Genomic DNA, 72,089 nt, shown 5'->3' with positions numbered 1-72,089 from the left:
TTGGTAATGGATAAGGTTATTACTTTTCGTAATTATTCGGCAATGGTTAAGATTTACTTTTGGTAATGTTTGAGGTTCTTTGTTTAGCTAAGGAAACAATGTTTTTAGGTTTACAATTTAGTTGAATGTAGGGTGTTGTGAAATTAACATTATTTACAGCAATCCATAAAATTATATGTTAGGAACAGGCAATACTATAAAATTAACTGGATGGTATTCATAGAATACTTACCCTGCACAGTCAACTTGGTGTGAGCCAACTCTTCTGTTTTTGAACTTTTTTTTTTGATCCAATATGGCTGCCAAACCACGTGCGTGATGACATCATAAATTTATATTCTCTAATATAATTGTTGCATACATCATGCTCAATAAATTTCAAACTGATCAGACAAAGCGTTGTCCCTGTCTAATTATGACGTCATGATTATGGCACCAATGACGCCATCGTTAACACCTATTCCCCATATTGAGTTATTTACAATGAGCCACGTTTCAATTTCTTCCATAGAGCGGTTTTGGAGATAGAGATGCAACGTTTTTCCAAGATGGCACCTGTAACACAACCTATGACGTCATGATTATCATTCAAATATTCTAAAGGAGGAGGCCCTTCTACGGTGAAAATTTCATGTCCATCGGACCAAGAATTGCAGAGAAAAAAAAATTAAATACTGATCGAATTAAGCGTTGGACTTGTCGAATGACGTCATAATTAAGGCACCGATGACATCATCAACATATCTTATTCCCCATGGGGAGTACTTGACAATGAGCCACGTTTCTATTTTTTTCATCAAGCGGTCTGGGAGAGGTGTAACGTTTTTCCAAGATGGCGTCCATACCACATGACCTATGACGTCATAATTATGAATAAAAATTGATACAGGCGGAGGCGCTTCTATGGTAAAATTTCGTATCAATCGGACCAACGGTTGCCGAGAAAAAGAATTTTTAAAATGCAGACACGGCACACGTACGCAACAGATTGCTTAACCCCGCTTTTCGCTTCGCGAGCGCAGGGTAATAAAGTGTCAGGTGTGTGTGTATGTGTGTATATATATATATATATGTGTGTATGTATGTATATGTATGTATATGTGTGTGTGTGTGTGTGTGTGTGTGTGTGTGTGTGTGTGTGTGTGTGTGTGTGTGTGTGTGTGTGTGTGTGTGTGTGTGTGTGTGTGTGTGTGTGTGTGTATGTACCAAGTGGAAGGAATGTATGGAGACAAAAGGTCTGAAGGTGAATACAGGAAAGACGAAGGTGATGGCAAGTGGTAAAGCATGTGGTGAGGTGGAAAGAACTGGGAAGTGGCCCTGTGCTGTGTGTAGGAAGGGTGTCGGAGTGAACTCCATTCAATGTACAATGTGCGCTGAGTGGGTTCATCAAAAATGTAGTGGTCTAAGTGGGTCATTAACCAGTGTGGCAGCTACATTCAAATGCAAGGTGTGCACAGAGGGAGCTGCAGATGGAGGAAATGTTGAGTTGGATCTTGGAGACGGCATGAAGCTGGAAGGTGTGAAAACATTTTGCTACCTCGGAGACATGCTGAATGGAGAAGGTGGATCAGACTCGGCAACGGTTGCTCGAGTGAGATGTGCCTGGAAGAAGTTTCGGGAACTGAGTGGCGTGCTGATGAGGAGGAGAGTGTCGCTGAAGCTGAAGGGAAAGGTGTATGCTGCATGTGTGAGAAGTGTTATGATTTATGGGAGCGAGACATGGGTAATGAACGTAGAGCAGCAACGAAGGCTGGAAAGGGTGGAAATGCGAATGGTTCGGTGGATGTGCGGAGTATCGTTGAGAGAGCGGAAGACAAATAATGAATTGCGAAAGATGATGGGAATAGAGCCTGTGATGGATGCTGTGAAGAGGAACAGGTTGAGATGGTTTGGTCATGTGTTGAGGAAGGATGAAAGTGACTGGTTGAGAAGAGTGATGGAAATGAATGTAGAAGGAAGTAGAGGACGGGGAAGACCGAGAAAGACTTGGCTAAAGATGGTGGAAGAAGAAATGCGGGCAAGGGGGTTAACAAGGAGAGATGCAGAAAATAGGGCAAAATGGAGAAGATTGTCATGGGGACCGCAAGGCTCACCCCCGCTCTAGCAGGGAAAATGGCCTTAAAATGCATGTTGTTGTTGTGTTGTTGTATATGTGTGTATGTATATATATATGTGTGTGTGTGTGTGTGTGTGTGTGTGTGTGTGTGTGTGTGTGTGTGTGTGTGTGTGTGTGTGTGTGTGTGTGTGTGTGTGTGTGTGTGTATATCTCCATTTATGGGTTTCAGGAGGTGGAATTGAGTCCTCCCGGGAATCAAAGTATCCATCCCCGCTTCAGTAAGGGATTCATGAACCAGGCTGTTGAGTTTTTGTTTTTCTCAGAGTATTGTTCCTATACTCCATAGTTATCTTGTACACGTACTATCTATGTTCATCTAATGTACCAAACTCTGCCGCCCCCCTCCTTCTCTCCAAACAACCCCAGGAGGAGGTTTCCAGAAGAAACAGTGTCCCAATTCCCCCGATGTACATAAATCATAATGTGCATCGTTTGGCACCGGTCCCGGTATATAATTGGGGTATTACAATCATAATAATAGTACTGTATAATGTAATATTACCCCAATTGTAGGGGAATTAACCCGCCCGTAATGAAATAATCCACGGACGGGTTCTTCGCTGAACGCTATAAACGAAAGAGCAGAAAGAACAGGATCCTCACAGGTGAAGGTGAGGTAAATCCTCACAAGATGATTAAACCTGATCGCACAATCATTATATTAATTATTTAATATTATCCCTAATCACATACACGGCACAGTGTATTCATTATCAATGATCAAATCACGAGTTGCTCGCTCACCTTGATCTCAGAACAAACTTCAGGTTTCCTTTCACTTTTCCGTTTATTCTTTGGTTTTGTCATCTCAGGTTTTCCCTCCTTCCGCATTCGATCCTTAATTCTGTCGATTCTTCCAGTTCCACTTACCTCAGGTATATACTTCCTCCTCTTCTTTTTTTTTACTTCTCTCGTAACAAACTTGTTCTAAGCTATTTCTCTTTAATTGTATTCCTCGTTTTATATTTATTCCCCCGACAAATATTTAACGGCGCTAAATGGAGCACACCAGCGGGTTGGAGGGTTATACACCGCCTAACATTCGTTATCGTGTTATGAGCCATCGGACGTTTATTAACTTTATCGGAATCGATTACCAGTATCCCTTAACTTAACTGTCGGACGAGGTGGTGCTGAGGAAGTGAGTTTGCCAAAAGTGGGTTTGATTCCGACTCGACTATAAACTACCGGTACCACCCTGGTCTTAACACAGACCAATCAATGTTTGGAAGTCATTTGAATGAGTCACAGATCTATTTGAAATCATTCGCTGGAAGATATTAAAAACAATGGGCGGGACCTCTTCCCAAAATTCCCCACCCCGGTGAGAAGGCAATGGCAAACCACCCCATGCGCTTATGTTTTGTAGGAAGGTGCCCCGGGGGATAGTCGATACTATTAACAAACACGTGACGTGCACGTCGAGGGGATCTCAAGGTGACGAGCTTGACAAAGCGACGAGGAGCAGCTCAAGGAGATGGAGCTTTACATGTTAGAAATGAGGAGATATGATGGAGATGTTTAAAATAATGAAGGATATACATCTATCTATAATTCCAGTAATCTCTGTCTGTACGTTTGTACGTTTGTACGTTTGTCTGTGACCGCTGTTTCTCGACAACCACGGGTCCGATATACTTTTAACTTGCCAGGTATATTGCTGGGGACCCGAGGATGTGCCTTTTCAAGGTTTCATATTAATCGGACAATTACTTACCGAGCTATGTCCAAAAAACGATTCAACCAATCAGAGAGCAGCGAACGATCGCGTGTGCCGAACGTGGCGGGCACACTCTGCCTCGGATGGCACATTTGAGAGCGTATTCATTTATTTCACGTTTGCAAACTATGTTGGCGTTAAACTATGTTTTACAACTAATAAAAACGAATTTGCGATTCATTCGCTTTCCTGCGCGTTTGTGCACGCGATGGCGATTTCTTTACCAAACTCCGGAAGCCGTTCGCTTTGGACCAAACCATTGCATGTAAATAGAGGGGGGGGATTGTCACCACTCGCAAGCCGTTCGCTTTGGACCAAACCATTTCATGTAAATAGAGGGGGGGGATATAATTTTAGATATAGATATAGTACGGGCATGCCCTAGTAAATTAAAATACCGACAGAAGAATGATTCATCACAGTGGACAATGAATACTGATAGCCTGGGAGTAAAGAAGAGGAGACAGTTAGCAAGGTAGTCAGACAGGTGTACAGGTCTCACTCAGTAGTTGATGCGCATAGAATGGTCTCCTGGGAAGTTATCTTGTTCGGCCAAGTCGTGTCCGACTTCTGGCGACTATCAGAGTCCTCCAGGTATCATCGCACCACAAACTGCCAAAGTTTTCGGGCCTCATCAACTTTTACCACCATTTATTCCAAACGCAGCCACAACATTGCAGACTTTACGAGTTACTCGGCTGGTAAGCACCCTGAAGGGCTCCGATGGGGGAGCTCACCTGGTAAGCACCCTGAAGTGCTCCGATGGGGGAGCTCACCTGGTAAGCACCCTGAAGTGCTCTGATGAGGGAGCTCACCTGGTAAGCACCCTGAAGTGCTCCGATGAGGGAGCTCACCTGGTAAGCACCCTGAAGTGCTCCGATGAGGGAGCTTACCTGGTAAGCACCCTGAAGTGCTCCGATGAGGGAGCTCACCTGGTAAGCACCCTGAAGTGCTCCGATGGGGGAGCTCACCTGGTAAGCACCCTGAAGTGCTCCGATGGGGGAGCCCACCTGGTAAGCACCCTGAAGTGCTCCGATGGGGAAGTTCACCTGGTAAGCACCCTGAAGTGCACCGATGGAGAAGCTCCCCTGGTAAGCACCCTGAAGTGCTCCGATGGGGGAGCTCACCTGGTAAGCACCCTGAAGTGCTCCGATGGGGGAGCTCACCTGGTAAGCACCCTGAAGTGCTCCGATGGGGGAGCTCACCTGGTAAGCACCCTGAAGTGCTCCGATGGAGAAGCTCACCTGGTAAGCACCCTGAAGTGCTCCGATGGAGAAGCTCACCTGGTAAGCACCCTGAAGTGCTCCGATGGGGAAGTTCACCTGGTAAGCACCCTGAAGTGCTCCGATGGAGAAGCTCCCCTGGTAAGCACCCTGAAGTGCTCCGATGGGGGAGCTCACCTGGTAAGCACCCTGAAGTGCTCCGATGGGGGAACTCACCTGGTAAGCACCCTGAAGTGCTCCGATGGGGCAGCTCACCTGGTAAGCACCCTGAAGTGCTCCGATGGGGCAGCTCACCTGGTAAGCACCCTGAAGTGCTCCGATGGGGAAGTTCACCTGGTAAGCACCCTGAAGTGCTCCGATGGGGCAGCTCACCTGGTAAGCACCCTGAAGTGCTCCGATGGGGGAGCCCACCTGGTAAGCACCCTGAAGGTACTTCCTTTGTGGTTGGTGCTGTGATCATCGGGCGATCAAATCGGCTGTAAAAATGATAAAGTTTGTCGGGCAACGTGTGGTCATCATTCATTGGAGATTTCAAACTCGACCTGTAAACTTCGTATTCCCTGTACTGTATTATTGTCAGGTGAGCGAACGGGCCCTGAGATAAGAACTGTGAAGAAATCTGCGTCGCTTGTGGTCACATTGTGGGTAATTTGGGGGAATATTCTTGTTTATTGATGATTTGCTGTGCTTTTTACCCGAACAACATTCCATGAACTGTTACTCCTGGCTGGATACCATTATTGCTGTGCTTTTTATCCTAACAACATTCCATGATCCGTTACTCCTGCCTGGATACCATTATTGCTGTGCTTTTTATCCTAACAACATTCCATGATCCGTTACTCCTGCCTGGATACCATTATTGCTGTGGTTTTTATCCTAACAACATTCCATGATCCGTTAATCCTGCCTGGATACCATTATTGCTGTGGTTTTTATCCTAACAACATTCCATGATCCGTTACTCCTGCCTGCATTCCATTATTGCTGTGCTTTTTATCCCAACAACATTCCATGATCCGTTACTCCTGCCTGCATTCCATTATTGCTGTGGTTTTTATCCTAACAACATTCCATGATCCGTTACTCCTGCCTGGATACCGTTATAGCTGTGGTTTTTATCCTAACAACATTCCATGAACTGTTACTCCTGCCTGGATACCATTATTGCTGTGGTTTTTATCCTAACAACATTCCATGATCCGTTACTCCTGCCTGGATACCATTATTGCTGTGGTATTTATCCTAACAACATTCCATGATCCGTTACTCCTGCCTGGATACCGTTATAGCTGTGGTTGTTATCCTAACAACATTCCATGATCCGTTACTCCTGCCTGGATACCGTTATAGCTGTGGTTTTTATCCTAACAACATTCCATGATCCGTTACTCCTGCCGAGATACCATTATTGCTGTGGTTTTTATCCTAACAACATTCCATGATCCGTTACTCCTGCCTGGATACCATTATTGCTGTAGTTTTTATCCTAACAACATTCCATGATCCGTTACTCCTGCCTGGATACCATTATTGCTGTGGTTTTTATCCTAACAACATTCCATGATCTGTTACTCCTGTCTGGATACCATTATTGCTGTGGTTTTTCTCCTAAACATTCCATAATCCGTTACTCCTGCCTGGATACCATTAATATTGCTGTGGTTTTTATCCTAACAACATTCCATGATCCGTCACTCCTGCCTGGATACCATTATTGCTGTGGTTTTTATCCTAACAACATTCCATGAACCGTTACTCCTGCCTGGATACCATTAATATTGCTGTGGTTTTTATCCGAACAACATTCCATGAACCGTTACTCCTGCCTGGATACCATTAATATTGCTGTGGTTTTTATCCTAACAACATTCCATGAACCGTTACTCCTGCCTGGATACCATTAATATTGCTGTGGTTTTTATCCTAACAACATTCCATGAACCGTTACTCCTGCCTGCATTCCATTATAGCTGTGGTTTTTACCCTAACAACATTCCATGATCCGTCACTCCTGCCTGCATTCCATTATTGCTGTGGTTTTTATCCTAACAACATTCCATGATCCGTTACTCCTGCCTGGATACCGTTATAGCTGTGGTTTTTATCCTAACAACATTCCATGATCCGTTACTCCTGCCTGCATTCCATTATTGCTGTGGTTTTTATCCTAACAACATTCCATGATCCGTTACTCCTGCCTGGATACCATTATTGCTGTGGTTTTTACCCTAACAACATTCCATGATCCGTTACTCCTGCCTGGATACCATTAATATTGCTGTGGTTTTTACCCTAACAACATTCCATGATCCGTTACGCCTGCCTGGATACCATTATTGCTGTGGTTTTTACCCTAACAACATTCCATGATCCGTTACTCCTGTCTGCATTCCATTATTGCTGTGGTTTTTATCCTAACAACATTCCATGATCCGTTACTCCTGTCTGCATTCCATTATTACTGTGGTTTTTACCCTAACAACATTCCATGATCCGTTACTCCTGCCTGGATACCATTATTGCTGTGGTTTTTATCCTAACAACATTCCATGAACCGTTACTCCTGCCTGCATTCCATTATTGCTGTGGTTTTTACCCTAACAACATTCCATGAACCGTTACTCCTGCCTGCATTCCATTATTGCTGTGGTTTTTACCCTAACAACATTCCATGATCCGTTACTCCTGCCTGGATACCATTATTGCTGTGGTTTTTATCCTAACAACATTCCATGAACCGTTACTCCTGCCTGCATTCCATTATTGCTGTGGTTTTTACCCTAACAACATTCCATGAACCGTTACTCCTGCCTGCATTCCATTATTGCTGTGGTTTTTATCCTAACAACATTCCATGAACCGTTACTCCTGCCTGCATTCCATTATTGCTGTGGTTTTTACCCTAACAACATTCCATGATCCGTTACTCCTGCCTGCATTCCATTATTGCTGTGGTTTTTACCCTAACAACATTCCATGATCCGTTACTCCTGCCTGCATTCCATTATTGCTGTGGTTTTTATCCTAACAACATTCCATGAACCGTTACTCCTGCCTGCATTCCATTATTGCTGTGGTTTTTACCCTAACAACATTCCATGATCCGTTACTCCTGCCTGCATTCCATTATTGCTGTGGTTTTTACCCTAACAACATTCCATGAACCGTTACTCCTGCCTGCATTCCATTATTGCTGTGGTTTTTATCCTAACAACATTCCATGAACCGTTACTCCTGCCTGCATTCCATTATTGCTGTGGTTTTTACCCTAACAACATTCCATGATCCGTTACTCCTGCCTGGATACCATTATTGCTGTGGTTTTTACCCTAACAACATTCCATGATCCGTTACTCCTGCCTGGATAGCATTATTGCTGTGGTTTTTACCCTAACAACATTCCATGATCCGTTACTCCTGCCTGGATACCATTATTGCTGTGGTTTTTACCCTAACAACATTCCATGATCCGTTACTCCTGTCTGGATACCATTATTGCTGTGGTTTTTATCCGAATAATATTCCATGATCCGTTACTCCTGCCTGGATACCATTATTGCTGTGGTTTTTACCCTAACAACATTCCATGATCCGTTACTCCTGTCTGGATACCATTATTGCTGTGGTTTTTATCCAAACAACATTCCATGATCCGTTACTCCTGCCTGGATACCATTATTGCTGTGGTTTTTATCCGAATAATATTCCATGATCCGTTACTCCTGCCTGGATACCATTATTGCTGTGGTTTTTATCCGAACAACATTCCATGATCCGTTACTCCTGCCTGGATACCATTATTGCTGTGGGAGTGCTTGAATTTTCACCATCGGCACACTTTAAGTACATAATTGGGTAAAAATGATTTGTGCTTAGTAAAGTAACGTCCCGTGCATTATAAGCAGCCGCTCGGGTATACATCTGACCGGTTATACATCTGACGGTTACACATCTGACAGGTTATACATCTGACGGTTACACGTCTGACGGTTTCACATCTGACGGTTATACATCTGACCGGTTATACATCTGACGGTTACACATCTGACCGGTTATACATCTGACGGTTACACATCTGACAGGTTACACATCTGACCGGTTATACATCTGACGGTTACACATCTGACCGGTTATACATCTGACGGTTACACATCTGACAGGTTATACATCTGACCGGTTATACATCTGACCGGTTATACATCTGACAGGTTATACATCTGACTGTTACACATCTGACCAGCTATACATCTGACCGGTTATACATCTGACAGGTTATACATCTGACAGGTTATACATCTGACGGCTATACATCTGACCGGCTATACATCTGACCGGTTATACATCTGACCGGTTATACATCTGACCGGTTATACATCTGACCGGTTATACATCTGACGGTTACACATCTGACCGGCTATACATCTGACCGGCTATACATCTGACCGGTTATACATCTGACCGGTTATACATCTGACCGGTTATACATCTGACCGGTTATACATCTGACCGGTTACACATCTGACCGGCTATACATCTGACAGGTTATACATCTGACGGTTACACATCTGACTGGCTATACATCTGACCGGTTATACATCTGACAGGTTATACATCTGACAGGTTATACATCTGACCGGTTACACATCTGACCGGCTACACATCTGACCGGCTATACATCTGACCGGCTATACATCTGACCGGTTATACATCTGACCGGTTATACATCCGACAGGTTATACATCTGATGGTTACACATCTGACCGGCTATACATCTGACCGGCTATACATCCGACAGGTTATACATCTGACGGTTACACATCTGACCGGCTATACATCTGACCGGCTGTACATCTGACAGGTTATACATCTGACCGGTTATACATCTGACCGGCTATACATCTGACCGGTTATACATCTGACCGGTTATACATCTGACGGTTACACATCTGACCGGGTATACATCTGACCGGTTATACATCTGACCGGTTATACATCTGACCGGTTATACATCTGACCGGTTATACATCTGACCGGTTATACATCTGACAGGTTATACATCTGACCGGTTATACACCGTTCAGCACGTAACCCTCGGTCGGCTTCGTGCTCTTTGATGAGGTATCGGGACTTAAGGCAGGTAACCCTGGTCGGGCCGCTGGGGCCGGTTGATGGCCCATGTGATTCGGTCATTCTCAGACTGGTCGCATGGCTATAATAATGTTTTGAGTATTGCTGATTACTAAGTAATTGTAGTAATTTGTTAATTGCTAAGTAATCATCGTAATGATAGCAATATTTAAAACATATCCATACTTATACATATCCTCGATCAATACTGCACATAAGAAAAAAAAAAGGTGTGCCGGTGCAGCCTCATTCTGCTCGCTATAGGTCACGTGACCCAAGACAATGGAGCAGCCACTGGAACTGGTTGCTAGGCAATGGTAACATGTGCTTCTTATTACCTCCGCCACCAAAGGTGGATGGAGAGGTTGTTTTCACCCCTGTCTGTTTGTCTCTCTGTTTGTGAACAAGGTTTCTCAAAAAGTTGTGGACGGATTCGGACGAAATTTGGCAGAGATGTAGCGTATGTCACAAGGACAACATGGTTAGATTTTGGTGAAGATCCAGATCCGGCTACTAAAATTTTAAAAAGTGATTCTTCACCATTGGGAGATAGGGCCAAAAACAATACATAGCAGGATATCTCAAAAAGTTATGGATGGATTTGGACGAAACTTGGTGGACCGGTTGGGTGTGTGACAAGAAAGAATCGACTCAATTTTGGTGAAGATGTGAATGTGGATTCCGATATGAGAATTTTTTTTTTAAAGTGATTCTTCACCATTGAGTGATATGGCCAACCCGGTGGAGGTATGCTCTCAATTGAGTGCCGTTCTAGTTTCCCACCTGTTGCCGTATTCACTTTAAAAATCACTAGGTGTAAACTTTTACATAAACAGCTCATTTTAATCACCAATTGTTGATTTACTCGGGTTATTTAGCTGTTTGCAGAATGCAAGCACAATGCGCTTTATACATTAAAAAGGAAGTAATTACAAGGTATTGATATGTTTTCTATGTCTCCGAAGTAATTACAATTCCTATATCTCCGATCTCTGATGTGCTTAAGTATTGATATGTTTTTAATATTGCTAATTACTAAGTAATTGTAGTGGTGTATTGATAGCACACTTCAAATATTACATATGTAATTATATTGCATTTTTGGTCACATGACTTTCCATTGTTTTTTTCCCCCAATAGAAATGCAAAGGTTAAGTAACAAAGGCACAATATTTATATTATACTGATGTAAAAACCCATTACAAACCCAGATGGCATCATCCCTGTTGGGTGGTAGTTGATCATGGTGCAGACCTTTTGATGAAACAATTGAGGGACAAATGGTGTTCCTGTGAACTTGCGCAATCCATGTGATCATGGCACGGTCCATGTTGGGTGCTTGTTCATGCTCAGATTCTATAGAGATATTTCCCTCATCACACCATTCCTTAAGATAAACGAGCTTTTAACTGAGGAGACAAAAAGGCGACATGTATGCCAGTGTTAAGAGGGATTGTTCGGTGGAAGGTGGAAACACGGAGAGACAAATAAAACATTTGCCGGATAAAGCTTCCTCCTCGTTATACTCGTGGCATTTCCACTCTCTTCCCTTCCCATTGACTTACGAACAAAGCCAACAAAGATCCGTCTGACCTCAAGACGCCATTGTGGCCGAGAATAGCCGAGGACGCGTCGTCGAGCTCCATCGCCAATCCGCAACCGCAAACCCTTCACGACGTATTGTTCTCCGAGCCACATCTCCTAGCTCTCTACATCACTGGCCTTTCATGCTCGTCTCCTTCACCTCCCTGCAAATTCTCTCCTTTGACTCCCAAACATACCCGGGCGACTGCATGACGACAGCACGTAGTCTGTGACGTCACAAGCCAAATTGGGTGAGCGAATAGGCTAAAGGTGGCATAACCCCCCTCGGTGCAAACCGAATCCTCTTTACTCTCCCACACCTTGTTCAAATACATCTCTGGAGTGTCTTTTATACCATTTGAATATTTTAATCTCATTAGGTATTTTAAAGCTTGATCTCAGACTTGGGCTGCAGGATGGCCTGGAGGTCTACCGGCATTAGTCGTTGGATGTTGAAGATCCCACGGTGTCCTTCACAAAGAGCAAATTACTAATTTCTCCCCTGACCACTTAGCCGAGCATCAGGCCTGGCCAGCCAGTTCGTGAAAGACTTGGCCAAAAACTTCCCCCGGCCAACCCCACAAGAATGTGGGAATAATTGTGGCCGTTAAATAATAATAAGGGCTTGATCTCAGACTTACAATTAGGGACTTTTGCTCGTTAACCGTTAACCACCCCACCACTCACCCCCTCTTCGCCACTCAAAAGACACTTAACGGCATCAGCGCCCCACCTCGCCACACCATTACAGAAAGGCGATTTGGTAGAGACCATAAAAGCAAGTGAATGAGAGGAGAGTGTGAGAGAGGGGATATGAGCGAGAGCGATGAACATGTACCTGGCTACGCTGTATGCTGTTGCGCTCCTGCTGGAATCTTCGGTTGGGCAGGTAAGAGTTGTTCTCATCCTTAAACTCATTTTCACTCGTGCGTCTTCACTGGATATTTTGGGTGTCGGTGCCAACACCCAAGATCCACTAAACTCGATTACAGAAAAATTAATGCACTGTTCTTCGAGAAAATAATGAATTAAGGGCTCTTCCAGTCTTTTCCTGGGAAATGGGGCACCTCCGGCAAGTCCAAAGTCGATATTCCTAATGCACGCAAATATTACACTTTCCCTGGACCCTTGCAATGTTATCTCATCCCAATGAAGGACTTAAAGTGTCCCTCCATCTCATGGACCATGTAATTCACAGAAAGTGCCATGTCCTTACTCCTGCCATGTTCCGACAAGACCACCAGAAAAAGCGACAAGTTTGAATTCTGTGGCAAACTTTGAACAAAGGTCCAGACGAATCTCCTCGATGTCACCAAGCTTCATCACCCCTACCATACTTTATCTCCAGGTTGTCTTTCGAGATCACACTTCAGTTATACCACCTTCATCGCCAGGTCATTGGGCTAGCGTACAATCTGGTAGAATACAAGGCTTTCATCCACAGAGTTATGGAATACACCACCCCTACCCTCCTCCATCTGCGAGGTCGGCCTCAGTGTCTCACTGTCTCACCTTCCCTTCTGGATGCCGGAGAGTGCAGAGACAAACGTAGGTGTATCATTGTCATCTTCTGCCCGTAAGTTGATTGAGAGTCTGTTGGTTGACTAACGGAGGCAATTCGATTAGATGACCTATTGGTCTTTCACCACTTCCTTTTGGATCATACTTCACCATGAACTGGGAATGGCAATGGCACACGACCGCTGTTCTTACACCCGCGCCAAAGCCGTCTTCATACCCCCCACTTGCTGAACTATCTTGGCACTCCGACATGTCCATCATTTCCATTTTCCTCTCTTTGACATGTTCACCAGTAGTTTCCCCAAACATTACACAATCCACATCTCCTCATCTCTCCATGAACCCTGATGTGTTGGCATTCACCATGTGGATCCCTTCACTTTCTCTGTGAGTGTTGAATATGATAAATCACTGTTAGCCACTTTTTCTCAGATTACATGGATTATATGGAGATCAGCATTCCAATGTGTGGCACAGTGTCTAACACGCACTCCGTTTGCACCAGGATAAACGCCGCCATGACGGCAACAACCGCGATCCCAGTGGCATGATCCAACGGAGGCTTCAAGCTTCGTCAAACGTCTGGCTGCACCTGCTATCGACCATGCTGGCCAACAGGAACGCACGGCATTCGCACTGGAAGAGCGCCCGAAGCTGTTTTGGAGGGAAGTTGGATCGGATCGGAGCACTGAGCGGCCTTGGTTGCTAATACAAGGAATCGACTTTGTCAACGAGGCGCTGCTTTCGCTCCTTCGACTGTAATTCCCACTTGTGTTAGTTAACGAGGGAGGCAAATATGATCAGGTATGACAAAAGAAGGGGTTGTGTTAACGATGACCTTTGTCTTGCACAGCATAGCTGCATCCTTGCCATGGATCGGTGCGACGGGTAAGCGGCCTTGCCAAACCGAGCTGTGCAGGTGTGATGTTTATGAATATGTAGAATTGTGAACAATGCCGAGTGATAGGTAAGCTCTGGGTACTGTCAAATATGTGAGCAATGACGCCATACTTTGCAAGCCAATAGTCTTTCAACCTCAAACTTACAAGTTTGTAACAAAATAAATAGATATATTAATAATATAACAAGCTGACCACATCAAGACACCTACCTGTAAGGCAGCGACTTGATGAGGTTCAAAAGGAGGGTATTTTTAAAACCCTGGCCGAGTAGTTAGAAACTAACCGTAGGCCACAGGTTGCTGATGTAGATCCAATGTGAGGCTTCAGCCATAGTTTACAGGCTTCATATGGAAATATTGCTGTCTGTCAATAAAGTCGTTTACATTGCACACGCCTTTGGCTTGGTTCCTGCTGTAAACAACTGAGGCAATATTCTGCTGTTTGCATCATTAATGTGGAGAGGCCAGTGGTGAAACGTGCACCGCAAACTTCTTGGTTCCTCCATGTCTGTCTGTCCGTGCGGCTCGGCTCCTCTGAGGAATCCACACAATTACAATCACAGGAAAATCATTTTTTATTGACAAGTAAGCATGATTATATACCATAGAAAATAAAAAGGGAGAGGGGAGGGTAATTGATGGTAAAAAATCAATGGGAGGCTGTAATAAAGATCCTTAAGATCCACATTATGATGTGCTTTCGTAAGATCTCTCACTGCTGTAATGGAAGCACTGGTTACGAGGGGGGAGGGTGGAGGTGGAGGTGCGGGAGGGGTTGGGCTGAAAGAACGTGAGATGTACACTATTTAAACAATAAAAGCTTTAAGCTTTGAAATACTGTATATCGTGATGAAAAAAAAAATGTTCAAGGTGAGCGTTAATTGAGTTTGACGCAAAGCAACGCGTTTCTATACCCCAGGGAAGGGAGTTCCAGATGGTTTCCTCCTGTGCTCCCTCACGACCCTGTCACTCTCACCTGAGTCTGGAAAGAAACAAATCACAACATTCAAGTTTCCCTGGTAACCATGTACCAAAGCCAGACGTGTCAATAAGGAGCCAGAAAGATACATTTAAAAACGTACGATATAAAAACTTCAAACAATTAAACACATGCACATAAATAATAAAAAAAAAAGGGAAATTGAAAATCGTTTTTAAAACTCGAAAGCATCCCAAAATGCAAAGCTCGTACTTTGTACTAGAACCAAACTTGACGAAAATAACAGCTTAAAATATATATATATATATATTATTTTCTCCAGAGTCTCATCATAAAGGTTTGTTGTGAATTTAATGACAAAACCTCAATTGGTAAAGACGTTGTGGCCTGGACGGACAAACACCTTCCAGACAGACAGAAGTGATTGCAAAACCCAGTCTCCTGCTATGCTACGCAAGTGGACGGTTGGAGGGATCAATTTTCCGACCTCGGAAGGATGACAGGCTGAGTCAACCCCCTTGGCGTTGATTCAGCGACCGACCGGGATTCAAACCCAGGATTCTAGGATCCCAAGCCGGCACCCCAACTACTAAGCCAATGTCCCCGCGGGTGGACGGTCGGATAATCCTTTCTCCAAAAGACCGCTGAGACGGAGCCCTAAACGGCTTTGGGATGTTATTGTAATGGCAAAAGAATTACTCCATAATCGGGTAAAGTGGAAATGCGGCAATCGATGCACGTCTGACACGTGACCACAAGGCTGCTTAAACATACGTGTGTACGAAACAAGCAAAATACCAAGTCACCAGTTAGGTTTACCTTCTACGCTCGACCCCCGGACGGTACGCGATCGAACACGAATGACCCACCGGAGCGCCGTGGCTCATCCTCTTCATCACTGCTGAAGTTGAGAACAACACCCCGAGAGACGCCTCTCCTCGCCATCCGCCGCCCCCTCCCTCTGCCCGTGCCTCGCAATCTCCCTCTTGCTGTGCTTTTGCTCCGTACTTGAAGCGGAGCAGTGGAACGAGGAGTCTCTGATGGGGGTGCAGAGGCGAAAGAGATGGAAGGAAATGTGATTGAAACTCTAAAGCAATCGATAGATAACCGGCACATTAACCTTATTCGGCACACGGCGACAAACCGATGCCAAACTCATTACATTTACTCTTTGTCCAACAAGCCTCTGGTCCTTCTGATGAGCATTCTTGGCACAAGGAACTCAAACAAGGGCCTCCTGTACATCTCGTGAACATTTTATCACGGCCATGCGGGGGATTGCCATTGGTAAAATACACGAGAGCGTTTCTCCACTCGATGAACAAAATGTCCTTGAAACACATCGTTACATCCACCCGACACGTTCCAATTGCACAGTTCAAATCCGGTGAGACATGTCAAAACGACCGCAGAGGGCAGTTGTGTGACAGATATCCTTCTAGTTCACATTCAGGTTAATTAATAATGTTTATACCGTAGGTTAGTGTTTCCCATATATGAACCATTACCATGGTATTGTACGTGATACATAAGGATGTGGGAATTTATTGGATGACTTATTAGCCTCGCACATTCATAAAGGAACAATAAAGCTATTATAAAGGTGCACGGTGTCAATCAGTGAATGAGCGAGTGAGTGAGCTCACACTAGTTCTCAGATCTACTGTAATCTGTATACCCTGGCAAGGCTCTGCATTGGTAAATTGTCTTGTTAATACAATTCGATTAAAAACTCACGCAGGTATGGTATTTGGCTGCAAGAGCTCACGTCCTGCTCCATTTCTCTGACCCTGTCGGTTGCTTCAGCGCTTCCTTTGCTACCTCCTCCTCTTTTGTGGTGAGCATTCAGGAGTTTGGTCTCAAACTCCTCTATCTGGGCCTGTGAAAACGGGTCAGCAATGAGGAAGATAAATGGAGAAAAAAAAAACGAATCAAACGTTTCCAGCTCTTCGACTCGGTCACCTTGGCCTCCAAGCGAGCATTACGACGTGCTCGCACCACCAGTGCCATCAGCGGCTCGTAAACTCCTGGCTCAGAAAGCTTGTCGGCGAAGCAGGGCAGCATCTGATGCAGGCGAGAGATGCATTTCTCCCCAGGGGGAAGAAAGGAGATACAGAGTGCGAAGTCGCACCACTCGCTTTCTTTACTGTGTGCATATGGAAAGCGCACAAGGGAGATGTAAACAAAACAATATCACTTTCAAGGTTTTGGAGAATCAATGACAGACTTTATGGTCGATTTAAATAAACTTATTTTAATGACGCTCACAAATCAGGGGGCTGAGGGACTCGCATGCACACACACACAGATGTAAACACACATACACAGACACAAACACACACACACACACATGTAAACACACACACACACACACAAACACACACACAAACACACACACACACACACACACACACACACACACACACACACACACACACACACACACACACACACACACACACACACACACAGAGTTTAAAGCAAACCCAGAGTAAACAAGCATTCTGAGTATTGCACTGCAATACATGTCCCCTACCGGCAGTCTATCGTCCGGAAAACTGTTGGGGAAATTACCAAGGGCTATTTACCCACAGGTTCTGAATCGTTGCCAATCGCTAATTACCTCAGGACGGGCTCACCTGTGATTCGCACTCGGGACTTCGATTTATACACCTTGCAGACAGGTCAGAAGAAGCACGAGAAAATAAGTTGTTGATAAAGAACCTTTCGAGTCGCTAAATATCAGTAATGTATTATATTTTCCGGTTCACGATCATTGATCGATGTGTATATATATGTTGCTCGGCGTGGCTCCGCCCCTCCGGAAAGCGCGCGCTGTGTCGCGCTGTTGACGTTCGTGAGACGAGGCTGAGGGCATGCGGTGCGGCTTGAGGAGAACTCTAGAATAAACAAGAGATATCCATTAAAAAAAAAATATTTTCGTCTAATTAACGATATCTGCCAAACCACGTGCCCTATCGCAAATTCCAAAATGACATTTTAGTAGACTGACATGCTGAACAGATCTGTGAAGTTTCCCCTCGATTGCATCAAAAATGAGGCAGGAGCTCGGTTTTAAAGGTTCATGCTTAAAAACATCATAACTCTGAAACCATGTGACGCATGACGTCATGCTCACTGACTTTTTTTGTTTGTCATGGGTATGCGATTCTGCCTGCAAAGTTTGGCCTCGATCTGTTCAGCCGTTGCAGAGAAAAAGGGGTTTTCGTGTTTTCACGAAAAACAATATGGTGACCGAACCACGTGACCTGTGACATCATAATTACCATTAAAATATTCTACAGACTGAGTCCCTCATATGGTGAAAATTTGATCTCAATCGGTCCTATTATTGCAGAGAAAATCTTTATTTAAAGGAAATTAAAACAAAATGGCACTGAGTTAAGGATCATCAGAATTATCAGAATTCCCAAAGTTCAAAGTGCCATAACTTTGTTAAAAATTATCGAAACGTCGTGAAGCTCGAACTTGATCTGCAACTTATCATGAGGAAACCATGTGCCAAGTTTGAAATCATTAGCATTAAGAGTTTAGAAAAGAAGTCCGGAAAACTGTTCTTTGCGTGACGGACTGACAGACTGACAGACGGACAGACGGAGGGAGGGACGGCGTGCAAACCTATAGTCCCCTCCAGTGTACACCGGTAGGGGACTAATAACTCATTGGAATTGAGCAAGGAAACGCCATTGCATGAATAAAGAAAAGGAAAACAAATCCGCGCAAGTACAAAAGTAAATCCGTCCTAAGATTATCTCCCATAAATCGAACTTACATTGAGGCTCGAAATCGAAGGCAGAGCTTTTCAACGAGGCTTTCCACCTGGCGCTCTTTTTTGATGTATTGGAGAAGGTGTCTGGAGGGAAGCATAATTGGGGGAAATGGGAGGGACGAGGGGGTGCCAAGTGCACAGGGGTTTGTAAAGAGGAAACAACAACAAAAACATGAGAGGTAAACAAGAGCTTGAAAGTCAAAATTTGTTTGAGGCATTACTTCAGGACAACAAGGTAGAAACATAATTTGTATTACGAATACCAAATGTTAATACTGCAGCAAAGCCATACCTCATAATGTACGCATACTTGTCAGGAGCCAGTCCCCCATCAGAACCGGAAAGACGGCTGATGATGTCAGGGAGGATGTTGTACAAATCGTTATCCTGTAGAGAACCTTGGGTTAGCTCAATATTAACCAATTAACCATAGTGTGACCACAAGCTACCAATTTGACCAGGAAGTGGTAGAACAAGGGTGCAGGCTTCTTTCGTACCTTCTTGGACAAGTCATCAAAGAATTGACGCGCGTAATTGGCTATCTCCTCATCGGGATCGGCCAATCGAGCGGCAAGCTCGCTGATATGACCCCTAACCCGTAACATGTCATTTCGTATCAGGTGAGCGAGAACACGCACAGCTGTGGACCGGACAACAACGCTGCCGTCTCTTAGCCTGTGAATTAAAAAATAAAACGAGTTACCTTACAAGGAAGTTCAATGCATGAGGAGACCATTAGGTCCATCAAGGCTGCACAATGGATGTAAACATATGGATCTATGGTCTTGACTTGGCTATGGATCTTATGACTTGGCCGGCGTTTGAACCGCCAACCTGCCAGACTCAGACCAGACAATCTAACCATTGCAACACGTTTAGTGAATTATAATCCAGTCGGACCCCAACATTTGTGGGGGACATGTTCCTTAAAAATGCCGTGAATATTGAATCCGCGAATGTGGGGGCATGGTTTGAATGGGGGGTAAAGAAAATTATTACGACATGGTCTAGGCTCATGGAAGAGCTATGACAGAAAAAAATCAAGATACAACATAACAAAGGGAACAGCAAGAAAAAGGGGGAAACACCAACAGCAGGATGGAGGGAGAAAATAGATGGAGATGGATAAACAATGGATGCAGGTAACGATGAGGGATAAGGGAGAACACAAGGGGGGGACAAGATGGATACATAAGCATAAACTTTGGGAGGGTTCGGGGGCAGCGAGGGGGGAGGTGTGGTTTAACAGGTGTAGAAAAGATAATGGTTTTGGATGGGGATGACATGAGATGGCGGTGAACAGCTGTCTTCAAGACCTGGAGCGAAGAATGAGATTGAAGAAAGTATGGAAGGTGGTTCGACAGTCAGGAAAAAAGAGGAATACATGAGTGGAGGTGAGCAGTGGTTCTGGATTTTGGCCGTTTCACTAGGAGGGGATTGCTGGTGGACCAGTGTGCGTCCTGCAGATACCTGAGGGGGACAAAGCACGAAGAGGGTAGCGGGTGCATGTCTTGACAAAGCGTCACCTTGACAAGGCGCCACCAGGTTTTAGAGGAGGGAGACAAGTTTGAAAGTTCATTCTTGAGATTGGACAGATGTTGTTTTCTGGCTCTCCAGAGAGTACACACTCTTGTTGTGAGCTTTGTGGAATGATCTGAAGTCGATAAGGAACAGCCTCACCACATGGTTGGCAACCAAGAGCAGGAGGATGGGTAAGATAACTAAAGACGAGATGGGGTGAATCTGTGCATAAGAAACAGCAGGTTTCTGTAGAAGAATTCCCAGGCTGAATTAATACCAGCAGCAGTGGATATACGAGACCAGTCCTGATGTGTAAAAAAAATAATTAAATATATGTATATTTTTACCGTTAATACACAAGGCGCTAATGTAGAAGGAATTCACATGTTATGAACCACGAATATGCGGAACCAGCGAATGTTGAGGTCCGACTACAGATACAATTATAATTCACCAGATAAAAAATATATTCAGTGACATCTTAAAAACATGAAATTTGAATTGGATTAGTTACCGAAACCCAGCGTTCCCCAACGTGCGGCAAACCCGGTTACCTGGCATAAAGATGAGGAGTCCAAGGTTCAAGTGCATTTGGAAAACGAAGAGCGAGGTCTCCAAGTGCAGCCACAATATTATTGCGGACAATGGGACTCGAGGCACACTCAGCACACGTGATCAGGAGGCGAAGATTTTTCTCGCAACACTCAGCACTGCATTCCCACAACAACGCAACGCCAACCTATCTTTACGTTGTTTTCGGTGCGTATCACCATGTAAACACAATGGCTGATAATAGGTTGAATGTCCTGGTGACGGCGCGACGAAGAAGTATTTCACCGACGGGAATAACAATGTTTGTGCAATTGATAAAAATAAACGCGTGTACAAAATCTCTGCGTGGTCTGATTCCTCGCATCGAGAGTACTCCTTCAAATTTGGGCTTTGTTTCCTCGGCAAATCCGCGATGGCTAATCTATGGGGAAAGACCAAAAGAAGGATTCCTGGAGATCCTGCCCTCCGTATGGGATAACCAGTATCACAAGTTGGTGTTTGTATTTTTTCTTTGTTACATCACAAACTTTCCTTGAAGTTCCCTGAATCCACCGTCATTGGTTTCATTGAAATCCGTCAATCCGTTCACAAGTTATAACATGACAAACGAACCGACAGACACGGCTCCTTCTATAATGTAGATTACTAACGGCAAAGTGAGTCGAGGCCATACCTTAAGGTCATGAGGCTGGCGAGGGTGAGTGAGGCGTTTCCTATCACGTGCTGGTCATATTGCTCAGGCCTGGAGCAGATGTGCTGAACCAGAGGAAGGAACGAGGCCAACATGCTGTCCTCTTCGGGGTAAGATCGTAAACAAAATCGGATATGTTAACCACATTCAAACGGCTATAAGGATAACTATGACAACTCCAAAATCAATACAATGGACCAGTCACATAATAAGCTAACAAACCTATCAATGTACATTGCACAACCACGAATGGTAAAAGTGGTGGACACCAAAACCAGGTGAACTAGAACGGCACTATTTGACTTCAGCTGTTCTTGGGTATCACATTTTTACCTGACATGACCTCTGACCTTTGACCCCAAAATCTAATCAGTTAGTCTTTGCATCATCATGCATACCTGTACCAAGTTTAACTTGGATCTATTCAGCCGTTCGTAAATTATCGCGGTAATGAAACCCATCACGGATGGACGGACGGACGGACAACCTGAAAACATAATGCCTCCGGTGACTTCGTCGGCAGTGGCATAAAAATGGCTTTGGTTAAGAGATTACTGAATGACAGGTTATTTGTGAACACGCATCATGCGGACTTTGGAAACACATGTATGATGGACCAAATGACACGGTCTTGCCTCTGCTGACCACCTGGCTGTCCGTTTCTTTGTGGGATAATATGCTAAAACGTGCGGTTAACTTGTACGCAGATGACCAGATGTTGTTCCCTCATTTAATTTTTTTATTATTTTTATACAGTATTCATGACCAAGGGGAACACACACATAAACAACAACAACACCTGTGAAGAAACAACAACATTTTGGAATGAAAGAGACGGTGATGGAGAGAGATCAGGCTGCGTTTCTTTGTGACTTCCTCTCGTCAGCCACGTTCTGTTTCCAGCGCTGCCTTACATCTTATTCTGACATCCACAGCGAAGAGGTGATCGGCAGGTGTTTTTTTTATGCAAACCTGTGAAGGTTTAATGACTCACCGGTGTCCCTTTGCCACGATGACTCAAGTCTACCCCGCTTCGCACTGATCCATGGAGGTGATACAGCTGGTCTTATTATATCGACTTGTTTAATTGGAAGGATAGTAGACTTTTCGTCCCCCATCGCACCACGGAGCGAAAGGGGGACAATGGTTTTCCCCTCTGTCCGTGTGTCCGTCCGTCCGTGCGTAAGCGAAGGACCGCATTCGAATTTGGTGTGTGGGTGCAACCCACGTCAAAATCCAAGATGGCCGCCGCCATGTATGTCTGATGCCATGTATGTCTGAACCTTGTGAGCGGAATATCTTGAAAAATAAGCGAAGTACCAACTTCTAATCTGGTGTGGGTGTATCTAGGCACAAGGAAGAAAGCTATTGAAAATTGGGTCGCCACGTCAAAATACAAGATGGCCGCCACCATATGTGTCTTCTTTTTTTTTTTTGTATACAAGATCGAGGCTCGTGAAAGAGCTAACATTAATCACACAAAAAGACAAACCGACACACAAAACACAAAAAAACAAGGGGAGCGGCAGACAAGATGGGGAGAGAGGGGGAAGGACACAAACACAACATTTGAGAGCAGGGACATCGGGAGGACTTGGGGGGAGATGGGAGAGGAATAAAACATATGAACACTGCAAGGACTCTGGGGTGAATTACCGGGGGTAGAAAAGATCAAGGTGTAGCGGGGTTACCGCTGGATGCACACAATCGCCTTGCACCGGCCAGAACACAGCCAGACGCGCCTCTCCCGGGCATGCCCGGACTCACTGTTCCCGGGCACGCCCGAACCTCCCGGGCACGCCCGGTCTCGTCTTTCCCGGGCATGCCCGCTCTCGCCTTTCCAGGGCTCGCCCAGAGCGTCCGGGCATGCCCGCTATCGCCTTTTCAGGGCTCGCCCAGAGCGTCCGGGCATGCCCGCTATCGCCTTTCCAGGGCTCGCCCAGAGCGTCCGGGCATGCCCGCTATCGCCTTTCCAGGGCTCGCCCAGAGCGTCCGGGCATGCCCGCTCTCGCTTTTCCAGTGCTCGTCCAGAGCGCCCGGGCACGCCCAGCCTCGACTTGCCAGGCCGCAGCCAAACACGCCCGGGCAGGTCCAGACTCGCCTTTCCAAGGCTCGCCCTTGACACCCGGGCATGCCCGGTATAGCTTTTGCCGGGCAAACATCCCGACATAAATGTGTATATATATTGCTGCCCGATAAACGGGCTTGTGAGAATACCTGAGCTGTTTTGTTTCAATAAAGCAACTCGGACGAATTCCATCTTTGGTCGCGTCAATTCTTTCGACTCGCGTTGGAGCGCAGTTCCTTCATTGGTGACCTACCGACATGGATACGGCAGTGACGCTTAAACTGCCTACCTTCTGGGAGGCTCACGCGGCTGTTTGGTTCGCTCAGGCGGACTCTGTTCGCCCTGCGAGGCATCACCGCAGACGACACCCGCTTCCACCATGTTGTGGCGGCGCTCGGTTCCGCCACCGCGGCCCGCGCCTTGAGCCTCCTCGAGCACCCGCCGGCTGCTGACAAATACGACGCGCTGAAGACACTCCTCCTCGACGCTTTCGCCCTCACCGGCAGCACGCGCACGGCGCCTGCTCGCTCTGCCCGAGCTCGGCGACACGCGCCCGTCCGAGCGCATGGACTATATGCTCTCGTTGCTCGGTGAGCACTCCGGATTTTCTGTTCCGCGAGCTGTTCCTTCGCCAGCTGCCTCACCCGGTACGCCTCGCCCTGGCTGGCACGTTGATCACGGATTCCCGCGCCCTCGCCAGGGAAGCCGATAAGATCTCCTCGGCGGGCCAGCACATCGGCGCGGTTACCTGGAGCCCGCCGCCGTCCGAGGCGACGCCCACGACACCCGAGCGCCCTGCGCGGTTGGAGGCCGAACTTCCCGGTGCAACTGGCGGCCGCCACGCCGCACCGCCCGCTTCCGACACGACGGCCGGGGCCTCCACCTGACCGGGCGTGGTGTTATTACCACGCCAGGTTCGGACACAAGGCTCGGACGTGCCGGCCCCCGTGCACTTTCGGCAGGTCGGGAAACGGCCGGGCCGGCGTTCATTCCCAGCCATGAGCGCCGGCCACTCGGGCAACTTGCTGTTTATTCGGGACAAAGCGTCTGGGCGGCGTTTCCTGTGTGACACCGGTGCCCAACTGAGCGTCATACCCGCCTCCGAGCAGGACAGGCGGGACGCCGTTTGCGGCCCCCTCTTTGGTCGCTGCTAATGGCTCGGCCATACGCACTTTCGGCCCACGCGTCGTCACCCTCTGCTTTGGCAGCCAGCGTTTTCAATGGACTTTTGTGACCGCCTGCGTCCCCATGGCTTTGCTGGGCGCTGACTTCCTCTGCGCGCACGGGCTGCTGGTCGACGTCAAACGTCGTCGCCTCGTCAACGCCGAGACCTTCAGCTCCCTGGCGTGCACGATGAGCAGCTCCGCGCCGATCGAACTGGCGTGCGCCCTCCCGGCAGCGAACGAGTTCGCTCGCCTGCTCGTGGAATTCCCGGCCCTCACGCGGCCGACGTTTTCGGCCGTCGCGGTGCGGCATGGGATCGAGCACCACATACCCACTACGGGCCCGCCGGTCTACGCCAGGGCCCGCCGCCTCGACCCAGCCAAGCTCGCCGTGGCGAAGGCCGAGTTCGACGCGTTGGAGCACCTCGGCATCGTGCGGCGCTCCGATAGCGCGTGGGCCTCGCCACTGCACATCGTGCCAAAGCCGGGGGGTGGATGGCACCCGTGTGGCGACTACCGCCGTCTCAACGACGCTACCACCCCCGACAGGTACCCGATCCCGCATATTCAGGACTTTTCCGCCCGTTTGGCGGGACGGGTCATCTTTTCGAAAATTGACCTGATACGGGGCTACCACCAGGTACCTGTCCGGGCGGCCGACGTCCCGAAGACGGCCGTCATCACGCCGTTCGGCCTGTTCGAATTTTTGCGGATGCCGTTTGGCCTCAAGAACGCGGCCCAGGTGTTCCAGCGCTTGATGGACGGCGTGCTGCGCGACCTGCCGTTTCTTTTCGTCTATCTGGACGATATCCTCGTCGCCAGCACGTCCCGCGCCGAGCACCTCCTCCACCTCCGAACACTGTTCGGTCGCCTCAGCGAGCACGGCTTAATTGTCAACCCGGTCAAATGCCACTTCGGCGCGACGACCGTTGACTTTTTGGGCCACCGCATCACCAAGGCCGGGGCCGTGCTGCTGCCGACCAAGGTCGAGGCCATCACCACGTTCCCGCGTCCCCGTTCCATCAAGGCCCTCCAAGAGTTCCTCGGCATGGTGAATTTTTATCACCGATTCGTGCCCCGCGCTGCTCAGCTCATGCGGCCCCTTTACGAGGCCCTCCGGGGCAAGCCGGCCAAGCATGACATTGTTTGGTCCGCGGCCATGGACGCGGCCTTCGCCAGCGCCAAACGGGCCCTCGCCGACGCAACGCTGCTGGCTCACCCGGTGCTCAACGCGCCCATCGCCCTCACTACGGTCGCCTCCAACTACACGGTGGGCGCCGTCCATGAGCAATGGGTGGACGGGGTTTGGCAGCCACTCGCTTTTTTCAGCCGGCAACTCCGGCCGAACGAGTTAAACTACAGCACGTTCGACCGCGAGCTGCTCGGGCTATTCCTGGCCGTTCGCCATTTCCGACACCTCCTGGAGGGCCGCCCGTTCACGGCTTTCGTCGACCACAAGCCGTTGGTCTACGCAATGGCTAAGGTCACGGAGCCGTGGTCGGCCCGCCAGCAGCGCCACCTCTCCGCCGTGTCGGAGTTCACCACGGACATCTGGCACGTCGCCGGCAAAGACAACGCCGTGGCCGACTGTCTTTCTCGGGCCAGCGCGAACGCGGTCCACCTCGGCGTGGACTTCGCGCTCATGGCGGCCGACCAGACCACCGACGCCTCGGTGCAGGCACTCCGTGCGGCGGACACGGGCCTCCGCCTGGCCGACATTCCCTTCGCGGGCACCGTCCTGCTCTGCGACGTCTCCCAGGGCCAGCCTCGCCCCATCGTGCCCGTTTCCTGGCAGCGCCGCATCTTCGCCTCCATCCATGGCCTTTCTCACCCGGGCCGGAAAGCTTCTCAGAAGCTGGTGTCGGCGCGTTTCGTCTGGCACGGCCTTCGACGAAACATCCGCGACTGGGCCAACGCCTGCACAGCCTGCCAGCGGGTCAAGGTCCACCGCCACACCCAGGCCCCGCTGGCACCTTTCGCCGTGCCTGAACGGCGTTTCGACCACGTCCACGTGGACCTGGTGGGTCCCCTGCCCCCCTCGCGGGGGTTCACCCACCTGCTCACCATGGTGGACAGGACCACCAGGTGGCCGGAGGCCGTGCCCCTCGCCTCCACCACCACCGCCGACGTGGCGCAGGCGTTCATCGCCACCTGGGTCACGCGCTTCGGCGCACCAGCGGACATCTCGTCCGACCGCGGCCCACAGTTCACGTCTGAGCTTTGGGGCGCGGTCACCCGTTCGTTGGGGGTCACGCTGCACCGCACCACGGCCTACCACCCCCAAGCCAACGGGTTGTGCGAGCGGTTTCACCGCTCCATGAAGGCCGCACTCATGGCCGGCCTTCAGGACGACGGTTGGGCCGACCGGCTGCCGTGGGTCCTTTTGGGCCTTCGCACGGCCCCCAAGGAAGACCTCCAGGCGTCCGCCGCCGAGCTCGTCTACGGCCAGCCGCTCCGCGTCCCGGGCGAATTCGTGCCCGACGCTACCAGTCCCTGGTCCGCCGCTCGGACCTCCAGGAGGCCGCCTGACGATTTGCCCCCGTGCCGACGTCCCGCCACGGTGGCCCCCAGTCCTACGTCCCCCCGGCGCTTCGCACAGCGGAGTAAGTCTTTGTGCGTCATGACGCGCACCAGGGGGCCACTCCGGCCGCCGTACGACGGGCCCTTCCGGGTCCTGCGACGGGGCGACAAGTCTTTCATCGTCGACTTCGGCGGCCGGCCGGACCGGATTTCTGTGGACCGCCTCAAACCGGCGCACATGGACGTCGACCGACCACCACGGTTGGCCCTTCCTCCGCGGCGAGGCCGCCCCCCGTCCACAGTTCCCCCCGCTCGACCACGTCGGACCCCTCCCCACGACCCTCCAGGGGTCGCTTCGGCCGGGTCATCCGGACCCCCCTTAAATTGACCATGCCGGTGCAGGTCGATTCTGGAGGGGCGTGTGTAGCGGTTACCGCTGGATGCACACAATCGCCTTGCACCGGCCAGAACACGGCCAGACGCGCCTCTCCCGGGCATGCCCGGACTCACTGCTCCCGGGCACGCCCGAACCTCCCGGGCACGCCCGGTCTCGTCTTTCCCGGGCATGCCCGCTCTCGCCTTTCCAGGGCTCGCCCGCTCTCGCCTTTCCAGGGCTCGCCCAGAGCGTCCGGGCATGCCCGCTATCGCCTTTTCAGGGCTCGCCCAGAGCGTCCGGGCATGCCCGCTATCGCCTTTCCAGGGCTCGCCCAGAGCGTCCGGGCATGCCCGCTATCACCTTTCCAGGGCTCGCCCAGAGCGTCCGGGCATGCCCGCTCTCGCTTTTCCAGTGCTCGTCCAGAGCGCCCGGGCACGCCCAGCCTCGACTTGCCAGGCCGCAGCCAAACACGCCCGGGCAGGTCCAGACTCACCTTTCCAAGGCTCGCCCTTGACACCCGGGCATGCCCGGTATAGCTTTTGCCGGGCAAACTTCCCGACATAAATGTGTATATATATTGCTGCCCGATAAACGGGCTTGTGAGAATACCTGAGCTGTTTTGTTTCAATAAAGCAACTCGGACGAATTCCGTCTTTGGTCGCGTCAATTCTTTCGACTCGCGTTGGAGCGCAGTTCCTTCAAAGGTTTTCAATGGGGGAAGATAAGAGATGGTGGTGAACAGCTGTTTTAAAGACCTGGAGGGAGGAGTGGGATTGAAGGGAGTGGGGGAGTTTGTTCCAGAGGCGGGAGAAAAGGGGAATGAAAGAGTGAAGGTGAGCAGAGAGCCTAGACTTTGGCAGTTTAACCATAAGAGGGTTGCAGGCAGATCTTGTGCGACCTGAAGGAATATTGGGGGGACAGAGCACAGAGAGAGCTGGGGGAGCAAGGCCGGAGATGAGTCGGTAGAAGACAGAAAGACCACCAACCTGCCTGCGGTGAGTGAGTGAAAGGCCCTCGGAGTTGACTACATCGCAGGAGATTCCAATGATTCTGAAAGCTTTGGCCTCAACAGCGTGAAGCCGAGCAAGGTGTGAGGCAGGAGCACCAGCCCAGAGGGGGGAACAGTATTCCATTGAGCTGCGGATGAAAGCCTTGTATGTGGTGAGGAGCTCAGGTGTGCCAAGGAAGGACTTCGCACGACGGAGGATGCCCAGTCGACGACTGGCTTTGGAGGCCAGCTTGGAAATGTGGTTTTCCCAAGAAAGATCATGGCAGATAGTGAGACCCAAAAGCTTGAGCGACAGAACTTCTTGGAGAGGATTGTTGAGAAAGTAGATGGGAGGGTTGTCCAGTCAGTCCTTTCGGAGAGACATTGTAAGAGTGTGAGATTTGTCAGGATTGAAAGACATGTTCCACTCGTTTGATCAGTCTGTGATTTTGTCCAGGTCTGCAGAGAGTGAGGAGGCTGCAGACTGCCGATCTGAGGGATGAGGAATGGAGCGGCAGATAGTGGAGTCATCAGCAAAGAGATAGAGAGGATTTTCCAGAGAGTCGGAGAGATCATTGATGAAGACCAGAAATAGCACAGGGCCCAGAACACTACCTTGGGGAACTCCAGCCAGAACAGGAAGGGAAGATGAGAGAAATCCATTCAGGGCCACACGTTGCCTACGACCAGAGAGGAAATCCGCAAGCCATGAGTGGAGATTTCCCTGAATACCATAGGAGGTGAGTTTGGTGAGCAGAGCTGGGTGCCAGACCGTATCGAAGGCACGTGATATGTCAAGTGAGACAGCTCTGATTTCCTGTTTGGCATTGAGGACCTCCATCCATTGTTGAGACAGCAGAAGCAACATGTCCAGAGTAGAATGACCTGGTCTGAATCCAAATTGATGATCAGAGATCAAGCCATTGGAGAAGAGGAAGGATTTGATATCCGAAGCAATGATGGATTCCATGACTTTGCTGATAATTGGGAGCAGGCTGATTGGTCTGTAGTTGCAAGGATCTGTTTTTGCACCTTTTTGTGTAAAGCGGTAATGTTTGCTGATTTCCAAGATGCTGGCAGATGACCTTGAGCAAAAGAGGGTGAAAAGAACAGAGAGAGGGTGAGATAGAGCGGCAGAGCAGGATTTTAGGACCCGAGGGCTGATGCCATCTGGTCCAGTTGCAGAATCAGAGTCGAGGTTTGATAAAAACTTCTCCACCTTGTCAGGAGAGAAGGACACAGAGTCCAGGAGCAGTTGGGTTCGACTGGGAAAGGTGGGAACAGAGAGAGATGGGTTTGGGACACAAGATTTTGAGGCAAACACAGAGTTGAGGCATTCGGCTTTGTCACGTGCGGTGTCAACTGTGTAGCCACTTGAGGTAAGGGAGGGATGGAGGGGGAACAAACACCAGAAACGGATTTGACCAGACGCCACCAGGATTTGGAGGAAGGAGACAGGTTTGAGAGTTCAATCTTGAGTGTGGAGAGATAGTGCTTCCTGGCACTCCTGAGGGTAGAAACACACTTGTTTCGAGCTTGGTGGAACCTTGTGAGCGAAATTTCGCTTGTGAGCGAAAGTCTGAACCTTGTGAGCGAAATATCTTGAAAAATAAGCGAAGTACCAACTTCTAATCTGGTGTGTGGGTGTATCTAGGCATAAGAAAGAACCCTATTGAAAATTGGGTCGCCACGTCAAAATCCAAGATGGCCGCCGCCATGTATGTCTGAACCTTTTGAGCGGAATATCTTGAAAAATAAGCGAAGTACCAACTTCTAATCTGGTGTGTGCGTGTATCTAGGCATAAGGAAGAAAGCTATTGAAAATTGGGTCGCCACGTCAAAATCGAAGATGGCCGCCACCATATATATGTCTGAACCTTGAGCGAAATATCTTGAAAAATAAAACGAACTACTAACTTTTAATCTGGTGTGTGGGTGTATCTATGCATAAGGAAGAACGCTATTGAAAATTGGGTCGCCACGTCAAAATCCAAGATGGCCGCCTCCATGTATATCTGAACCTTGTGAGCGAAATATCATATCATAGCATGTTTTCTGTGTCTTCCACTTTGTCAACTCACATCACTTCCCCAACGGGGGACCTAGGCATAACGCTTGTTCAAGGCTGCGGATGATCTGCATCGGCTGACAATTCAAACGACAGGATTTTATCAACTAAAGGTTGACAAAGAAGCATTTCATCGGAGAAAGAGGGAAAGTGGTTAATACCTGAAACTTCAGCGTCACCTTGCTTCCCACAGTGGTTAGCCTACGAGTGTTTGTGGTTAATGTCTGAAACTTCAGCGTTACCTTGCTTCCCACAGCGGTTAGCCGATGAGTGTTTGTGGTTGATGTCAAACTTCAGCGTCACCTTGCTTCCCACAGCGGTTAGCCTATGAGGCTTTGTGGTTAATGTCTGAAACTTCAGCATCACCTTGCTTCCCACAGCGCTTAGCCTATGAGGGTTTGTGGTTAATGGCTGAAAGTTCAGCGTCACCTTGCTTCCCACAGCGGTTAGCCTATGAGGGTTTGTGGTTAATGTCTGAAACTTCAGCGTCACCTTGCTTCCCACAGCGGTTAGCTTATGGGGGGGGGTTTTTTTTTTTTTTTGTATACAGAATCGAGGCTCGTGAAAGAGCTGACATCTATCACACAAGCAAATCAAACAGACAAAAAAGTTTATAAAAAGGGGAGCGGTAGACAAGATGGGGAGAGAAGGGGAAGCACACAAACACAACATTTGAGAGCAGGGACATCGGGAGATGTGTGGGAGGGAGAGGGCTTGGGGGGCGTGAGACGGGGGGGGGGGGGGGGGGGAGAAGTGTAAAACACAGACACCACAAGGACTTCCAGGAAAGAAGTTGGTGTATCAAAAAAGTGGATTTGGGGTGAAATTAGTGGGGGTAGAAAAGATCAAGGTTTTGGATGGGGGAAGATAAGAGATGGTGGTGAACAGCTGTTTTAAAGACCTGGAGGGAGGAGTGGGATTGAAGAGAGTGAGGGAGTTTGTTCCAGAGGCGGGAGAAAAGGGTAATGGAAGAGTGAAGGTGAGCAGAGAGCCTAGATTTTAGCAGTTTAACCATAAGAGGGTTGCAGGCAGATCTTGTGAAACCTGTAGGAATATTTGGGGGACAGAGCACAGAGAGAGCTGGGGGAGCAAGGCCGGAGAGGAGTCGGTAATATCAGTTTGTGGTTAATACCTGAAACTTCAGCGTCACCTTACTTCCCACAGCGGTTAGCCTATGAGGGTTTGTGGTTAATGGCTGAAAGTTCAGCATCACCTTGCTTCCCACAGCGGTTAGCCTATGAGGGTTTGTGGTTAATGGCTGAAAGTTCAGCGTCACCTTGTTTCCCACAGCGGTTAGCCTATAAGGGTTTGTGATTAATGGCTGAAAGTTCAGTGTCACCTTGCTTCCCACAGCGGTTAGCTTATCTTGGTCAACCACCAGTTTTTTTTTTTTTTTTTTTTTTTTTTTTTTAATACAAGGTCGAGGCTCGTGAAAGAGCGAACATTAATCACACAGAAAGACAAACCGACACAAAAAACATATAACATAGGGAGCGGTAGACAAGATGGGGAGAGAGGGGGAAGGACACAAACACAACATTTGAGAGCAGGGACCGAGAGACATGGAGACATCGAGAGATCTGAGAGAGGGCGAGGGCTTTGGGGGGGGGGGGGGCGTGGGAAGGGGGCGGTGGGAGAGGTATAAAACATATGGACACTGCCAGGACTTCCAGGAAAGAAGTTGGAATTTCAAACAAGGTGGATCTGGGGTGAATTAGCGGGGGTAGAAAAGATCAAGGTTTTGGATGGGGGAAGATAAGAGATGGTGGTGAACAGCTGTTTTAAAGACCTGGAGGGAGGAGTGGGATTGAAGGGAGTGAGGGAGTTTGTTCCAGAGGCGGGAGAAAAGAGGAATGAAAGAGTGAAGGTGAGCAGAGAGCCGAGATTTCGGCAGTTTAACCATCAGAGGGTTGCTGGCAGATCTTGTGCGACCTGTAGGAATATTTGGGGGACAGAGCACAGAGAGAGCTGGGGGTGCAAGGCCGGAGAGGAGTCGGTAGAAGACAGAAAGACCACCTACCTGCCTGCGGTGAGTGAGTGAAAGGCCCTCAGAGATAGCTTCATCGCGGGAGATTCCAATAATTCTGAAAGCTTTGGTTTCAACAGCGTGAAGCCGAGCTAGGTGTGAGGCAGGAGCACCGGCCCATAGGGGAGAACAGTATTCCATTGAGCTGCGGATGAAAGCCTTGTATGTGGTGAGGAGCTCAGGTGTGCCGAGGAAGGACTTCGCACGACGGAGGATGCCCAGTCGGCGACTGGCTTTGGAGGCCAGCTTGGAAATGTGGTTTTCCCAAGAAAGATCATGGCAGATAGTGAGACCCAAAATCTTGAGCGACAGAACTTCTTGGAGAGGATTGTTGAGAAAGTAGATGGGAGGGTTGTCCAGTCGATCTTTTCGGAGAGACATAGTAAGAGTGTGAGATTTGTCAGGATTGAAAGACATGTTCCACTTGTTTGACCAGTCTGTGATTTTGTCCAGGTCTTCAGAGAGTGAGGAGGCAGCAGACTGCCGAGTTGACAAAACCAATGATGCATATTGTGCAAGTTAACCGCTAGGTCATGTCAAGTAACCGCTGTCATGCGGTTACCGCTTGTTAAAGGTCATGTCTAGTAATGCACACATAAGAGTTAATTTTGGAACACACTCGGACTAGACCAAATGAAGTTTGTATTTGAATTTATTTACTGCACAAGGTCAGTTGCTCTATTTTATCGGCCTACCAAGAACACCTTTCTCATCACACAGTTCCATTGAGAATTGCTCGTCACTTTGGGTTGGGGACTCGAGCATTGCACCTCACTCACCAACAAGGAGGAGGAGGAGGAAAAAGCTCTGTCTAGGAATAAATAACCTCTCATCGCAGACACAACATGTCTTTTGTCCAAGCACACCAAAAACAGAAATTACCCGCAAGCAGTTCTTCTTCACATACTTGTCGAATCAGGTCCTGCTCCGTATCCTCCGCAGAGGCGCCGGCCAACCCAAGTTCATCCTCTGCATCATCCTATTAAATGAATAACAAAGAATAAATTTAACAACTTCTAAAGTTAGTTGTAAACCACATAGTTTTGACCTACTTGAGGAGCAGATCAAGGAGGAATTCATAACTAATCATGAAATCGGAAGCTACAGCCTCCAAGGATCACCTGTATAGGTGGTTGTCTCGTACGCAAACAGATACCTTGGATAGTTATACCTTGGATTCACCAGTCTCTATTCCTGGTTAGTCTTTCTACCACTTTGACACACCCAATAAATATCTCGGGGAAATGCCCCCATTGATAATTATTGATGAAGAGAAAATTGGAAAACAACTTCAAAAAACGCCAAAGTTCAAAAGTCCAGTCCCAGATGGAAGTCCAAATTTCTGGCTAAAACAACTTGATGCTTCACAACTTGATGCTGGCTACGCCAGGACATTTAACGAATTAATCCAAGAGGAAAAGGCATTGTATGAGTGGCTCATAGAAGGGAACACCTTTCTCATCCCAAAATCTGAATCTTCCCCACAAATACAGGCCGATAACATGCGTACCATCCACATACAAACTGCTGACAAGCATCACAGAAATGATGTACTATCATCTAACACAGCAAGGAGGTTTAGAGGCAGAACAAATGGGATACAAGAGAGGGTGTTATGGAACAATTGACCACCTACTACTGAACAAGGCCGTACTTGAAAATTGCAAAATGTGAAGAACTAAATGGTCAACCACCTGGATAGACTATAAGAAAGCTTTTGACAATGTCCCACATTCGTGGATGATAAAATGCATGCAAATATACAAAATCAATCCCCAAATAATCAAACTGATTGAGAAAGCAATGGAGCTTTGGAATACCACATTGATATTACAGCACTCAGGAGGGAATATCGAAATACCAAATGTGAAGATACGGCATGGGATCTTCCAGGAAGACTTCCCTTCTGTTTTGTCTGGCTCTGGACCCACTAAGTAATCTCATCAATGAACAAGGACACAGATACACCCTAACAACCAATAGACGAACATCCAAAGAAATAGGAAAAGTGACACATCTACCACACATGAATGATTTAAAGATCTTCTCGCCAAATGACAAAAAATTGACAGAACAACTAAAACGAGTAAAACATTTTTGCGAGGACATTCAAATGGAAATTCGACTAGACAAGTGTGCCAGGTGCACATTTGTACAAGATAAACCAACAAAAACAGACAACATAAAAATTGACCTTGAAACGACAGCACAGCAGTTAGAAAACGAAGCATCCGACAAATACCTCAGAGTAGAAGGTCTAGTCTAGCTCCTTCTACCCTCTTACCTATCCACCAGGGGCGTATCTACGGAAAATAGCGCCTATGGCAAGCACTGAAATTGTGCCCATGTCCAAACATCTGACACCCATATTTTAGGTAACTTTACCATAAAATCAGCTCAAAAATACAAGTCAAGCTCGTTAATCTTTTAATAAACAAATTATGGCACTACATGAAAATTACAACTGCACCTTCCTTGCTTTCACTGATGCAAATTGGTCTATGATGTGCTCAAAGTCAGTTTTTTCAGTTTCTTCTCTTTCTACACTCAGCAGAGCAAGATTAGAGTCTGCCTTGACCCATGGAGGCTCTCAAATACAAAAGTATTCGTTTTAACTTGCTGAATGATCTCTCACAGCTGGCAATGGAAACTGCGATGGTTAGCATTATCTGAATAGCAATGCGAAGATTGGGGAAGACACTCTCATCTCCATACTGAACAATTAATTCGAGAAGCTCTTCAAGTCTTGATATTTTCATGTTGGCCCGACTTGATAGCAACATTCTGCAATCCAAAATTTCTTCATATAGCTGCTGTCCATCAACATCAGAGCTGTACAATTCGCCCAAATTTTCACACTTCTTCTTTAGGTCGTTACTGTCGGCGCCGTAACACAGTCCCTCGACATCGAGAAGGAACCCAAACTTGGCGTCAGTGTCGTGCAAACGAGCGAACCTTTCATCCATTTCTCTGTGAAGACGGTCGAATGTTCCCTTCATGACTTTCCATTTCCTCCTTGGCTGTTAACCCAGCGTCTCTCGAGTTCTCATCAGCCATTCGTTTCTTTCGTCTCTGACGTCTTTCAACTTCAATATTCCATTCTTGACAGAGACCGAGTCCTTCTTCGAGTGACTCACTGACCAACACTTCTCTTTAATCATCAAAATGATCTCTGAGGGCTTTCAAATCCAGGGCAGCATCGTGGAAGTTCATGCTAGGATCCTGCAGCCTCTTTTGAATATGGTCAATGCGAATGAGTACTTTGTTCCAAAATCCTAGCAAAGTCAGAAAATCGTAACTCAACATGCGGTTATACAGCTGCCTTGCGGCACTTCTTGTTTCACTGGTCTCGTTTTCATTGTCTATCATGTCCTGGAGAACTTGAAGTATCTCCTCAAGGTACTTGTTGATGGGCTTCACTGCTTCTGTCCTTGCACTCCACCTGGTTTCGGACTCCGAGTTAACAACCACAGGCACGGCGTTTTTGAGTTTTTCCCAGCGCTGTGTTGAACGAGAGAAGAACACGTAGAGAGCTTCGATGGTTCCAAAAAACGTGACCATCATTGTATCCTGCTTGGCTGCATGTACACCCACCAAGTTGAGTGAGTGAGTCGCAATTCACAAACACTGCCAGGTTGTTTTTCTCACTTATTCTTTGATGAACACCACTTCTGTGTCCAGCCATCACAGCAGCGTTGTCATAGCACTGTGACCGACAATCTTTAGCTCCATTTCGTCCTTCTCTAGCTGTTTCAGGATGTCTTCAACTAAGCTCTCAGCATCCTTCTGGCTTATCTGGATAAAACCAAGGAAGGACTCTCTAACACCGACTGTTTTCCTCTCAAAATCAACTTCCACGTACCTCACTACTTCTGACATCTGCTCACGGTGTGCCTGATCAGGAGTCGAGTCGAACATGAGACCATAGTACTTGGCTTTACGAATGCTTCTCAGTAAACTCTGGCGAACAGTGGATGCCATCATGTGGATGAATTCGTTCTGGACACCCGGTGAAAGATAAGACGTGGATCCAGGATGACTTTCCACACGAGTGAGGTGTTCTTTCATGACAGGGTCAAAGATGGTCAGTAGTTTCAGTAAGCCAAGGAAATTCCCCACATTGGAGTCATCGTCCAGCTGAAGTGACTCCCTGTGTCCTCACAAAGCCAGGTTCTGAGTCGCAAGGAATTTTATGCAGTGAAGGATTCTCGTCAATATATCACGCCACTTCTGCTTTTCCTTCTCAATCTGTGACTGAAGTTCCGCGTCAATAACTCCTCTGTTTTCAGCTAAATTTCTTTCCATTTCTTTCCACTGTGTGAAGCACTCCTGATGATTCTTAGCATTTTCATGAACACGAATCCTTTCAGGTGCTTTCCACTGGTTGAATCCACTTTCCTGCTCCAATGAGGATTGATAGTCTGACCGGGAATAGAGAAGACAACAGATACAAAATGCAGACTTTTTAGAAGGGGAATAGACCAGCCATGAGCGAGTCACTTCCTCACCACGACCATTTCCCAATTTCCTCTTGAACCAAGTTTTGTTCATTGAGTGGTTATTTGTTGGTAGGAAAGGCCCCTCACGCTCACTGTTCTGGAAATACTTCGAACCCAGCTTTATTATTTCTGTTCTCAAAGCGTCAGGCAGAATTGCTTTTCCAGTATCCTCGTCGAACTTCAGAAGTCCAATGTCATGCTGTTCAATCACTTCTGGTATGACAGTACTAGGCTCTTCGACACCATCCAGTTCACTAGGTTCAGTGTCATCAGGTTCAATCTCGTCAGGTAAAATCTCGTCAATAAACTCAACATCACCACCACCATCATCATCGTCTTCCCCTCCTGTCATGTCCACGTTCTCTCTGGCAGCCTCACTTTTAATCTCGTCATACTCGGATTTATCTGACTTGACTTCCTCCTCGGCTCGTGACGCATTTGTACTTGATCCACCTTCGGATTCTAACAAACTTGTAGCAGGTGCAGGTGACTCCATGGAACGTGTCGAACAACTTGTTCCGGGCTTTTCAAAGAAGGGCATGAAGAACTTGCTCGACTTCTTGACTTCCTCAGTCTCCAACTTTCGTCTCTTCTGTCCTCCAGCTCCACTTTCCTTCTTGTTCGTGAAGAAACTTTTCATGGTCGTCTTACACAATGCTCTGAAATAAGGAAATGGCACGTTTAATAAGAACATTAAATTTCACAGATTTTGCACAAAATTCTAGACTACCTCCCTAGTTTACACAGAATGGTCTTACTGCCAGTTGGCACTGAGCAGTGGTACTGTGAGGTATGTGGTCATGTAGCTCCCAGCACTGTATTTTTACCTAATAATTTTTATAAGTGGTTTAACAATCTAGCCATCCTAGTGCTTCTCACCCTTGATAATCAAAGACGGATCATACATCTGAAAAAATTCTTTTTTCACTATCCAAGGATGGCTTGTCTGACTTTAATAGAAACTGCTCAGTGGCGCCCCCCTTCAAGAGGCGCCCAGGGCACGTGCCATACCTGGCCATACCTTTGGTATGCCACTGCTATCCACATACCCTTCCACCCTCCTCTCCCCCATTCTCCCGACACTCCCCACTCCCAGTCATAGTTTTCAAACAGAAACCCTCCACCCTTGTTACCCTCCTGAAGTTCAAAGTCAACACTTATACCTCTGAGCTTTACTACACCCACTGAAACCTGTCCCTTTTTCACTTGGAACTCTTCATCCTATGATGCATCCATGCATTCTGTTGTTCTCTTCTACCATCCAAGAGCCACAATAACTTCTTTTTATTTATTTAAAGAAGCAAATTTTGGCAAAACCCTTCTCAAGTTAACAAATTCCTCACAATGCTCGGGCCTTGAGTCCAACCTCAGTTGCAACTCCAACCTTGATGATAATAAACCATGAACAAACCGTGCCCCAAAACTCACCAGCATCTGTGTCACTTGCTCTTGTGCCTTTCTCTGCTTGCGACCAAGCTCACGGCACACCGGCCCATCCAGAAACACCAGCAGAGAGTTGGCCACCGACGCCACCAGCCAAAGAACGTTTGTCAACACTGCCACAGGTGCTTGCTTCCCACCTGCAACATAAAATCACCAAAAGCATCTTCTGCACCCATCCCAGTGTCCTACTTCTTCACCCAAACTGTCCCCACCGATCGAGCCTTGCTCAATCAGACTGCTTCACCTTTATACCCTTACCACCATTTTCTTTTGAGACTCGGAACCCTACTACTTCCTATCCTCCCCACCTGGCCCCTCGCCCATTTCTCAGCCATACCGGCAATGGTATCCCCGAGACATTGGTGGCTGCGTATTAGGAGAACAGAAGCCAGCCCAATTGGTCGATCAGCCAAGGAGTACAAAAGAGAGACGCTGTGGCTGGTGAAGCATGCCCAATATGAACACGTGCTTGTAATACCTGGAATTTGGTGAAGAAATACGAAATGAAAATAGAGACAGAGCAAAAGAATCAACACAATAATATGACATCAGAATTATTGGCGATTCCAGCACAACCTTTCCACCACCAACATCAGGCACTTTGCTAACATTTTGCCAAAACAATAAACTTTGTGTTGAGAAGAGCAGTAGATGAAGCACAAAACGAAGTTTGACGACAAACCTTCCAAAATCATGTCGATAAGAACCTCAAACACCTCGTGGTTTGCAGAGAGTCGGGATCGAGAAATTGAGCCTTCGGTAGCCTTAAATTCTTTCAAACTGTCCTGTTTTAAGAAAGAAGAAATACCCACTGGTGATAGGTCATTTGTGAGTAACAGGAAATCATGGCGTGAGGGGTGCTGGGGAGAAAAACTAGAAAATTAAAAAAAACAAACACAAAATTTACCCAATAAGATAATTACAAAAACCGAAATGAAATGCAAAGAAACTTGACGTAGGAGGAGGCCATTCGACCTATCATGCCTGCACTACACCAACAACATTAAATAAACACGTCAAAGCTAACGAGGTAAATTAATTTGGGGTGGAGGGGATGGGAAAAGGAATAGCAATGAGTAAAAATTGTAGTAGGCTCGGGATGGGGATGGGAGCATCACCAGGGTGTTAAAAACAAAACAAAAACAAGAAATATGTCGTGCATAGAACGATACTTATGAAATCCCTAAAATAAGTTGTTGGCTTATGTTGACCTCAAATATGTTGACCCTATGTTGATGGTTGAATTCAGTGTCCAGATATGCAAATCCTCTTCAAATTTCAAGTTAATTGGATGAAAATTGAGGATTTTAGAAATTTGGCCTGTGTTGACCTTTTGGCCCAGAATGACTTCAAAAATAATTGATGGTTGAATTCAGTGACCATATATGCAAATCCTCTTCAAATTTCAAGTCAATCGGATGAATATTGAGCATTTTAGAAATTTGACAAAGTTGGTGACCTTTGGCTGATGTTGATCTATTGACCTTTTGACCCCAATTCTTGCTTATGACCAACTCTACCATTTGGTGAAATTTCATGAAGATCGGTTGAAAATTGTGACCTGTAGGCGACTGACATACACACAAACAGACAAACAGACAGAATAACGAACAAGACCAACCAATATATTGCACTTGAAAAATCTTCGATTTTTGCAAGTAACAAAAAAAACGTGCGAGTTTCATTTCATGTAGTTGTTGTTTAGGGGGTGGAGGGGTTAAGACCGTCTGTGGTGAGAAACGTTTTGTGATACTGATGTGTTGAAACATGCATAGCATGGGGACCGAGAGGTGAAGGTTTCAAAACAGGAAGGTCGTGAGGAGCGTCGGTGGACGGTTACCCTTGTGGTGGAAGGGGCGAGACAGCTCAGAGCCGAGCAAATATCTGCAGCGAGCCCATAATCACAGCTCCCTTTTCCTTGTGCAGCGTCGCCTTCTTCAATGATACCTCCACTGAGTACGGCAACCAAGGTGTTGAGGTTGCTTTCAACAATTGCTGGTTCATTCCTGAGTGGGTTTGGTTGATGACAATAATTTACAAGTTGAGCTGAGACATTGGCTCTTGTCTACTGCCAACTTGTCCACCACGGAAAAAATCGGTCTGACAAGTGCATACCGAACCCACCGAGCCAACATTGAAATGATCACTGCTGCGGAACGCCTGTGGGCTAGAGGTACCGGGCCTTTCCCGGCCAGTTGCCCCAACAATTGGTGCAGGATACCAGATGGGAAGAATCCGCTAGACCAGAACTCGCACACCTTCAGGACAGATAGAAAAAGCGGTGAAGAACTTAGACAAACGAATGTTTAAACAGTTTTGTCATCCTGTACTCTGATTACCTGCATTATTTACACTATTACTTTGCGCTTCGTACGCAACTGCCCCATAAACAAACCCTGCTTATTTTATCGACCTGTTTCGCGCGATGTCAAAAATTGTGCATTGCTCGGAATCACACTTGGAACCCAATAAATTAAGCACCAGATCCAGGCCATTGCAATATCGACTTAACATGTTTCTCATTCTAACTCAATCACATTGCAAACCAATCGGTCCTGGCTTTGTCACAACCTCCAGTTTTCAGCCCGATGACAGCAATGTTTACATCATTATGGTAAAGCCTGTACAGTCGGACCCTACTATTCGCGGAATCCGCGTATTCGTGGTTGATAAAATGCGACATGTTTCTCTATTCGAGGAAAAATGTCCAGCAAATTCGCGGGGTTCATTTTCTTTTCGTGGACGTGTTCCGCAAAATCGCGGTTTTTCCCCCTTATTTGCGGCCATGTTCAGGGAATTCGCGGTTTTTCAGGAGTGCAAAAAAAAATTTCACGAGCCGCTGGCTTGACATTTATAAAACCCATCTTTTACCAGCCATGCATAAAGCAGCTGGACATACGCAAAAAAACATTATACAAGCCGTGAGCATGACCTACTTATACAGTACAGTACAGTACCATACATTCACTACTGTGTGCTTTGCACTTTCATGGCTTTCGCGGGCACGAATTTTAGCCACACTATAAGTGAGCTTTGCGGGATATCCCACCAGATGTGTAAACAAGGTATCCTCCACAAATTATAGAATGTAAACGCTTCATTAATTATATTACAGTTTGCAATTTATGGTAAAGCATCATCAGAGATGTAACACAATGAAAACGCTTTGGGGGTGTTCCATCAGCGACTAAAACAAGTCATGCTCCGTGAGTTTATTGAATGCAAATGCTTCATTAAATTTAATATTGAAATTAGCAGATATGCTGATATGGCATCATCCGATAACATCCCCCCACAAACAATGGGTTCCCGCAGATACCCACAATGCTCGCAATCGTACATATATACAGATTTGGTCCTTGATCTCGATCATTGTTCTCGTCCCATTGCTTCGACCTGTGGTTTTGATCGTTCAATAATGGCTCCCAAGCGCAAGACCAGTGTCGGAGATGCGTCGACTACCAAGAGGCAGAAGAAAGTCATGAGCCTTAGCCAGAAAGTGGAGCTGCTCGATCGGCTTTCGAGAGGACGGAGTGCGGCTTCTGTTGGCAGGCATTATGGCGTTAACGAATCCACCGTTCGCTCCATACGGAAAAAGGAGAAGGCGATTCGTGAGAAAGTTTTAGCGAGCGCTGTATCGAGTACGAAGGTGGTCACTCATGTCCGGAATGTTCACATGGAAAGGATGGAGAAGACTCTCAGAATATGGATCGAGGACAACATGCAGACAAGGGACTTCATGCTCTAAACCATGATGTTGAACCGTTCCCTAAACCCCCTTATAGAGGACGAGTTGGACGCCATTCCAAAGGTTTCCAAGGAGGAGGAGGCGGGCAGTAATTAGGAAGAGGTGCCGAGGTCCAACCTCACAGTCCAGTTCCTGGGCGAGTTGCTGCATGACATGCAGGCGATTGCCGACAGGGTGCAAAATGCTGAGCCAGTCATGGAGAGGTACCTCAAGTTCAAGAGGGCCTTGGATGATGTGCTGCTCCCGTACAAAGAGCTGCATCGAAATGTTGGGCAATGGGTCAGGCAACTCTCAATAACCCATTTCTTCAGCCCTGCTCCCTCCACCTCAAGATCACCAGCACCCTCTCCAGCGTTGCTCTCAGCGTCCTCACCTTTAGTGTACGATTTTGCTGCACCATCATTTGGGTCGCCTTCAAGTTCGAGCAATTCATGGGATTTGAATTCATCACCATGATCATCATTTGAAAGTTGCATTTGTTTGTAAAATAAGTCAGGAGGCAACGATGGTTCACGAGCGAGCGGCATTCAATGACAAAGGACGGACTACAACCGAAACAGGCCCGGACAGGCCGGGCCCGGAAATGTCAAAACGAAGGTTACTGACCTTGAAATGAGATAGAAAATAATGTATAATCAATTATGAGGTTAGCTAGCTACACAATACCGAAAATTCGGTTCGATTCCGACAACTTTGAAAATTTGACCTTTGTGACCTTCAAAGGTCAAAGGTCGAAGATTCTGAAATTTGTTGGAAAACTTGTATTTCATGATGTATGTGATAATATAAGATCATGTACGACATTTCACCCTATCAGGAAGCGAACAATGTAATAAAACCATCAAAAATTGACTTTTCTTAATTTTGTGACCTTGTGACCTTGACGCGAAAATGAAAAATCGAGCTCCGTGGGGCTAGACACATGACATTGGCCTAACCAAATACCGAAACCCCTGTCAGATTCCACCAAACCCCTCGGAGAAGATGTAGCCTGAACTCGATTACCCCCTAAAAAGACATCTTTTTCGGGCGTGGCTCCGCCCACAATGGGCGCAATATGCCCACTCTAGGCAGGACACAACTAGATCATGATATCAACCTCCCACCCAGGTTTCATCAACACCGGATGATATCATCGGGTAGTTATGCTATCGGGTAGTTACACACCCATGACGAATATAGTGGTCACTGTTTGATAAATCGAAGCAAAAAATTTAAACGGTACATGATGGTGTTAATGGTTTTTACTTTCACGGTACGGTATGGTTAAGCACTTTTAATAAATTGTAAGCGCATTCCGTCAGTAAATTGGAAATGGTACCTGGTGTAGTGTTTTAATTTTTTTTTGGAAGAATTTTTTGTGAAATTTTAATCATGTGCATTTGTGGTCAAAAACATTTTAAACTTTAAAAATTTTCCTTGATGAATCAGGAACCGCCGGGAACCGATAATGTATCCCCCTTTTCACCATCAAAACAATGCCGCGGCATACATTCACGGGATTTTCATCGACCTTCGCGGATTTGTCCACCTTCGTGGATTTTCGGCGACCTTCGCGGATTTTCGGCGACCTTCGCGGATTTTCGGCGACCTTCGCGGATTTTCAGCGACCTTCGCGGATTTTCGGCGACCTTCGCGGATTTTCGGCGACCTTCGCAGATTTTCGGCGACCTTCGCGGATTTTCGTCGACCTTCGCGGATTTTCGTCGACCTTCGTGGATTTTCCTCGACCTTCCAGGATTATCGTCGACATTCTCGGGATTTGCTTCACCATTCGCGGATTTTGCCTCGCCGTTCACGGTTTGTTCCTCTATATTCGTGGATTTTCACGACTCGGGAACCTATCCCCCCTTTTTCCATTGAAACAATGTCCCACTATTCGTGGGTTTCGCTATTCGCGGATTTTCCAGGAATGTAGCCCCAGGAATGTAGTTTTTCCAGGAATGTAGTTTTCCAGGAATTTTCCAGGAATCTGTACAATAGCGGGGTCCGACTGTATAATATAATACAGCACCAGTACTAGGCTAATGTAGCATGATTCACTCAAATAAATCACAATCCAATGCTAGGGAATATCACAGTCTAAAACAAGGACAAGCAAGAGGTCTAGATTTATCTATCAGGCCCGAACAGAATGCTGCACAATTAATTATACAGCCAGAATGCTGCACAATTAATTATACAGCCAGAATGATGCACAATTCATTATACAGCCAGAATGATGCACAATTCATTATACAGCCAGAATGATGCACAATTCATTATACAGCCACTATGCGGCACAATTAATTATATAGCCAGAATGATGCACAATTCATTATACAGCCAGAATGATGCACAATTCATTATACAGCCATTATGCTGCACAATTCATTATACAGCCACTATGCGGCACAATTCATTATACAGCCAGAATGCTGCACATTTCATAACACATCCAGAATACTGCACATTTCATTATACAACCAGAATGTTGCACCATTCACCATACAGCCAGAATGCTGCACAATTCGTTATACAGCCAGAATGTTGCACAATTCATCATACAGCCAGAATGCTGCACAATTCATCATGCAGACAGAATGCGGCACAATTCCCTATACAACCAGAACACTGCACAATTCGTGATACAGCCAGAATGCTGCACAATTCATCATACAACCAGAACACTGCACAATTCGTTATACAACCAGAATGCTGCACATTTCGTCATACAGCCAGAATGCTGCACATTTAATTATACAACCAGAATGTTGCACAATTAATTATACAGCAAGAATACTGCACAATTAATTATACAGACAGAATGCTGCAAAATTCATTATACAGCCAGAATGCTGCACCATTAAAACAGAGAAGCAACAGAGCGATAAACGCATACAAAGGTCAAGTTTAGACCTCTCTGTCAACTCCGACACTTAAATAACTGATTTTTACTACAATGTACAAGTCTGTGCCATCGTAACAATGGGTGGGGGTAGAGGTGTTGATGGGGGTGAAGTGATGGTGGAGGTGGCAGCGGTGCCTGCCCTCACTCCACAATACGTCACTCTTAAAGATGCAAGTGACATATTTACTCTTCCTCAAAACAAATACAATTGGTGTCGAGTCGCAGTAAGGGTTTCAATTTAGTATCTCGTTAAGAACCATCTTTAGTCTATGAGCGACAACGATTAAGATTGCCCATAGTTTACTATTTATTTATCCTGTAGTTTCTGCATGGTAACGCAAGGACAAGAGGCAATAAAGACAAAAGAAATGCTAAAATCTCAACATCTCACGACAAGTTACACAGACAAGCTGCGTTCACGTCTGAGTATTTCAATGCCCCAGATGAGCGCAAAGTGCACCAACCTCCAATGAAAATGGTCTGAGCACACAGATTACAAACAAAAAGGTCACAAAAACTCTAAACAGAGACTATTTCTGGGACTGCCAGGTTGGTGACAGGCTGTGCAAACCTGGGACGGCCCAGCTTGGTAACAGGCTGTGCAAACCTGGGACGGCCCAGCTTGGTAACAGGCTGTGCAAACCTGGGACGGCCCAGCTTGGTAACAGGCTGTGCAAACCTGGGACGGCCCAGCTTGGTAACAGGCTGTGCAAACCTGGGACGGCCCAGCTTGGTAACAGGCTGTGCAAACCTGGGACGGCCCAGCTTGGTAACAGGCTGTGCAAACCTGGGGCGGCCCAGCTTGGTAACAGGCTGTGCAAACCTGGGGCGGCCCAGCTTGGTAACAGGCTGTGCAAACCTGGGACGGCCCAGCTTGGTAACAGGCTGTGCAAACCTGGGGCGGCCCAGCTTGGTAACAGGCTGTGCAAACCTGGGACGGCCCAGCTTGGTAACAGGCTGTGCAAACCTGGGACGGCCCAGCTTGGTAACAGGCTGTGCAAACCTGGGACGGCCCAGCTTGGTAACAGGCTGTGCAAACCTGGGACGGCCCAGCTTGGTAACAGGCTGTGCAAACCTGGGACGGCCCAGCTTGGTAACAGGCTGTGCAAACCTGGGACGGCCCAGCTTGGTAACAGGCTGTGCAAACCTGGGACGGCCCAGCTTGGTAACAGGCTGTGCAAACCTGGGACGGCCCAGCTTGGTAACAGGCTGTGCAAACCTGGGACGGCCCAGCTTGGTAACAGGCTGTGCAAACCTGGGACGGCCCAGCTTGGTAACAGGCTGTGCAAACCTGGGACGGCCCAGCTTGGTAACAGGCTGTGCAAACCTGGGACGGCCCAGCTGGGTAACATGTTGTGCAAACCTGGGACGGCCGAGTTGTTTAGACCTCAAAACCTCTAAACATTAGTGTTGTTTAGACCTTAGAAATCCGCGAATGTCGACGAAAATCCGCGAATGTCGAAGAAAATCCGCGAATGTCGACGAAAATCCGCGAATGTCGACGAAAATCCGCGAAGGTGGACAAATCCGCAAAGGTCGATGAAAATCCCGTGAATGTATGCCGCGGCATTGTTTTGATGGGGAAACGGCATGCTGTGGATCCCCTGTACTCACCAAGAACTCCAGTGCCTTTAGCTGCTCCTTGGTGGAATTAAATATTAATCTGGAAAGCCGTTTCACCGTATTGCACACGTGTCCCCTGTGTGTAAACAATTCACATGATCAAAGTACTATAATAACATGCGTGCATAAACAGAAAACACATTTTGCATTTCATGCATGAAAGACCCCTCCCACCCCTCTCAACCTTCCCGTCTCATACCCCACCACCCTCCTGTTTTGTTCATCAACGGTAGAATATCAGGCCTCTCACCTTTGCCCTTTGCTTGAAGACAAAGGGTTAAAGATCTGTTTGAAAGCATCGACCACAGCACCTCTCACGCGAGGTTCACGGGACCACACCAGGGGTAAAAGGGCCTTAATGAGCTCATGACCAGTGCTGTCATTCGGTATTACTGACTGCAGTTGATCATCGTCACATTGCCGAGCGCCCTCGTCTCGTTGCTCCGGCTCATCATCATGCCGTTCTTCCTTATCGTCCTGTCTGGACTCGCCATGATCCACGAGACCAAACTCACTCGCCCGCAGTATATACCCCACTGCTTCCACAGCAACTTTGGGAAACATATTTATAAAATAAATAAATAAGAACAATTACACATCACATCACAACAAGGACTATAATACAAGTGTGAGCAGGTGAGTTCATAAAGGAATGTGCAGCAGTACCAAATGCAGACTGAGAGTAGAGCAGGCAACGGGCAATGGGCAGTACGAGGTCCATCTGACGAATGAAGCAGAGCGCCGACTGAAGGTAGCCAACCCGCACCCGTCGCGCTCTCTCCCATGAAGAGAGAGAGAGCTCTCCTTCCTCCTCACACTCATCAGAGCTCACACAATCCTCCTCTTTGCCAAACCACTCCCTTTCCATCACCTTCCCTTTTCGCATTCCTTTGCCCAGCAAGACACCATCACCCTCGCTCGCCTCCTCCTCCTCCTCCTCCTCATCTTCTTCTTCTTCTTCTTCTATGGATTTACAGTGCTTGGTAGTTTTCTCTAGTTCTTCTAAGTTTTCCTTGCAATCTCCCTGCCCTGTTTTCCCGTCCTCCCTAGCTCTCTCTTCTTTCTCCAGAGCGACAAGTAGTTCAGCCTGCGACAGCTGAAGACATTTGAGAGAACTAATCACAAAGGAATCAAACAGCCAACATTGTACCATGCAATCTTGAAAACTTAACCAATAAAAACATTTGTGTATATAATCGACATATGCATGCATGTTTATAATGGGATGGCCAGACCTACGCACTGTTCCCCTTGGTACATACAAGAAGGACCATGTTGTTTGCTGTCGAGGGTAGCTCGGGTGCTTATCGAAAACAAAGTGGACGAAACTGCACACAATTTAAGGAAAGGCCTTCTATGTATATAATGGCAGAAGTGGCTTCATAGCCCAAGCTGGAAAGAGGTTATTTGCTCATATCCCATAAATTTGTAATGCTATTTAGGGCTGGTAGGATGGCCTAGGCCCTAGAGGTATGCACATTAGCCTGCAACCATCGAGCCTGGATTTGAATCCCAGCCCGGCAATAAACTGTCATCTTAAAGCGCGGCGTTACGCGCGCTGCTTGTGAGCAAGGAGGAAGCGGACAAGCGGTAACATATAAACGTCTTTATTGTAAGACTACACTGTAACACTCAACTCCTCCGGGCTGGTCGCCCGGTGTATATCATGAGGCCACGCCTACCCCTCGGGCGTGGCCACCGCCCACTTGGTGCGTGGAATGATGTCACCACGCCAGTGGGCTTTTGTGTCCGCCACACGCGCCCCCCCAGAATTCCCGCGCACCTGGAGGGCCAGTTTGTGGGGCAGTCGAATGACCCGGCCGAAGCGCCCCCTGGCAATCGGCGGCGTCCGGGGTGCAGGGATACCAGGTGGGATGCCCCTGGCTTCCCCTGGGATGGGTGCAGGACCGGGGGGCGCCGTGGCGGCGGGGCTGGGCGGTGCCGGGGGTCTGCCCGCAGGAGGGCGGCCCCGACGTGGGGGTCGGGCCACTGGCGGTGGATGGTCCACATCGAGGTGGGCCGGCTTGAGGCGGTCTACCGAAACGCGGTCAGGAGTACCGCCGATGTCCAGGGTGAAGTGCTTCGCCCCGGTCTCCAGCACGCGGAAAGGCCCGTCGTACGGGGGCCGCAGTGGTGTCCGATGGGCATCGTGGCGGACGAAGACGTACTCCGCCGTGCGAAGCTCCGGGGCGACGTGCGTCGGTGGGTGCCCGTGGCATGCCGTTGGCACCGGGGCGAACCTCTGGGCGGTCTCTTGCAGAGCGGAGCGCTGCTGTGCCGCGGACCATGGTGCCGTGGAGTCGGGGAGGAACTCGCCCGGCACCCGCAGCGGTTGCCCGAAGACCAACTCCGCCGCGGATGCGCGCAGGTCCTCCTTGGGCGCCGTCCGGAGGCCCAGCAGGACCCAGGGGAGCCTGTCGACCCAGCCGCCGTCGCGGAGGGTGGCCCGGAGCGCGGCCTTCAATGAGCGGTGAAATCGCTCACACAGGCCGTTAGCCTGGGGGTGGTAGGCCGTGGTTCGGTGCAGCCGGACCCCGAGCCCCTGCGCAACCGCCCCCCAGAGCTCCGAGGTGAACTGGGGGCCGCGGTCGGATGAGATGTCTGAGGGGGCGCCGAACCGGGCGACCCAGGTGGCGATGAAAGCCTGCGCGACTTCGGCCGCCGTTGTCGACGCCAAGGGCACGGCCTCCGGCCACCGGGTGGTGCGGTCCACCATGGTGAGGACGTGGGTGAAACCCCGCGAGGGGGGCAGAGGTCCCACCAGGTCCACGTGGACGTGGTCAAACCGGCGTTCCGGCACCGTGAACGGGGCCAACGGGGCCTGGGTGTGCCGGTGCACCTTGGCGCGCTGGCACGCGAGGCATGTCCTGGCCCAGCCGCGGACGGCCTTCCGGAGGCCATGCCAGACGAACTTGTCGGCGATCAGCCTTTGGGAGGCCCTCGCGCCCGGGTGGGACAGGCCGTGGATGGCGTCAAACACCTGGCGCTGCCAGCCCGCGGGCACAATGGGGCGAGGACGCCCGAGGGAGACGTCGCACAAGAGGGCCGCGCCCGCGCCGTCGAACGGCACCTCGGTGACGCGGAGGCCCGTGACGGCGGTCCGCAAGGCCTGGACGTCGGGGTCAGCGGCCTGGTCCGCTGCCATCCGGGCATAGTCGATGCCGAGGTGGACTGCGTGGGCGACGGCCCGGGAAAGGCAATCCGCAACCGGGTTGTCCTTCCCCGCGACGTGCTGGATGTCCGTCGTGTACTCGGACACGGCCGAGAGGTGACGCTGCTGCCGGGCCGACCACGGCTCGGTGACCTTGCCCATCGCGAAGATCAGCGGCTTGTGGTCGACGAAGGCAGTGAACGCCCGGCCCTCGAGCAGATGGCGGAAGTGCCTGACCGCCAAGTGAAGTCCGAGCAACTCGCGGTCGAAGGTACTGTAACGGCGTTCGGGCGGGCGAAGCTGCCGGCTAAAGAACGCCAGCGGTTGCCAAGCTCCACGCACCCATTGCTCGTGCACCGCGCCCACCGCGTAGTCCGAGGCATCAGTGGTGAGGGCGATCGGTGCATCGGGCGCCGGGTGCGCGAGCATGGTGGCGTTAGCCAAGGCGAGCTTCGCGCCCGTGAACGCCGTGTCCATCTGCTCGGTCCAGGTAACGTCGCCTTTGCCCGGCTTACCTCGGAGAGCTTCGTGCAGGGGGCGCAGGAGCTGGGCGATACGGGGCAGGAACCGATGGTAAAAGTTCACCATGCCCAGGAACTCCTGCAGCCCTCTGATCGTGCGGGGGCGCGGAAACCCCTTCACCGCCTCCACCTTGGCCGGCAGGGGGACGGCTCCGTGCCTGGTGACACGGTGCCCCAGAAAATCGATTGTGGCGGCGCCGAACCGGCACTTTGCGGGGTTCACAATCAGGCCATGCTGGCCCAGGCGTTCGAAGAGCGTGCGGAGGTGGCGTAGGTGCTCTTCGCGGGACGCGCTGGCGACGAGGATATCGTCCAGGTAGACGTAGACAAAATCCAAGTCGCGCAGGACGCTGTCCATCAGTCGCTGGAACGCCTGAGCCGCATTCTTCAGACCGAAGGGCATGCGCAGGAACTCGAAGAGTCCGAATGGCGTGATGACCGCCGTCTTCGGGACGTCCTCCGGCCTGACGGGGACCTGATGGTAGCCGCGTATGAGGTCCACCTTCGAGAAGAAGGACCTGCCCGCCAAACGGGCGGAAAAGTCCTGAATGTGGGGGACGGGGTAGCGGTCGGGAGTCGTGGCGTCATTGAGACGGCGATAGTCCCCGCACGGTCGCCATCCCCCGCCGGGCTTCGGCACGATGTGCAGCGGCGACGCCCAAGCGCTCTCTGAGCGCCGAACGATGCCGAGTCGCTCCAGGGTAGCGAACTCCGCTTTTGCCACCGCCAGCTTCGTCGGCTCGAGGCGGCGTGCCCGGGCGTAGACCGGTGGCCCGACGGTGGGGATGTGATGGGCCACCCCGTGCTTGACGGCCCCCGCCGAGAAGGTGGGCCGCGTGAGGGCCGGGAAGCCGGCGAGGAGGCGGGTGAATGCGTCCGCTGCCGGAAGCGTACAGACCAACGTGGCCGGAACCGAATCGTTCGGCAAGCCGCTTGGCAAGCCGCTCGTTGAGCTGGGCAACGCACATGCGAGCGAGCTGAACGTCTCGGCCTGGACAAGCCGTCTGCGCTTGACGTCGACCAGGAGCCCATTAGCGCACAGGAAGTCCGCGCCAAGCAGTGCCATGGGCACGTCGGCGGTGACGAACGTCCATCGGAAAACCTGCCCTCCAAACCGCAGAGAGAGGCAGCGTTTTCCGTACGTACGGATGGGCGTCCCGTTCGCGGCAAGCAGCGCGGGGCCCCCACCCGCGGCGTGCTTGTCTGACGTGCCGGCGGGAATGACACTCACCTGTGCTCCCGTGTCGCACAGGTAACGGCGCCCGGAGAAGGTGTCCGTTATGAACAGCAGGCTGCTCGAACGGCCGGCGCTCATCGCCACAATTGAGCGCCGGCCCGGGCGTTTCCCGACCCGTTGAAGGAGCACGGCGGATGACTGACACCGCCGAGCTTCGTGGCCGAACTTGGCGTGGAACCAGCACCAGGTGGTGGAGCTGGAGGAGCGCGGCTGGCTCCGCCAGGCCGGTGGAGTCGACGGGTTTCCCCGCGGTGGCGGTTTTCGCCGCGGCGGTGGGCGGGGCGTGGCGGCGTTCACGAGGTGCGTATCAGCATGCTGCTGAACCACAGCGTGCTGTAGAAGATGATGCTGTGGAACATCAGCGTGCTGTAGAAGATGATGCTGTGGAACATCAGCGTGCTGTAGAAGATGATGCTGTGGAACATCAGCGTGCTGTAGAAGATGATGCTGTGGAACATCAGCGTCGAAGGCCGTGACGGCCACGCCAACGCTCGCCCGCGTGTCCGAAGCGGCGAAGTACTTGTCCGCCTCGGCCGCCAATGCTCGGGGTTCCGTTAGCCCGGTCCCGGCCAACGCGAGGCGAACCTGCGCTGGAAGTTGGCGACGGAAAAGCGCCCGGAATAGCGAACCGGGGGCTTCGTCGCCCAACAGTGACAGCATATGGTCCATTCGGACCGACGGGCGCGTCTCACCGAGCTCGGGGAGATCCAGGAGGCGATCGGCCCGTGCGTCGTCCGTGAGGCCGAACGTGGCTAGGAGTAGCCGCTTGAGTGCCTCGTACTTGTGGCCGTCCGGTGGGTGGCGAAGGACGGACACAACTCGAGCGGCCGTGCCGGGCCCGAGGGAGGCGACGACATGGCAGTAGCGCAGGTCGTCGTTGGTGAGGCGCCGAAGCTGAAATTGGGCTTCGGCTTGAACGAACCAGACTTCGGCCTGGGCCTCCCAAAATTCGGGAAGTTTAATCGCCATTGCCTTGTCGTTGGCCATTGCAATGGCGTCGTGTTCGGAAGGATGGCTACGGCAGATCCAACGTCGAGGGTCACCAGTAAAGCGCGGCGTTACGCGCGCTGCTTGTGAGCAAGGAGGAAGCGGACAAGCGGTAACATATAAACGTCTTTATTGTAAGACTACACTGTAACACTCAACTCCTCCGGGCTGGTCGCCCGGTGTATATCATGAGGCCACGCCTACCCCTCGGGCGTGGCCACCGCCCACTTGGTGCGTGGAATGATGTCACCACGCCAGTGGGCTTTTGTGTCCGCCACAATCTCGGAGTTTCACAGGCAGGGTGACTGACTCGTCAATGTGTGTGCTGTCCCTTGGATGGAAGGTAAACTTGCATCCCCCACCATTTGTTGGTGGACATTAAAGATCCCACAGTGTTCTCCATAAATAATAGCCAAGCTAAAGCCGGCACCCTGAACAAATTCCAAATTCCTGCCCCGATTTCCTAAGTAGGGATGGCAACATGACCATGATTGTAACCTCACGAATGTTCTGTATTGGGCATGATGATGATGAATACTATTTTAACTAAAGCGGCATTCAGGAGAGAGCAAACCTCCACCGGGCTGAACGGTTTTAGTTTTGTATCCCACCAACAGGCCAGATCTAGATCCGGAAGTGAACCAAAGATCTGGATCCAGACGTGAACCAAAAATCTGGATCCGGACGTGAACCAAAGATCTGGATCCGGACGTGAACCAAAGATCTGGATCCGGACGTGAACCAAAGATCTGGATCCGGACGTGAACCAAAGATCTGGATCCGGACGTGAACCAAAGATCTGGATCCGGACGTGAACCAAAGATCTGGATCCGGACGTGAACCAAAGATCTGGATCCGGACGTGAACCAAAGATCTGGATCCGGACGTGAACCAAAGATCTGGATCCGGACGTGAACCAAAGATCTGGATCCGGACGTGAACCAAAGATCTGGATCCGGACGTGAACCAAAGATCTGGATCCGGACGTGAACCAAAGATCTGGATCCGGACGTGAACCAAAGATCTGGATCCGGACGTGAACCAAAGATCTGGATCCGGACGTGAACCAAAGATCTGGATCCGGACGTGAACCAAAGATCTGGATGCGGACGTGAACTAAAGATCTGGATCCGGGCGTGAACCAAAGATCTGGATCTGGACCTGAACCAAAATCGAATTGGCTTCTTCTTTTTTTGCACCTACCCAACTCATGCACCTAGTTTTCTCACAACTCATCCACAACTTTTTGAAACATCAGGCTATGTATAGTTTTTGGCCCTATCCTATCAATGGAGAAAAATCATTTGTATAAAAAAAAAATTCTCGGATCTGGATTTGGATCTTCACCAAAATCGAACAGATTCGTCATGGTCACACACACCCAACCCGTCCACCAGGTTTCGTCTGAATATGTCCATAACTTTTTGAGATATCATGCTATGTATCGGTTTTAACTCCATTACTCAATGTTGGTGGACTGGGGAGTCATGGATTCACTGGACCATGGGGTGTGACACTGTCGGTACCTTTGCAGGAGGACATAAGTCCAAGTCTTTAAGTCCTTTGTGCTTCCAGTCTTGCTCTACGGATGTGAGACTTAGATTCTGACCAAGGATCTGAGACAAAGACTTAACTCCTTTGGTACCAGGTCTCTTCAGAGAATCCTTGGCTATCACTGCACTGGGCAAACTTTGTGTCCAACGAGCATTTGCTAAGAGACACACAAATGAGATTTGTTACCTGCACAGTCCGTGAGCATCAGCTGCAGCTGTGTGGACATGTGGCTTGCCTTCCTGACACTGATCCTGCTAACCAGATTTTCTCAGCGAGGGGGCCTTGTGAATGGAGGAGGCCCATGGGAAAACCACGTGGCTCGTGCTTGCAGCAGGTTGATCGGCATTTCAAGGGACGGGGACGGGCCAGGCATCTCCCCCTGAGTTCCGGAGGAAGATGGAGGCCCCTGGAGTACCGGCGGAAAGTAAATATGGCAAGGTGCTGCTCCGGCGCATGCTCCCATACCTGACCCTGACCTACTTTATCTTGTTAAGACTTCACGGAAGATTAGGACATGAAATACATTATATGGGAATATAGGAATATAGGAATATAGGAAGTGTAAGAAAAAACAAAAACGTGGACTGACACAGAAATCCAGAGGACATTATTGATTCATTCATTTCATATACAGCCTGTCGCTGTTGGTTGCATCATTGGTGGGAGCATGGCTGTGCCACTAATACAGTGCCCCCTGTCGGTAAGAGCAGGAATATTGAATTTGTTCAAGGAGCCAGCGATAGCTCGCCAACACTTCGTGAAGAACACCGTGGGATGTTTAACGTCCACTGCCGGCAGACGGACCGCTCACACACCCGCTCACACACCGATCCCTCGGCCTGCATGCAAAACACCAGGATGGGGGTTTATAGCTAGGACAAGATTCAAACCCAGGCTAGACAGCTCAGAGTCGAGTGTGCGTGCATCTAGGTCCAGACTCTCGGCTATCCTGCCTGGTCCTAAAATTGTTGATGTAAAAGCCCAAAGAAAGCAAAAGATTAAGAGAGTAACAGTCCTGCCCTTCCCTGTTCTCGGAAAATAACACGCCATCACAATTTCAACATTTAATTACTGTGTTTGGAAACTTTTCCTGTCTCCCCAACTCCCACTTTCCCATCCTGTTCATCCTGAATAAAACCACCGTTTAGAGGCCATTTTCGGTTTTTTTTTGTTTTTTTTGACCATCCTGAATATCCCCATTTATTATGCCATCTGTCCAATTGTCACTCTTCTAATTTCCAGTCCCACAGATATTTGTCCTTCTCTGCTCCAGGGACAGGACGTTACCTTCTCACCCACGTCATTCAGCTCTTCCACGAACCTCGAGTCCTGTACAAGATAAATAAATAAATAAACAAGAAGACGTCATGCGGAGCACGATACTTGCAAAATCCGCCCACCCTCCCCCCCCCCCAAGAAAACAAATTCCATTGTTACAGCAAAATGTCCATTTCATCAAGATTAAAATTGACAATCATGATCAAAGCTCAGGTCAATAAGAAGAAAAGTGATGACTTTTCAGATGAAAAATGATGATTTTGGAAGGTTGACCTTGAATTTATCTTTGACCTTTTGACCTCAAAAATAGTTAGTTTCCCTATTTAGTGACAATGTGCAAATGATACTGTCCAATTTTCAAGTCAATCAGATTAAAATTGAGGATTTTTGAAACTTGGCCTATGTTGACCTTTTGTGGGTCAAATGTTGACCTCAAATGTTGACCATTGAGGTATGTTGACCTCAAAAATACTTGGTGGTTGAATTGAGTGACCAGATATGTAAGTCCTCTTCTAATTTCAAGTCAATTGGATGAAAATTGAGGATTTCAGAAATTTGGCCTATGTTGACCTTTTGGCCTATGTTGACCTCAAATATACTGGGTGGTTGAATTCAGTGACCAGATATGCTAGTCCTCTTCAAATTTCAAGTCAATCGGATTAAAATTGAAGATTTTAGAATTTTGGCAAAGTTGGTGACCTATGTTGACCTTTTGACCTCAAAAATAGTTGGTTTCCTAATTCAGTGAGGCAATATGCAAATGCTGTTCAATTTCCAAGTCAATCGGATGAAAATTGACAGTTTTTCAGATGAAAAAGTGATATTGGAAGTTTGACCTTGAGTTGACCTTTGACCGATTGACCTCAAAAATAGTACGTTTCCCAATTTAGTGCCTCGATATGCAAATGTTCAATTTTCAAGTCAATCGGTTGAGAATTGACGGCTTTTTAGATGAAAATTGATGACTTTTAAAATTTGACCTCGAGTTGACCTTTGACCTTTTGACCTCAAATAGTTCATTTCCCAATTTATTGACTCAATATACAAATGTTATTCAATTTTCAAGTCAATCGGATAAAAAATGGTGATTTTAGAAATTCGACCTCCAGATGACCTTTGACCTCAAAATCAATAGGCTTCTCAATTGGGACGACCTAGACAACTTGAAGTTTTGTGACGATCGGTTTAGAATTGTGACCTGTAGGCCGGTGACAAACAGACAAACAAATGAAAAAAAAAATCGGTCAGGGACCGAGGACTTGCCTGAATGTACTTTTTTATCGGCCATTTTGGACAAATATGGCGGCCGAACCACGTGACCGATGACGTTATCATTATTTGTTTTCTAAACTAATTTATTCCTAGATTATGCTCAGGAAGCCTGGTGTTGGCTTAGCGGCTAGGGTGCCGGCTTGGGATCCTAGGATCCTGGGTTTGAATCCCGGTCGATCGCTGAATTAACGCCAGGGGGGTTGACTCAGCCTGTCATCCTTCCGAGGTCGGCTAATTGAGTACCAGTTCACTGGTAATTCCCTGTGTGTCGTAAAAGGCGACAAACAGGGTTGGCGGCAGGAAGGGCATCCGGCCGTAAAACATTGCTTCAAAAAGGGGACCAACAAAAACAACAACCACCCGAAAGATCTGCTGAAGGCCAACCCCCGCTTTGCGGGGAAAAATGGCCTCTAAAGGTGGTTTTTTAAATTTTATTATGCTCAGGAAATTTCATCTTGATCCGATGAAGTTTTATACTTGTCGAATTATGATGTCATCATTAACACATTTTATTCCCCATGGAGAGTTCTTTAGAATGAGCCATGTCTCAATTATTTATATTCAGCACTTTCGGAGATATAGAGGTGCAAAGTTTTTCGGTTTTTCCAAGATGGCGGCCAAACTACGTGACTGATGACGTCATCAATTGGGCACAGTCTATTCCAGGGCAAGACAAATATGTGTGTTAAGTTTGGCGATTCTATGTGCAATGATCTATGTGCAATGATCCCACACGTAGTGCTGCGCACAGACAGACAGACAAACCAACCAATCAACATACTTGCCGGAATCCTTTCCGGCAAGTAACAAACAGACAGACAGAACCACAAACGCAACCGTCCAATATACTTGAAAAATCTTCGATTTTGCAAGTAATAACAACGAATGAGAGACCTTGCCGGCAAATGGATTGTGGCCGAGCAGAGAAGAGAGCAAGGATAATGCCGCCCGGCACACCCCCATGGCACGGTCATGCAAACGGCCAAACGCCAGTTTTGCAATTCCTCCAAACCACTGATGAGGCAAGGCCTGAAACAAAAATCATAAAAACCATTGTGCACCTTCAAAGCCTCTTTTAAATATGCAAGATTCACGCCACACCTCCACTTTACCCCAGCATCGACGAGCTGACCGAGACACTGCAGCACTCGACTCCGCACAAGACCATTGGTGTCAATAACGTGGGCGCTCAAGGCCTCCAGAAAGCTATCCCGTGCAGTGCGTTCTCCCTGCTGCAATCCCTCGCCTCGTAATCGATGCAGAACGAGTTCCATCATAACAGACAGCGCTGCATTGCGCATAACGTAACTCTACGAAGAAAGGCAAAATGGTGGCGTAGAAGTCACATGCACTTACCTCAGCTTTAAGAACGAAAGAACTCTGCCACATGCACATCGCGATGTCGACCGATATGGCACCGCTCGTATTATTACATCATTATACATACTTGTACCAAATTTGATTTAAATCCCTACAGCTGTCCTCAAGTATCACATTTTTACCTGACATGACCTGTGACCTTTGACACCAAAATCTAATCAGTTCATCTTTGCATCATAATATGTATTTGTACCAAGTTTGGTCAAAATCCCATCACTGGTTCACAAGTTAGCTCGGTAACAGACTTATTACCTAATGGGACCTTTGACCTTGTGACCCCAAAATCTAATCAGTTCACCTTTACACCATTATACATACTCATACCAAGCTTGACTTGGATCCCTTCAGCAGATCTTAAGTTATCGAGGTAACAAAAGCCCATCACGCACGGATGCACAGACAATCCGAAAACATCATGCTTCTGGCGACTTTGTCGTCTCACAATGAGTTTTCCACACCTTTCCCTCAAGAAGTCTCACAATGAGTCCCATTTGTGGAAGGACACAGTCCGGCTGTCTCTCAGCCAAGTCGACGAGGAAAGAGGCGCTAGCACGTGCTGCTGCAGCATCTAAGTGAACATCCGAGAAGGAGCACGACACCAACTCTCTGGGGAAAGGAAATAGGGAAGCAAAATGCATGCGGTGTAGATGGTGATAGAGGGTTGTGAGAGGGGAGAAAGGATGAAGAGACTTGTGGGATACGGGGTAAAAGGAGGGGGGGGGGGGGGGGGATTCTATCGGAGATTCTACCTGATGACCTCAGGTACCGCATTGGGGCAGTGATAGTCCGAAACCCACAACACCACGGCTTGCACGAGCGCAGGGGCCAAGTTCTCCTTTTGGTGCAAAAGCTGGACTACTCTAATACTCGCTCCTGGAAGGATTTAACAAAAGGAAGAAATAAAAAGAGAAACCAGGTGGATGTTCATCAAACATTCCTCATGTTTATTACAGAAACACAAACATGCTTACATCCTGATTAAGGATTCGCTTCGGTTCCACATTGCGAGTGCAGGATGGTGGCGAGTGCCTCGTGCTCACCCACTGCGTGGTTGTAGCGGCTAACCAGCTGGGCCAGAACGTGGCTAGCCGAGTCCCTTGTGCCCCGATGCTTGACCAAATTGATATCACCGTTCTCCAGCATCTTGAAGCAGCATCGTGATATGGTGCTGAAAACAAGTATGATCGCACAGTAACGTTCACCGAAACGGTTGGGCAGCGAATAATCACTTCATCCGTTAAAACAAATACAATAATGATGGAATATGGTGGAGAAGATCCCACATGTTAAGGTCAGGTCGGAAAGATGGACACCAAGCAGGCCACTTATCAATGGTCACGGCGTTCAAATCGTATGAGCACAGCACGGCATTCCCACCTCACGAAGTTCTCTTCCGGAGTCGGAGGACTCCATAGAAGACGAAGGTCAAGCTGCAGTAACTTAGAGATAGTTTGCAGACAGCGAGGCCGGAGTTCGTCCCATGCTGCCCAAGCACCTCGATTTTTCTTGCACTGCAAACACGTGTGCAGCACTGACTTTGGTCTGCATCATTTCCTCCGCCAGAAGCCCATCAAACTCTGTGCAATTGGTCTGGCCCACAATTCCAAACTCTCAACATCCCGATGTGAACCGATGGCTCGACACTCACAGCCCAGGTTCTTATCCATAAACTAGATGTATTACGAGTATCCTTGAAATTCATAGGAAGGTACTGAAGAAATACCAATGCCTTGTCTCCGCCATCTACCAATGTCTTTGTCCTGCATGCGATTTGTGTACAAGATGTACCATGAGCCTTACGTCGATGTTAAAAAAGAAAACTACAAACCTTATCGTGAGGCAAGTCCGTTTCTGCCTCACATCTCTCCGCTACACGGCACAAAAGGTAGCAGGTCATCTTCAAGGTGGCCAAAAGGACAGGGCGCTTGGCTTCGGCACCGATGTGCTCAGGCACCTCGTTGGTGAAACGGCACATCGCTGGAGTGGAGGATGCATGGGTTTTACATCAGGTGGTATGGTTATATCCACCTTCACATGCACTGTATAGTCGAACGTCAGGTTGCCAACATCAACATCGTGATTGTGCAACACAAAGTGGTTTTTTTTTTTTTTTTTTTTTTTTTTTTTGTATACAAGGTCGAGGCTCGTGAAAGAGCGAACATTAATCACACAGAAAGACAAACCGACACATAAAACATATAACATAGGGAGCGGTAGACAAGATGGGGAGAGAGGGGGAAGGACACAAACACAACATTTGAGAGCAGGGACCGAGAGACATGGAGACATCGAGAGATCTGAGAGAGGGCGAGGGCTTTGGGGGGGGGGGGGGGCGTGGGAAGGGGGCGGTGGGAGAGGTATAAAACATATGGACACTGCCAGGACTTCCAGGAAAGAAGTTGGAATTCCAAACAAGGTGGATCTGGGGTGAATTAGCGGTTGTAATTTGGTTGTAATTAAAGATCCAAATTGTACTTTATGTGTTTTGTGTTGGGATGTGGGATGTGACATGGGTATCGTGGGCCAAATGACCAACACCAATCTGAACTTACCATCAATCAAGAGCTCCAAGCATTCTTCCTTCGCATCTACATGCAACTTCGGGAAATGTCTGTTGGTGTGCACAAACACACGCATAAACACACCTCAAACCATGAGTGAACCAACCGGTCGATAACCAATAAGACGATAACCGACCAATAAAGCAAGCTTTCACCGCAGGTGTTGAACTCACTGCAGCACGCTGTAGAATGTGTCAAAATGGTTGTGGATGGAGTTTGGACCACGAAGCTGCAATTCCCGTGTAAAATCTGTGCACAAAATACATGCAGTGGACATTACGGTAAAACCCGCCGTTTGGAAAAACATGTGAGACGTCCGAGTGGTCCGCCCACGCGCGCATCCGAGTGGTCCGTCCACGCGCGCATCCGAGTGGTCCGCCCATGCGCGCATCCGAGTGGTCCGCCCATGCGCGCATCCGAGTGGTCTGCCCATGCACGCATCCGAGTGATCCGCACACGCGTGTATCCGAGTGGTCCGCCCACGCGCGCATGCGAGTGGTCCGCGCACGCGCGCATCCGAGTGGTCCGCGCACGCGCGCATCCGAGTGGTCCGCGCACGCGCGCATCCGAGTGGTCCGCGCACGCGTGCATCCGAGTGGTCCGCGCACGCGCGCATCCGAGTGGTCCGCGCACGCGCGCATCCGAGTGGTCCGCCCACGCGCGCATCCGAGTGGTCCGCCCACGCGCGCATCCGAGTGGTCCGACCACGCGCGCATCCGAGTGGTCCGCCCACGCGCACATCCGAGTGGTCTGCCTTTGTGATACGACTGCATGCATTTGGGGAAAGGGGTGGCTGTTGTATCATCTGAGCAGTTCAGAGGAAGGAAAGTGAAGAGGAGGGGTAAGGGCGGGTGGGATGAGGAAGAAGGGGGGAGGTGTTCGACTCTGCGGGTAAGGCAGCGTACATAGATTAAAATTACCACTATATGATGACCCCTTATTGCTGAATTATGAGCACTCCAATGTGGATGTGTACAAATATAAACTACTGCTGGGTCATCGCCTCTCTCCATGTTCTGCAGTGCGGTCATGAAAGGCACCACGTCACCCTTTGTCTGTACTGGTTGAAAATGCAACCTCGTACCGTTTAGCAAGCGAGGTAGAGCCGTGACCTCATGAACGTTTTGCACCACATACTGCCCCGGGCCTCCACACCTCAGGTCATCAGGTCCAAGTGGGATTACAAAATCCAGCACTGTCGATTCGTTCTCTGGTGGATAAAAGGGAATGGGAACGGACTGAATGGTGAGGAACGTAGAATGAATAAAATTAAAACAATAAGAGGTAGAATTGCTTTTCAATACATGTCTCCTTCTGATCTGATATTTTCAAAGTCCAAAAAGGGCATAATCCTGAAAAATTGACTAAATGCCCTGAAACCTGAACGTGTTCCATAGCTTATCATAATAAAGTCGTGTACCAAGTTTCAGTTGAATATGTTAAAGGGTAAGGGGGAAACTTATGGAAAACCACAGGTGGGATGGACGGACGGAAAATCTATAGACGCTCGGGTGAAACCGGTAGAGGACTAACAATGGGGCAAGACACTCATCGTGTTACACTCACCATGTCCAAATCAGAAACCCATGATCATGTACCAGTTATGTGATCAGGGAACTGTTGTAGTATCAGTGGCATCCATGGGATGAACTCCAAGATTAAACATTCAAGTGGACTTCAAAATGACATCAATTAACTTTTAAGGGTATTGATGGAAGTTAAATGTCCTCTCTGAAACACCAAGGAAAGAAACAAATTATGGCTCCTGACTTGACCAAACAGCTAAGAGTGCGAATCAAGCTTGGCGCGTAATGTGAGCTCAAATCCCAAAGGATTCTGGGCATATGTAAATCGCAAGCTCAAAACTAAACCTGGAGTGACCAATGTTGTGGACCCCTCTACAAAGTTATCTCAAACAGATCGTGAGAAAGCAGGCATATTGAACGGCTTCTTCAGCGGTGTATTCACAGATGAGGACCTGCGGAATGTACCTATAATGGAGCAGAACGTCCAAGACCACGGGTTGGGTGGCATCCCAATCACCACAAAGGCCGTTAGAAAAAAAACTTCCAGTCCTAAAGTGCTGAAAGTCTGGAGGACCAGACGTACGATATCTGTCGAAGAAGCTTGAAGATTGCATCATATGGTATCGGAGGAAATCTCATTCGGATTGGAGCCTTTTTAGCAGGAAGTAAAGACTTTAGCAGGAAGTTTAGCAGTAAAGACTTCAACAGTTGCTATTAACGGAGTGAGCTCAAATTGGAGTTCTGTAAAAGGTGGTGTACCATGGGGTAGTGTACTGGGACCCATTTTGTTTGTTATCTTTAGTAACGATCTGCCACAATCGATAAAGAACTCTGTGCATTTTCGGTGATGACACGAACATTTTGGGTCGAGCCAGCAATCAGGATCAAGCACACTCGCTTCAAGATAACAAGGCACAGGAATGGTCCACCAGCTGGCAGCTCCTTTAATGAAACCAAACGCATGGTCCTGCATGTTGGAAGACAAAACAGTAAGGATGGGTACCATATGCATGATGTAATCCTTCAGGATGTCCAAACGGAGAAAGACCCTCGGTGTTGTGATTGATGTCGGACCTAACTTTCATCAGCACATCTCAAAATCCATTCTCAAGGCCGATCAGACGCTCCGGATCATCAAAAGGACATCGTCACACCTAACGAGAGAAAATCTGCCAATCCTCTTTGTCATCTTAGTCGGGACACATCTCGACTATGGAATCCTACTCTGGCAGTCCAGGTTCAAGATGGAGACAGGATAGCGAGAGTGGTGGGACGACTACCAAGGCCGATTACTGAACTGCATGTTCTGTGTCATGAACAGACTGGAAATTCTCAATCTACACTCGCTCTACTACCGTCATTGCAGGGGTCACGTGTGTCCAAGACGTTACTGGAGCTCTTCGAGTTCCAGCTGATCACCTCTTTGTACCTGCAAACAATCTGATCACAAGAGGACATCCTCGGAAGCTGTTCAAGAGCCGTTCAAGACTGGACATAATAAAATCATTTTTCACCAGAGGGTTGTTCATGATTTGAACAGAACAGTCTTACACAGGAAATTGTTGTGGCTAAGAACGTCAATACGTTCAAAAATAGGTTGTAGACATTGGTGGAGCCAAAGGTTATTGATCAACAGTCTTTGATGTAGGAGCAGGATTCGTTTTAAAAAGTTAAGTTGTGCCCAACCACAATGAGCAGACCGGAAAACTACAGGATACTACCTACCGTACTTGAGGTCTGCCGTGTGACATGTGACGGGTGAGGTGAGGTGTGACATGCAACATGAGAGGTGACTGGCGACATGAGGTGACTGGCGACATGAGAGGTGACTGGCGACATGAGAGGTGACTGGCGACATGAGAGGTGACTGGCGACATGAGAGGTGACTGGCGACATGAGAGGTGACTGGCGACATGAGAGGTGACTGGCGACATGAGAGGTGACTGGCGACATGAGAGGTGACTGGCGACATGAGAGGTGACTGGCGACATGAGAGGTGACTGGCGACATGAGAGGTGACTGGCGACATGCGAGGTGACTGGCGACATGCGAGGTGACTGGCGACATGCGAGGTGACGGGCGACATGCGAGGTGACACGTGACATGCGAGGTGACACGTGACATGTGAGGTGACGCGTGACATGAGAGGTGACGCGTGACATGAGGTGACGCGTGACATGAGGTGACGCGTGACATGAGGTGACGCGTGACATGTGACACGTGACATGAGGTGGCGTGTGACATGAGGTGACACGTGATATGTGACACGTGACATGAGGTGGCGTATGACATGAGGTGACACGTGATATGAGGTGACACGTGACATGAGGTGACGTGTGACATGAGGTGACGTGTGACATGAGATGACGCGTGACATGAGATGACGCATGACATGTAAGGTGACATGTGACGTGAGGTGACGCAAGACATGAGGCGACGTGTGACATGAGGCAAAGTGTGACATGAGGCGACACGTGACATGAGGCGAAGTGTGACATGAGGTGACGTGGTGGCATGCGACACGAGGCGACGTGCGACACCAGAGGTGACGTGCGTCATATGAGGTGACGCGTGACGTGAGGTGACGTGTGACACGAGTCATGAGGTGACGCGTGACATGAGGTCACATGTTTGTTGGTGGACGTTGAAAACCCCATCGTGTCTTTCGTGAAGGATGTGAGAGTTATTCCTGAACAAATAACAAATTCCTGTCTAAATCAGATCCAATGGAACGTCACACCTAACCATCTGGTTCCTGAAACGAAAGACTTAAGCTCAGCATTCCTCTTGGCCGACCCCACCAGTCCAAAAGTATGTTTTCCTTTACCATTCTAGACAACATAAGACTCGTTTTTGTGAAGACAATGTCTGTCTGCATTGGAGGACAAAATTAACAATATATTTTCAACGAAAATTCCACACGTCCTGTGTTCTAGTCAGAGGAGGCGACAATCGGCTAAAGTTTCCAACGTTAGTCCTTCGTCAGAGAGGAAAGGTTTCGTTGTTCTGACGACAAGAATATGTTCAAATCTATCAGTCGCACCTCGTTTAATTAAAACCTGCAGTATTTGACGTTCTCTCATCGGATCTCACCTTCCATTTCCTCAATGCACGAAACCAAACTTCGCGGTTCGCGCTGTCGTCACAAGCAGCCAATGAAATCGCCGCTTGGGAACGCGGCCATTATACCATTGGTAACGTCTTCCATTGGTTCATTCTAAAGCCTTCGTTTTTATCTTAATTACACAACTGTTTTATCAGTAATTAAAGTGTACCACCGGCACGAAGACTGCTCCTTAAACAGCGTCAATTATTCTTCCCTCGTGGGATCGAACGTGGAATGTTTTAGCCGTATTTCACCAGACTGGGCGGTGTAATGGCTACAGGGTTTATTTTGAGCCTTTGGGTCGGAGGAAACGGAAGTTCGAATCCCGGCCGAGAGTCACGTGACGCTTCCTGGATCGACGCTCAGCATTTTAAAATGATAGAGCACACACAACCATATGTTGGTAATAATAGCACAGGCTTTGATGTGACTCATGATCTCTTCCTGTATTAAGTCCATAACGGAACTCCTATTAATTATTATAACCGGCTGACTCGGCCTCGTCTGACCTTTGACTGGATCTGATTTTAGGCGGGAATTTGTCATTTGTGCCGGCGATAACTCTCCTGCTCTTCAGAAAAGACACCGTGGGATCCAAGAATGGTCAGTACTGAGAGACCGGTCTTGTGCTTTGACGTCCATCATTCCATAAAGGTCAACCACCCTGACGTTAATTCAGCATTCCGGTCGATCGCTGAATTAACGCCAGGGGGGTTGACTCAGCCTGTCATCCTTCCGAGGTCGGCTAATTGAGTACCAGCTCAATGGTAATTCCCTGTTTGTAGCAAGAGGCGACTAACAGGGTTGGCGGCAGGAAGGGCATCCGGCCATAAAACATTGCTTCAAAAATGGGGACCACGGTTCCCGGAAAAGGCCAATCCCTGCTCTGCGGGGAAAAAATGGCCTCTAAAGGTGGTTGTTTTGTTCTATTCCATGAAGGTCAACAGGGACAGTATGGCTGAAAATACAATAATATTGTATTGGCACGAAGAAACGCGATGGGGACAGTAATGGTACCTGGTTGTATCCAGCAGACACGTGACAATATCAGGGACAGTCTGGTGTTTTTACATCTTTTTTCTTTCAATCATGCCTGTGGTGCAAGTCAATCAAAAGTCTCTTTTTCCTACATTTTTGTTTTTTTTCTTTAAATAATGGGAGTGGTGCAATTAAATGGGTGAGGCTGAAAAAAATAGGTGTGGTGGAATAAAATGGGTGTGGTGAAATCACGGTTGTGGTCCGTCGGATGGGTGTGGCTCCATCATCGGTGTGCTCGATCGGATGGGTGTGATTCCATCACGGGTGTGGTCGATCGGATGGGTGTGATTCCATCATGGGTGTGGCTCCATCATGGGTGTGGTCGATCGGATGGGTGTGGTCCATCGGATGGGTGTAGCTCCATCATGGGTGTGGTCCATCGGATGGGTGTGACTCCATCATGGGTGTGGTCGATCGATGGGTGTGGCTCCATCATGGTTGTGGTCCATCGGATGGGTGTGGCTCCATCATGGGGGTGGTTGATCGATGCGTGGCTCCATCATGGGTGTGGTCGATCGATGGGTGTGGTCGATCGGATGGGTGCGGCTCCATCATGGGTGTGGTCGATCGGATGTGTGTGGCTCCATCATGGGTGTGGTCCGTCGGATGGGTGTGGCTCCCTCGTGGGTGTGGTCTGTCGGATGGGTGTGGTCGATCTGATGGGTGTGGCTCCATCATGGGTGTGGCTCCATCATGTGTGTGGTCGATCGGATGGGTGTGGCTCCATCATGAGTCCATCAGATGGGTGTGGTGCGTCAGATGGGTGTAGCTCCATCATGGGTGTGGTTGATCGGATGGATGTGGCTCCATCATGGGTGTGGTCGATCGGATGGGTGTGGCTCCATCATGAGTCCATCAGATGGGTGTGGTGCGTCAGATGGGTGTGGTTGATCGGATGGATGTGGCTCCATCATGGGTGTGGTCGATCCGATGGGTGTGGCTCCATCATGGGTGTGGTCGATTGGATGGGTGTGGCTCCATCATGAGTCCATCAGATGGGTGTGGTCCGTCAGATGGGTGTGGCTCCATCATGGGTGTGGTTTATCGGATGGGTGTGGCTCCATCATGGGTGTGGTCTGTCAGATGGGTGTGGCTCCATCGGATGGGTGTGGCTCCATCATGGGGGAGGTCGATCGGATTTGAATGGAGTGCTTGCTCGAATGCTTAAACCACTTGGCAATCTCTCCACAAAAAACTTGGTAAATGAACACACACCCAATGTTCTTGAGACCCACCCATAGATCACTGTAATCTATATACCCCAAAGAGGAATGACCCTTCCTGCAGTTCCCGTAGTGAGCGGGTGTAGGCCTACTTGTAAATTAAAATGTCAGTAGCTGGTCACCCAACGTAATGACATAACAGACACAAAACTGCTGCTACTTTAAGATGTAGAACATGATATATTTTAACTTCCAATATGTTTGCAGTCACTACGAAGGGATTAGTGTTACGATTAGATTTACTATAATATGAACGTTACGTTATAATTATTTCGAAAATGATATTACTATCAAAAAACCGAAGCTAATTAGTAATTCCTTACTTTCATGGTTATTATTATTAGTACCGTACACCGCTTATCATTGATTCATGAACCATACACCGCTTCAATCCCTGACCTTTCCATTCACGACATTGGGATGAAAGTGTTATGGTTATATTTACGATATTATTATTATTACGAAAACAATACACTACTGTATTAAGAAACCTGGGCTTAATTTGTCCGAAGCGGTCCAAAGGTGAGGCATGAAGCCTAAGGCCTATACGTACCGTATTGTTGTACGAGCCGTAACGTCTATGATTTCGATATTTGATGATCATTTTAACAATCGGTTTGTTTGTGCTTCACACTGAATGAAAAACGTCAAGGTAGAGCATGGCGATTGTGATATATGACAGGTTCGATGATATGATCGGCATTAACGGCATATAAATCAAAATTGCGGTGTGGTCAGGGTAGCATGGATGGTCAAACGAGCTTCACTCCGAGGCCCTCGGTTCAAAATGTGGTGGAGTTAATATGGGGGGGGGGGGGGAGGGGGAAGAGGGGGTGGGAATGGGAATGGGAGGAGGATGCTGAAATGCTGAAGAGCACTTACCTGAACGGATCCCACCGGCAGTTCTCAAACCTGCAAAAAATAACAACCGGAAACGGTTTTGAAGTGTCCAAAAATACCGGCTTTATTAAAAGAAATTCCGGCAATACAAAATAAAAACACGGTCAAATAAATTCCTAAATTGGGACGTCCCCACAACAGACACAAACACAGCCGAGGGATAAAATAAAGGTGTGTGGTTATTTAGTGCACTTAGCTCTGATCACTGGTGGGGTCTCGTCAGGGGTCGTCAAAATCGCCCGTCCGGCGGCAGGAACCACTCGCTCGTTGGCGGGAAGCCAGGCCTCGCTGTGTCTCGCACTGCAGTGAGCCGGCAACGACCGTCCACGCGTCGTTCCTGCCTGGAAACTTGCAGCTCTCCATCTGCGGCTCTTCCACCTCTTCACGACCACCAGCAAAGTCTCGGAACGCGGGCGTTTATGATGAAGCATCCCCGTGCAGAGAGCAAGCACAACCGTTCGCTTTGGTGTCCAGAACAAGAAGGGAAAATGTCCGCCGCTCCAACTATTTTACACACCGCTCTCTGTCGTCATCGCTCCTGCTTCGCCAATCAGCGAGTTGCTTCTTACCAGTCCTCCTGTCAATCAAAACCGTGACAAATCACGACTCCTCGGGGCATGGCCTCGGCCTGCCCGACCTGTGCGCAAGCCTCCCCGTGCAGAGAGCAAGCACAACCGTTCGGTTTGGAGCAAGGCCGGAGAGGAGTCGGTATAAGACAGAATATCTCATTTTTCTGCTCCAAAATCATTTTTAATTTAAGCAACATAAGACCCCTTATAAACACAAGACTATTTCAGACCCCAAAAACCCATTCAAACTCTCAAACCCTTTAAGACCCATGAGAACCCAAAGACCCAAAAGACCCTTATAGACCCCAAATTCCAAAGCGATGGGGTTCTAAGTGGGTTTAAAAATTACTTTGGAGCAGAAAAATGAGATTCAATGGGTATAGGTGGACATTTTTTATTTTGGCAGCCATATTGCATTTTCGTCGACAGGCTGTTCATTCTCCAACCGCTTATGGTCCGTTCTCCTCGATAAGCATCATCAAAACACAGTATGGTCTAAAAATCTTTATTTAACCTCGTCAAAGCACAACACCGTTTGGGAACCCTCTTTCCTCACCTTCATTCCTCGAGTGAGATCACATGACAGTAACTATAGTAACAGCAGAGGGGACATGAAGCAGACTGTGCTTGGCGCTTCGACACATTATAATCAAACAAAGAATGAATAAAACTTCAAACGAAGAACTGACATCTGAATACGAACGCATCGGCATCCAATGATTCCAGTCTCAACTCGCTGGAGCAAAAGTTTTTTTGGAAATATTTTTACAAGACAATACTTTTGAGGTCATAACAAGACTTTCCTTGGACACCAAATATTACAACACGTCATCCGTTGTACTAACACTAGTCCTCGTTCACGTTCTCCGAGTCGTCATCTTCGCCGGATTCTGGCGTTCCCGATACCTTGCGAGATGTTGTGGTGGGCTCAAGAGGTTCCAGGATCTGCGTTTGGCCATCGGACGCTGACCACACGGCATCCAAGCGAACAGAGAACTCGGACATCTCGATACTGAACATTTTCTGTTGGAGACAACACAAGGAGGTTTATTTTGGACAGGGACGGTGTTTGGAGAGACATATTAGATTGAGAAGGTAGCACATTACATGAGAGCCACGCACGTGTGATGTAGTAATGATTCTCGGGCTTTAGAGAGACTTTAACAAGGTGAAAGACACACTGACCAAGAGCCGTGCCTGTTCCGGATTCAAATTGTCACCCTCGGCGCAAACCTGATGATCTTTGAGTAAAGTCACCACACCTGCCGGGCAGAGCCAATCCATTATTAGCACAACAAATTATCAGAATCAAAAGAAAGTGCTTAAAGAACGGTTAGCGATGAAAGGTGCGGTGACAATGGCGACGTGCATACCTTTTTTCAGCTGCGTGGGGAGGCCCAGCTTTCGAAGAAGAGGCTCGGTGCTGTGGTCGAAGTTCTCCAGAGGTCCAGCGTGGAGGACGACCTTCCACGAGGCCGGAACCCCGGCCCTTGCGTAGTCTGCCTCTTTGTGCTCATGAAACCACCTGCACGTACAAAACCGTTTCAGATCCGAGTTCTCGTTTTCACGACCTCCACCAAGTACCACCTCGGACCTACTTCTGAGAAATGTGCCCCATAACCTCTCTCCGCCCCCCTCGCTCCCCCACCTTCATCTCCAGATCAATTGTTCTGCACCTGAGAGTTCTAACTTTGTAATAATCTTTACATGGCGGAACCTAGACCAGGGTTCTCCCTTCATCTTGATCAACACCTGAAACCACTCACTGAACAACTTCATCCTTGGTCCTGTTTGTGAACAGCAGTCCCACCTCTCCCTTCAGCCTCCGACTGATCTGATTTAACACAGGAAAAGAGCAAGGACAGCTTTTACTCAGGTGACACCAATGACCCTCCCTATTAATAATATAAACATTATTTACTCAAGGAAAGCGTTCAAAATGCAAGGTGTGCTGTAAATACCTGGTGACCATTTGTATTTCAGATTTTCTAGATTCAGGTGCAGTACTTGTTTTTTTTATGTAAACCTGTTTACCTTGTGCAGCCCTTTGCGATATTCACTTGCTGCATCTTTACCCAATGCCACCATCATAACCTTGTTCTTACCTAAGAAAAACCTGGAAGACATCAATGGGGAACAGGGTAGATTAAGGGGTCAGAGGGGGGAGGGGGGCAGGAGGGAATTGGGGAGGAGGGTCACAAAAGAGGTAAATTAAATATTTTGGGTAAGGTAATGGGATCTTAAAAGGTAAAGCTTTGGAGAAGATAATTTAAGGTCTGGTGGAAGGAATGCAGGTGGGATAAAGGTGGTATCTTAGAAAGGGTGGAGAAGAAACAAAATGTAAAATGATATTAGTCGGTTTTTTAGGTTAGGGGATGTAAGGAACTTAATGGGGAGTGAGAGGTTGATGGGGGTGGAGGGATTGCAGAGAACAACAAGCGTCACGGCTAGGTCCCCCGTCGGGGAAGTGATATGAGTTCACAAAGTGGAAGACGCAGAAAACATGCTATGATATATTTCGCTCAAGGTTCAGACATACTTGGAGGCGGCCATCTTGGATTTTGACGTGGCGACCCAATTTTCAATAGCGTTCTTCCTTATGCCGAGATACACCCACACACCAGATTAGAATTTGGTACTTCGCTTATTTTTCAAGATATTCCGCTCACAAGGTTCAGACATACA

General features: G+C 48.5%; 3 protein-coding genes across 6 annotated transcripts in view; all 3 read right to left on the bottom strand.

Annotated features, from left to right (window-relative positions):
* SUPT3H (SPT3 homolog, SAGA and STAGA complex component) overlaps nt 1-3,019 on the bottom strand; it is a 23,267-nt gene extending 20,248 nt beyond the window's left edge. For all 3 annotated transcript variants that reach the window (XM_068107262.2, XM_068107263.2, XM_068107264.2), the window contains exon 1: nt 2,861-3,019. In XM_068107262.2, coding sequence (XP_067963363.2) covers nt 2,861-2,947 — 87 coding nt within the window. In that variant the 5' untranslated portion in view covers nt 2,948-3,019. The remainder of the gene's footprint in view (nt 1-2,860) is intronic.
* An 11,733-nt stretch (nt 3,020-14,752) lies between these two features.
* NCAPD2 (non-SMC condensin I complex subunit D2) lies at nt 14,753-65,777 on the bottom strand. The gene is made up of 29 exons (XM_068107267.2): nt 65,662-65,777; nt 62,127-62,252; nt 61,216-61,291; nt 61,034-61,092; nt 60,310-60,458; nt 59,859-59,992; nt 59,522-59,649; nt 59,231-59,354; nt 58,940-59,087; nt 58,214-58,411; nt 57,996-58,130; nt 47,768-48,197; nt 47,352-47,652; nt 47,093-47,177; nt 40,965-41,098; nt 40,681-40,846; nt 39,523-39,625; nt 39,178-39,318; nt 38,826-38,977; nt 33,781-33,877; nt 21,672-21,792; nt 21,001-21,156; nt 19,423-19,600; nt 19,218-19,312; nt 18,929-19,009; nt 17,098-17,281; nt 16,873-17,014; nt 16,005-16,172; nt 14,753-15,177 (listed from the first exon to the last, which is right to left on the bottom strand). Exons 1-29 carry the CDS (start codon nt 65,666-65,668, stop codon nt 15,104-15,106), a joined length of 4,092 nt encoding a protein of 1,363 aa, XP_067963368.2. The 5' UTR covers nt 65,669-65,777; the 3' UTR covers nt 14,753-15,103.
* Nucleotides 65,778-69,893: 4,116 nt separating this feature from the next.
* Nucleotides 69,894-72,089, bottom strand: part of MRTO4 (MRT4 homolog, ribosome maturation factor) — a 6,126-nt gene continuing 3,930 nt past the window's right edge. Inside the window, exons 4-8 of one of the 2 annotated variants that reach the window (XM_068107268.2) lie at nt 71,439-71,520; nt 71,171-71,238; nt 70,778-70,929; nt 70,590-70,666; nt 69,894-70,427 (exon numbers count right to left, since the gene is read on the bottom strand). In XM_068107268.2, coding sequence (XP_067963369.2) covers nt 70,251-70,427; nt 70,590-70,666; nt 70,778-70,929; nt 71,171-71,238; nt 71,439-71,520 — 556 coding nt within the window. In that variant the 3' untranslated portion in view covers nt 69,894-70,250. Of the gene's footprint in view, nt 70,428-70,526; nt 70,667-70,777; nt 70,930-71,170; nt 71,239-71,438; nt 71,521-72,089 lie in introns of both variants that reach the window. The other variant, XM_068107269.2, reaches the window with a different exon arrangement.

This window comes from Myxine glutinosa, chromosome 2, assembly GCF_964187855.1.
Source record: "Myxine glutinosa chromosome 2, kmMyxGlut1.1, whole genome shotgun sequence".
In the NCBI taxonomy this organism is placed as follows: domain Eukaryota; kingdom Metazoa; phylum Chordata; class Myxini; order Myxiniformes; family Myxinidae; genus Myxine; species Myxine glutinosa.
Note: the sequence above shows the minus strand (reverse complement) of the source record. Positions and strands in the feature narration are given on the sequence as shown.

Coding starts and splice junctions, on each gene's coding strand:
- NCAPD2 (XM_068107267.2), bottom strand. Junction 59,355..59,521: donor CCGCTACAACCACGCAGTGG/GTGAGCACGAGG, acceptor AAATCCTTCCAG/GAGCGAGTATTAGAGTAGTC. Junction 21,157..21,671: donor GCCAGCCTCATGACCTTAAG/GTATGGCCTCGA, acceptor GTGGGAATGCAG/TGCTGAGTGTTGCGAGAAAA.